We start from the raw sequence: 72,089 nt of genomic DNA, 5'->3' as shown, positions 1-72,089 counted from the left end.
TGTGCATCCAACTCGCTTGCTCACGAAGACCTAGGGCATTGTGAGGAAGCACATCATTGGAATATACAAGCCAAGTTCTATAATGAAAGATTCCCACTAGTATATGAAAGTGACAACAAAGGAGACTCTCTATCATGAAGATCATGCTGCTACTTTGAAGCACAAGTGTGGTAAAAGGATAGTAGCATTGCCCCTTCTCTCTTTTTCTCTCTTTTTTATTTATTTTTATTTTTTTATTTGGGCCTTTTCTCTCTTTTTTATGGCCTCTTTTTTTCTTTTTCTTTTTTTCGTCCGGAGTCTCCTCCCGACTTGTGGGGGAATCATAGTCTCCATCATCCTTTCCTCACTGGGACAATGCTCTAATAATGAAGATCATCACACTTTTATTTACTTACAACTCAAGAATTACAACTCGATACTAGAGCAAAATATTACTCTATATGAGTGCCTCTGGTGGTGTACCAGGATGTGCAATGAATCAAGAGTGACATGTATGAAAGAATTATGAAGGTGGCTTTGCCACAAATACGATGTCAACTACATGATCATGCAAAGCAATATGACAGTGATGGAGCGTGTCATAATAAACGAAACGGTGGAAAGTTGCATGGCAATATATCTCGGAGTGGCTATGGAAATGCCATAATAGGTAGGTATGGTGGCTGTTTTGAGGAAGGTATATGGTGGGTGTATGATACCGGTGAAAGGTGCGCGGTATTAGAGAGGCTAGCAATGGCGGAAGGATGAGAGTGCGTATAATCCATGGACTCAACATTAGTCATAAAGAACTCACATACTTATTGCAAAAATCTATTAGTTAGCGAAACGAAGTACTACGTGCATGCTCCTAGGGGGATAGATTGGTAGGAAAAGACCATCGCTCGTCCCCGACCGCCACACATAAGGAAGACAAGCAATAAATAAATCATGCTCCGACTTCATCACATAACGGTTCACCATACGTGCATGCTAAGGGAATCACAAACTTTAACACAAGTATCTCTCAAATTCACAACTACTCAACTAGCATGACTCTAGATTGGTTTTCGGTGGCTATAGAGGCTTGCGGCGGCGGGACTCCCGATCTAGGTTATGTTCTGGGGGTTTCTGTATATATAAGAGGTTTTGGCGTCGAGAACAAGTCAGGGGGGTCTCCGAGGCGGCCACGGGGCAGGGGGCGCGCCCAGGGGGTAGGGCATGCCCCCCACCCTCGTGGTGGCCTCGGGACTCTTATGGCCTACTTCTGGTACTCCGTGGGCTTCTTCTGGTGCAAAAATGGTCTCCGTCAAATTTCAGCTCAATTGGACTCCGTTTGGTTTTTCTTTTCTGCAAGACTCAAAAACAAGGAAAAAATCAAAACTGGCACTGGGCTCTAGGTTAATAGGTTAGTTCCAAAAATCATATAAAATAGCATATAAATGCATATAAAACATCCTAGATGGATAATATAATAGCATGGAACAATAAAAAATTATAGATACGTTGGAGACGTATCAACCGTCTGAGGTCGGATCGCTACAAGATGGTATCAGAGCACACGCTGACTGTAGGCCGCGGCCACTAAGATAAGCCATAGGTCACTCTTCCCTACTCATTTCTGACTCCTCTCCATTTTCCACTCTATAGATGGCGGACCCAAGGAACAAGTTTGCACAACCGGATGAAGACACTCCTTTTGGATGACACTTGAAGGAAGTCACTAGGTGCCTGAACATCGGAATACCAAGTTTCACCGGGACCTACACCGCCACTTTACCAGAAGAGGAGTGTTGGATGATTCGAGTTCAAGTTCCAGGAAGGACATTCACGCCAGTTACTGAGCCCATAGAGTTTTCGTTTGATGCACCAACCTGGAGTCTAGGAAAGAGCATGGCCGCTCACATCGCCATGGGACGCATCGGCGAAGTTTATCACAAGGATCTTAAGGACACCATCTACCAGATATGTGGACACTGAGATGAGCAATGGGAGATGATCAGCACCAGGAGGGACAAATCCATTGCAGCTTTCATCCAGGAGTTAAACCAGCACATTCGTCGCCAGGAGAACCAAATGTGCGCAAGCATGATAGATCTGAAGAAGGTGATGACTAGGAACATGGAGCTTGAAGAGGAACTCAAGTCTACACGCGACGGATACGAGGAGGAAATCGCAGTGCTAGTGGAAAAGAATGAAGACCTGACGAAGAAGCTAGGAGTATTCATGGGAGACCCCGCGCCAGGAGGAGATGGCGACCATCCCGAGGACTACATCATCATCGACGACACCGACTCTGACCCCGACAGTAGTGATGATGATTACGAGGACGAAGCTGGAGCGGATATCATGGAGTCTTCCACCGATCAAAATTTCTAGATGACCACCATATTATCAGTAGTATTCCCCCATATAGTAGTAATCCGAGTATTTTGTAGTGGTAGTTAGATCGTTTGTATGCCCTTATTTGAATTGAGTGATGTGATATGATTGTGTTTGTCTCATGTGCATATGGGTAGTGTTTTCTCTTTAGACCTCATTCTATTCTAATCTCTCCCCTCTAAACCCCTTAGATGCCTCCGAGACGTGACCCTGGATTTGTCTTCCCACCGGAGCTCACTCAGTTGATCCAACAACGGAATGCCTTGATGCAGTTGCTAGTTCAGAACCAAGGCAGCAACAACAACAACAACAACAACAACAACAACAACAACCCACCGCCACCACCTCCAGTTGCCAACCTTAGCCCTTAGGTCACCCATGTTAGTGAGCTCGCCAGGAGCAGAGTATATGGCCAGCCGATGGTGTGATCGGTTACCCTTAACCATTGGTAGCCATGTTTTCCCCTCCGACCTAGTAATTTTGGAGTCACAAGGATTGGATATAATACTAGGCATGGATTGGCTATCGAAGTATGGAGGAAACATTGATTGTGCTAGTAAGTCGATACTTCTCACCACCCCTGAGGGAAAAAGGATTAAGTATGTGTCACGGCATGCGCCGAGGAGAACCCAAGTGAATTCCCTCTTAGGAGTTGTTCAGGAGAAAGTGCATGTAGTGAAGGATTACCCGGATGTATTCCCAGAGGAACTACCAGGCATGCTGTCGGATCGAGATATAGAATTTCTGATAGAGCTGTTGCCAGGCACCGAACCAATATCAAAGAGACCATACCAGATGCCCGCAAATGATCTAGAGGAGGTTAAGAAGCAGATTAAGGAGTTGTTGGAGAAAGGTTACATTCGACCAAGTTCATCACCGTGGGGAGCCCCAGTGCTCTTAGTTGAGAAGAAGGATGGATCTTTGAGAATGGTTGTTGATTATCGTGCATTGAATGAAGTGACGATCAAGAACAAGTACCCACTACCGATGATCAACGATTTGTTTGATCAGCTGTCAGGATACCACCAGCTGAAGATCCGAGAACAGGATATACCTAAGACAGCTTTTACCACAAGGTACAGGCTATATGAGTACACGGTAATGTCATTTGGATTGACAAATGCCCCTGCCTATTTCATGAGTATGATGAATAAGGTGTTCATGGAGTTCTTGGATAAGTTTGTTGTAATGTTCATTGATGATATTTTGGTATACTCGAAGAATGAAGAGGAGCACAAGGAGCATTTGCGTTTAGTTCTCGAAAAGCTCAGGGAACATCAGTTGTATGCCAAATTCAGCAAATGTGAGTTTTGGTTGAAGGAAGTTGGATTCCTTGGACATGTTATATCAGGAGAGGGTATAGCAGTAGACCCTAGCAAGGTTCAGGCAGTCACTGATTGGTTGTCACCCACCTCAGTAGGAGAGATCCATAATTTTCTTGGACTTGCGGGAAATTATCGGAGATTCATTGAGAATTTTTCCAAGATTGCGAAGCCCATGACGGAGTTGTTGAAGAAGGACATCAAGTTCAAATGGGCGGATGAATGTGAGGCTAGTTTTTAGGAGTTGAAAAAACGTTTGGTTTCAGCCCCAGTGCTAATTCTTTCGGATATACGCAAGGATTTCCAAGTGTATTGCGACGCTTCTTGCTTAGGACTTGGAGGAGTACTTATGCAGGACAGAAGAGTTGTTTCATATGCCTCACGTCAGCTTCGACCGCATGAGTTGAATTATGCCACGCATGATTTGGAGTTAGCAGCCGTAGTGCATGCGCTTAAGACCTGGAGACATGTTCTTATTGGAAACCGTTGTGATGTGTACATGGATCACAAGAGTTTGAAGTACATTTTCACGCAGAAGGAGCTGAACAATGGTTGGAGCTTATAAAGGATTATGATATGAAGCTACACTATCATCCAGGAAAGGCCAATGTCGTAGCAGACGCTTTGAACCGGAAGAGTTATGTCAATACCCTCGTAAGCGGAGGATTACCGCAGGAGTTAGTTGACGATCTCAAGGAACTTTGTTTGGAGATAGTTCCTAGAGGTTTTGTTGCAGCAATGGAGGTTCAGTCAACATTATTGGGAAAGATTCGAGAAGCTTAGAAGGATGACAAAGAAATTGCTGAGATAAAGGAGAAGATGAGCAAAGGAAAAGCCAAAGGTTTTCGTGAGGATGAGCAATGGAAAAGCCAAAGGTTTTTGTGAGGCTGCCTTCCTGTCTGTTTCTTATTTTCCTAATTTTTAAAATATTCCAAAACTGACAGAAAAATATTTTTGCGGATTTTCGGAATCCGTTTACTTACTGTATCACGTACCTCCACTTTTTAGGGATTCTGGAGTGTTCCGAAAGGTTTCTTTTATGTGTTCCTCCGGTGTCATGGTTTGAATAATATTGCTTTCAACATTGATAGGCCTACCTGAGATATAGTGTTTAATTCTTTGCCCATTGACCACCTTCGCGTTAGTACCTTCGGCATTATTTATTTTGATAGCTCCAGAGTGATAAACCTCCTCGATGATATATGGTCCTTCCCATTTAGAGAGAAGTTTTCCTGCAAAGAATCTGAAACGAGAGTTGTACAAAAGAATATATTCTCCAACTTTAAATTCCCGCTCCTGGATTCCTTTGTCATGCCATCTTTTAACTTTTTCTTTAAATAACTTGGCATTTTCATAAGCTTGGGTTCTCCATTCATCTAGTGAGCTAATATCAAATAACCTATTTTCACCGACAAGTTTGAAATCATAGTTGAGTTCTTTAATTGCCCAATATGATTCTGTTCTAACTCAAGGAAAATGACAAGCTTTTCCATAAACCATTTTATAGGGAGACATACCCATAGGATTTTTATATGTTGTTCTGTAGGCCCAAAGTGTATCATCTAATTTCTTAGACCAATTCTTTCGGGGCCTATTAACAGTTTTTTGTAATATTAATTTTATTTCTCTATTGCTAAGTTCAACTTGACCACTATATTGAGGATGATAGGGTGATGCAATTCTAGGGTTAACATCATATTTAGCAAGCATTTTCCGAAAAGCACCATGAATAAAGTGTGAACCACCATCAGTCATTAAATATCTAGGGACTCCAAACCTCAGGAAAATAACTTCTTTAAGCATATTAATGGAAGTGTTATGATCAGCACTGCTGATTAGAATAGCTTCCACCCACTTAGTAACGTAATCAACAGCAACCAAAATATGTGTATACCCATTAGAGGAAGGAAAAGGTCCCATATAATCAAAACCCCAAACATCAAATGGTTCAACAGCAAGTGAATAAGTCATATGCATTTCTCAACGCTTACCGATATCACCAATTCGATGACATTCATCACAAGATAAAACAAACTTATGGGCATCCTTGAAGAGATTAGGCCAATAAAAACCAGATTCTAATACCTTGTGAGCAGTTCTATCTCCCGCATGATGTCCTTCGTAAGCTTCGAAATGACATTTCCATAGGGTTTGTTCCTGTTCATGCTCAGGTACACAATGTCTAATAATACCATCTAATCCTTCTTTATAAAGATGTGGGTCATCCCAAAAGTAATGTCTTAAATCATAGAAGAATTTTTTCTTTTGTTGGTATGTGGAACTAGGTGGTAAGTATTTGGCAACAATACAATTAGCATAGTCAGCATACCAAGGAGTGTTATGAGAAATATTTATTACAGCTAGTTGTTCATCAGGAAAGCAATCATCAATATGTAGTGGGTCATCAAGAATATTTTCTAACCTAGACAAGTTATCAGCTACGGGGTTCTCAGCTCCTTTTCTATCAGTTATATGTAAATCAAATTCTTGTAGCAAGAGAACCCACCTAATGAGTCTAGGTTTAGCATCTTTATTTTCCATAAGATATTTAATAGTAGCATGATCGGTATGAACAATAACTTTAGAATCAACAATGTAAGATCTGAATTTATCACAAGCAAACACAACTGCTAAAAATTCTTTTTCAGTAGTAGCATAATTTCTTTGGGCACTGTCTAGAGTTTTGCTAGCATAATGGATAACATTTAGTTTCTTATCAACTCTTTGTCCTAGAATAGCACCAACATCATAATCACTGGCATCACACATAATTTCAAAAGGCAAGTTCCAATTAGGTGGTTGAACAATAGGTGCAAAAGTTAAGGCTTTCTTAAGTGTTTCAAAGGCTTCTACACAATCATCATCAAAAACAAATGGAACATCCTTTTGTAAAAGATTTGTAAGAGGCCTAGAAATTTTAGAGAAGTCTTTAATAAACCTCCTATAGAAACCAGCATGACTGAGAAACTACGAATACCTTTAATATCTTTAGGACATGGCATTTTCTCAATTGCATCAACTTTAGCTTGGTCTACCTCAATACCTCGTTCCGAAATCTTATGCCCCAAAACAATACCTTCATTAACCATAAAGTGTCACTTCTCCCAATTCAAGACAAGATTAGTTTGCTCGCATCTCTGCAAAACTCGATCAAGGTTGCTAAAGCAATCATCAAAAGAAGTTCCATAAACAGAAAAATCATCCATGAAAACCTCAACAGTCTTTTCACAAAAATCAGAGAATATAGCAGTCATACATATTTGAAAGGTAGCAGGTGCATTGCATAAACCAAAGGGCATATGTCTATAAGCATAAGTTCCAAAAGGGCAAGTAAAGGTGATTTTCTCTTGATCAGGTTGTGAAACAGGTATTTGAGAAAAACCAGAATATCCATCAAGAAAACAATAGTGTGTGTGATTTGATAATCTTTCCGGCATTTGATCAATAAAAGGCAAAGGGTAATGATTTTTCTAATTGATTTATTTAATTTTCTAAAATCAATAACCATTCTATAGCCAGTAACAATACTTTGTGGAATGAGTTCATTTTTATCATTAGGAACAACAGTAATACCTCCTTTCTTAGGGACACAATGAACTGACTTACCCATCTACTATCAGCTATGGGATACATTATACCTGCTTCCAGAAGCTTTAATATTTCAGTTCTTACCACTTCTTTCATCTTAGGATTTAAACATCGTTGATGATCAACAACAGGTTTAGCATCAGGTTCCATATTAATCTTGTGCTGACAGAGAGTGGGACTAATGCCCTTAAGATCATCAACAGTATATCCAATAGCAGCTCGGTGCTTCTTCAGAATTTTCAATAATCTTTCTTCTTCATGTTCTGAAAGGTCAGCACTAATAATAACATGATATATCTTCTTCTCATCAAGGTAAGCATATTTCAAAGTGTTAGGCAATTGTTTTAATTCAAACAAAGGATCGCCTTTAGGTGGAGGAGGACCTCCTAGAGTTTCAATAGGCAAATTGTGTTTTAGCAGAGGTCTTTGTTCAAAGAAAATTGTATCTATTTCATTTCTTTCATGCATATGCATATCATTTTCATGGTCTAGCAAATATTGTTCTAGTGGATCAGTAGGAGGCACGGCAATAGAAGCAAGACCAACTATTTCATCCTTACTAGGTAATTCTTTCTTATGAGGTTGCCTATTAAACTTGGAAAAATTAAACTCATGAGACTCATCACCAAAGCTAACACTGACAGTTTGTTTATTACAATCTATAGTGGCATTGACAGTGTTCAAGAAAGGTCTACCAAAGATAATGGGACAGAAGTCATATTGTGGGGAACCAAGAACTAGAAAATCAGTGGGGTATTTTATTTTCCCACACAAGACTTTAACATCTCTAACAATCCCAAGTGGTGTGATGGTGTCTCTATTAGCAAGTTTAATAGTGACATCTATGTCTTCTACTTCAGTGGGTGTTATGTCATTAATAATTTCTTGGTATAAGCTAAAGGGAATAGCGCTCACGCTAGCACCTATGTCACATAAACCATGATAAGGATGATCTCCTATTTTAACTAATACAACAGGCATGCCAACAACAGGTCTATGTTTATCTTTGTCATCGGGTTTGGCAATTCTAGCAGCTTCATCACAGAAGTAAATAACATGTCCATCAATATTTCTACCAAGAGATCTTTAACCCATAGCAACACTAGGTTCTACTTTAATTTGTTCAACAGGTTTAGGTGCTCTAATATTACTTTTGCGAACCACAGTTGAAACCTTAGCATGTTCCTTTATCCTAACAGGAAAAGATGGTTTTTCAATATAAGTAGTAGGAACAACTGGATCAACATTGTAAATAATAGTTTCTTCTTTAGCTATAATCGGTTCTTTAATTTCTTGTTTAACAGGTGGGTGATATTTGAACCACTTCTCCTTAGGGAGATCAACATGAGTAGCAAATGATTCACAGAAAGAGGCTACTATCACAGAGTCAAGTGCATATTTAGTGCTAAACTTGTGAAAAGCATCGATATTCATAAAAGATTTAACACAATCGAATTCAAGCTTACTACCTGACTGTTTACCTTCGTCGAGTTCCCAATCTTCAGAGTTGTGTTTAATTCTTTCAAAAAGATCCCACCTGAATTCAATAGTCTTCTTCATAAAAGAACCAGTATAGGAAGTATCGAGCATGGATTGATCATCACAAGAAAGCCAAGCATAAAAATTCTGAATGATAATTTCTCTAGAGAGCTCATAATTGGGGCATGAATATAACATTGACTTAAGCCTCCCCCAAGCTAGAGCGATACTTTCTCCTTCACGAGGCCAAAAATTATATATATAATTCCGATCACGATGAACTAGATGCATAGGATAAATTTTTTGGTGAAATTCCAATTTCAATCGATTCCAGTTCCAATATCCAATATCATCGCATAGCCTGTACCATGCAAATGCTTTTCCCTTCAAATATAAAGGGAAAACCTTCTTCTTAGCTTCATCTCTAGGCAAACCTGCAAGCTTAAATAATCCACAAATTTCATCCACATATATCAAGTGCATATCAGGATGTTCAGTTCCATCTCCTGCATAAGGATTAGCTAGCAGTTGTTCTATCATACCGAAGGAATTTCATAACCAATATTTTCAGTAGGTGCAGTTTGTTGAGGGGAAACTAATTGTGCTTCTGGTCAAGGTGAAGATAACCCAAACAAACCCCTCAAAGGAAGGTTCACCATAGTAACAAGTGACAATAAATTTCAGCACATAGTAATAATTTTTCTTTACCAATTTCCACTTTACAAGAGCGCTTCACTCCACGGCAACAGCACTAGAAAAGAGCCTTGATGACCCATAAGTATAGGGGTTCAATCGTCGTCCTTTTGATAAGTCAGAGTGTCAAACCCAATGAGGACCAGAAGGAAATGACAAGTGGTTTTCAGCAAGGAGTTTTCTGCAAGCACTGAAATAGTAGGTAACAAATAGTTTGATTGCAAGATAATTTGTAGCGAGCAAGTAATGGTAACGGTAAATAATATGCATCAAGGTAGCCAAATCCTTTTGTGGCAAAGGACAGACCAAAACGGTCTCTTATGATAAGCAAAGCGTTCTTGAGGGTACACGGGAATTTCATCATGTTGGTTTGATTCGTGTTCGCTACGTTGATAATTTGATATGTGGGTGGACCGGTGCTTAGGTGCTGTTCTTACTTGAACAAACCTACTACTTATGATTAACCCCCTCGCAAGCATCTGCAACTACGAGAAAAGTATTAAGATAAAATCTAACCATAGCATTAAACTTTTTGGATCCAGATCAGTCCCTTACGAAATATAGAATAAACTAGGGTTTAAGTTTATGTCACTCTAGCAACCCATCATCTAATAACTACTCCACAATGCATTCCCTTAGGCCCAAGTATGGTGAATTTCCATGTAGTCGACGTTCACATGACGCCACTAAGGGAATCGAACACATATCAAGTTCACATGATTACTTGCAACATGACTTCTCCCGTGACCTCAAGAACAAAAGTAACTACTCACAAATAATAATCATGCTCAAGATCAGAGGGGTATTAATATAGCATAATGGATCTGAACATATAATCTTCCACCAAATAAACCATATAGTAATCAACTACAAGATGTAATCAACACTACTGGTCACCCACAAGTACCAATCTAAGGTTCCAGTACAAAGATTGAACACAAGAGATGAACTAGGGTTTGAGATGAGATGGTGTTGTTGAAGATGTTGATGGAGATGGCCCTCCCAAAGATGGGAGAGTTGTTGGTGACGACGATGGCGATGATTTCCCCCTCCGGGAGGGAAGTTCCCCTGGTGAATCGCTCCGCCGGAGGGCGTAAGTGCTCCCACCCAAGTTCCGCCTCGAGACCGCGGTGCTTCATCCCGAAAGTCCCCTTCTTATTTATTTTTCTAGGTCAAAATGACTTTATATACCAGAAGAGGGGCACCAGGGGTGGGCCGAGGAGGGCACAACCCACCAGGGCACGCTTGGGCTCCCTGGCGCGCCCAGGTGGGTTGTGCCCACCTGGTGGGCCCCCTATGGTAGTTATTTGCTCCAATATTCTTCATATATTGCAAAACAATTCTCCGTAATTTTTAGCTCATTGGGAGATGTGCAGAATAGGTAACTCTGACGTAGCTTTTTCAGGTCCAGAATTCCAGCTGCCGGTATTCTCCCTCTTTGTGTAAACCTTGCATATTATGAGAGAAAATTCATTAGAATTACTCCTAAAAGCATTATTATGCATAAAAACATTATAAATAACAGTAGGAAAACATGATGCAAAATGGACGTATCAATGACTGATGGTGGTTCACACTTTATTGATGGTGTTTTATGTAAATTGCTTGCTAAGTATGATGTTAACCATATAATTGCATCTCCCTATCATCCTCAGTCTAGTGGTAAAGTGGAATTAAGTAATAGAGAAATACAATTGATCTAGCAAAAGGCTGTTAATAGATCCAGTTAGAATTGGTCTAAGAAACTTGACGATGCATTATGGGATTATAGAACTGCTTATAAAAACCCTATGGATATGTCTCTGTATAAAATGGTATATGGAAAAGCATGTCACTTACCTCTTGAACTAGAACATAAAGCTTATTGGGCAGTTAAAGAACTTAACTATGATTTCAAACTTGCTGGTGAAAAAAGGTTATTTAACATTATCCCACTTGATGAATGTAGAAACCAGGCCTATGAAGATGCCAAGCTGTTTAAAGAAAAGGTTAAAAGGTGGCATGACAAAACCATACAAAAGTGGGAATTCAATGTAGGTGATCATGTCTTGCTATACAATTCTCGTTTAAGATTTTTTGCAGGAAAACTTCTCTCTAAATGGGAAGGGCCTTACATTGACGAGGAAGTTTATCGTTCCGGTGCCATCAAAATCAACAATGCCGAGGGCACTAACCCAAAGGTGGTAAACGGGCAAAGAATTAAACATTATATCTCGGGTACTCCCATAAATGTTGAAACCAATATTATTAATACCATACACTGGAGGAGTGCATAAAGGAAACCTACCAGAACACGCCAGAACCCTGAAAAGGAGTAGTGTTGTGATATGGTAAGTAAACTGACTCCAAAAGTCTTATAAAGGCAATTTTACTCTGTTTTGGAATATTTAAAATATTGGAAAAAATAAAAAGTAGTCTGAATAGTGCACGAGGAGGCGACAAGCCTTGGGGGCGCACCCTACCCCCCTGGGCATGCCTTCCAGGCTTGTGGCCACCTCGTGTGCCCTCCGGACTCCGTTTTCTTGCAGGATGCTTCTTTTGGTCAGTAAAAATTCATTATATAATCTCCCGAAGGTTTTGACCACCATACCACGGCAATATCTCTGTTCTTGTTTCATGTTGTTTTCTGTCAGATCTGAAAATATGTCGTCCCAAGATTCGGAAGGAGAGAGCTATGTTGTTGATTATATTACAAACCCAAAGGTCTATGGGGAGGTGGACCATTATGGTTGGACCACATAAGAGGAGCAAGACTTCGACATGATAACTAGGGATGACAGCTCTGATGAAGATGAAGATCTACTACCCCAACCTGGAGATATGCACGTGTAATTCAAAAAGTCAAGTCTCCTTAAGGTTCAAACTATCCCATCTCATTTTCTGTAGGATAGTAAGGCAGCTTTATGTGAAAAGATACTAAAGCTCGAGCTCGAGAATGATGATCTAAGGGAGGAAAATTTTAGCCTCGGACACAAGCTAGAGAAGAAGGAATCAACCTCTTCACCAACACCACCTCCGAAGAAGGAGACTTGAGTACACGGGTATGGGCACTCCCCTTGGCTTGTGCCAAGCTTGGGGGAGGATCCCCGGTATCGTATCACCATCATATCTTTACTTTTATCCTTTTTCTTAGTTCGATCCTTTTGGTTATATCTTGATCTAGTAGAATAAGAGTTTTAGTATGATCTAGTTTCTGAGTTTTGTTTTGAGTTCCCTCTATGTAATCGAGTGTGAGAGTTATATACTAAAGAGTAGTTTTCAGTAAGGGCTTTGCTTTCTTGCTTTGATCTTGGAAAAGAAGAAAAAGAGAATAAAAAGAGAATAAAATAGTATATAATAATCTTATAGAGAGTGATGACTTCACATATAAGAAGTATGAGGATTGAAACTTGTTGTGGGTTGACAAACATAGTGTTGGTCATTGTTGCAATTAAAAGGAAGTAATAAAGAAAGAGAGGTTCACATATAAATATATTATCTTGGACATCTCTTATGATTGTGAGCACTCATTAAAAATTATATGCTAAGAAGTTGATGTTGGACAAGGAAGACAACATAATGAGTTATGTTTACTTATTTTCGAATAGAAGTTATATTGTCATGGATCCTCTAACATGTGACACTTGCTTCCACCTCATACTAGCCAAAAACTTCCGCACCAAGTAGAGATACTACTTGTGCATCCAAACACCATTAACCCAGTTTGCCATGAGAGTCCACTATACCTACCTATGGATTGAGTAAGATCCTTCAAGTAAGTTGTCACGGGTGCAAGCAATAAAAATTGCTCTTTAAATATGTATGACCTATTAGTGTGAGGAAAATAAGCTTTATACGAACTTGTGATATGGAAGAAATAAAAGCGACAGACTGCATAATGAAGTTCTTTATCACAAGCGGCAATATAAAGTGACGTTCTGCTGCATTAAGATTTTGTGCATCCAACCAAAAAGCTCATGACAACCTCTGCTTCCCTCTGTGAAGGGCCTATCTTTTACTTTTTAATACTTACCTTTATGCAAGATTCATGGTGATCTTCACCACTTCCCATATTCGCCTTTTTCTTTTAGCAAACGTCATGTGTTGGGGAAAGATCTAGACACATATATTTACTCGGATGTAGGTGATCATGAGTTATTATTGTTGACATTACCCTTGAGGTAAATAGTTGGGAGGCGAAACTATAAGCCCCTATCTTTCTATGTGTGCGATTAAAGCTTTGGTTTCATAAGTATCGCGTGAGTGTTAGCAATTATGAAAGACTAAAAGATGATTGAGTATGTGGATTTGCTAGACAAGCTCTTATATTGACTCTTTCTGATGTTATGATAAATTGCAATTGCTTCAATGACTGAGATCATAGTTTGTTGGTTTTCAATAAAAATATTCTTATTCATACTTTACCTTGTGAACGAATTATCACTTTAGCATAAGAAGTTACATGACAATGTATTGATGTTCTAAAGATGATCATGATGCCCTCATGTCCGTACTTTATTTTATCGACACCTCTATCTCTAAACATGTGGACATGATTATCGATCTCGGCTTTCGCTTGAGGACAAGCGAGGTCTAAGCTTGGGGGAGTTGATACTTCCATTTGCATCATGTTTTTATATCAATATTTATTGCATTATGGACTTTTATTTCACATTATGGTACAATACTTATGCCTTTTCACTCTTATTTTATAGGATTTCAATGAAGAGGGAGAATGTCGGCAGCTGGAATTCTGGACCGGAAAGGAGCAAATCTGAGAGACCTATTCTGCACAACTCCAAAAGTCCTGAAAATTTATGGAGAATTATTTTGGAATATATAAGAATTATTGGGCGAAGAAAATACTAGAGGGGACCCACAGGTGGCCACAAGCCTAGGGGGCGCACCCTACCCCCTTGGGCGCGCCCCAAGGGGTTGTGGGCCCCCTGGCAGGTCTCCGGTGCCCATATTTTGCTGTATGGAGGGTTTTGACCTAGACAAAATCAGAAGATAGCTTTCGGGACGAAGCGCCGCCGTCTCGAGGCGGAACCTGGGCAGGAGCAATCTAGAGCTCCGGCAGAGCGATTCTACCGGGGAAACTTCCCTCCCGGAGGGGGAAATCGAAGCCATCGTCATCACCAATGATCCTCTCATCGAGGGGGGTCAATCTCCATCAACATCTTCGCCGGCACCATCTCCTCTCAAACCCTAGTTCATCTCTTGTCTTCAATCTTTGCCTCAAAACCTCAGATTGGTACCCATGGTTGCTAGTAGTGTTGATTACTCCTTGTAGTTGATGCTAGTTGGTTTACTTGGTGGAAGATCATATGTTCAGATCCTTAATGATATTCAACACCCCTCTGCTTTTGAACATGAACATGCTTTGTGAGTAGTTACTTTTGTTCCTGAGGACATGGGAGAAGTCTTGTTATAATTAATCATGTGAGTTTGTTATTCGTTTGATATATTGATGAGATGTATGTTGTCTTTCCTCTAGTGGTATTATGTGAACGTCGACTACATGACACTGTTGGGGGACGTTGCATGGAAAACAATTTTTTTCCTCTGCACACACAAGATCTATCCATGGAGATGCATAGCTACGAGAGGGGAGAGTGTGTCTACGTACCCTCGTAGACCATTAAGCGGAAGCGTTTATCATCGCGGTTGATGTAGTCGTACACCTCCACGATCCGCCCGATCAAGTACCAAACGTACGGCACCTCCGTGTTCAGCACACGTTCAGCTCGATGACGTCCTCGCCTTCTTGATCCAGCAAGACGGGCGAAGTAGTAGATGAGTTCCGGCAGCACGACGGCGTGGTGAAGGTGGAGATGCAACTATCTCCGCAGGGCTTCACCGAGCACTACGAAAATATGACCAAGGATGAACTAGAGGGAGAGGGGCGCCGCACACGGCTTGGGGATCATGGTGTGTCTTGCCCCTCTCCCTTCTCACATATATATAGGTAGAGGTAAGGGGAGGCAACCCTAGGGGCGCCCCAAGGTGGCTGGCGGCTGCCCTGGGCTCCTGCCCTAGGCGCCTCCTCCCTTTCCTTATTTAGGGGTGGAGGAGATGGCAAGGGAGGGGCCGACGGCTGCCCTGCCTTGGCGCCCCCCCCCCCTTCCTTCCTTGGCACGTGGACAGGGGAGGTGAGTGCACCCTAGCCCCTTAGTGGGCTGGAGCGCCTCCCTCCTTTGGCCCATGAGGCCCACCAAGTTCCAGTGGCCTCCCGAAACCCCTTTCGGTACTCCGATAAAACTCGGTACATTCTGAAACCTTTCCGGTGACCAAATAACATCGTCCTATATATCAATATTTACCTCCGAACCATTCCAGAGCTCCTCGTCATGTCCATGATCTCATCCGGGACTTCGAACAACATTCGGTCATCAACTCACATAACTCATATAATACTATATCATCAACAAACATTAAGCGTGCGGACCCTAAGGGTTTGAGAATGATGTAGACATGACCGAGACACCTCTCCGGTCAATAACCAACAAAGGGACCTGGATGCCCATATTGGTTCCTACATATTCTATGAAGATCTTTATCAGCCGAACCTTATGATAACATATGTAATCCCTTTGTTTGTCGGTATGTTACTTGCCGAGATTCGATCGTCGGTATCTCCATACCTAGTTCAATCTTGTTACCGATTAGTCTCTTTACTCGCTCCGTAATACATCATCTCGAAACTAACTCCTTAGTCACTTTTCTTGCAAGCTTCTTACGATGTGTATTACTGAGAGGGCCCAGAGATACCTCTCAGATACACAGAGTGACAAATCCCAATCTCGATTCACGCCAACTCAACAGACACCTTCGGAGATACCTATAGAGCATCTTTATGATCACCCAGTTACGTTGTGATGTTTGATAGCACACAAGGTATTCCTACGGCATCCGGGAGTTGCATGATCTCATAGTCGAAGGAATATGCATTTGACATTTAAGAAAGCAGTAGCAATAAACTGAACGATCATATGCTAAGCTAACGGATGGGTCTTGTCCATCACATCATTCTCCTAATGATGTGATCCTGTTATCAAATGACAACTCATGTCTTTGATTTGGAAACCTTAGTCATCTTTTGATCAATGAGCTAGTCTAGTAGAGGCTCACTACGGACACTGTATTTGTTTATGTATCCACACATGTATTTAAGTTTCCGGTCAACACAATTCTAGCATGAATAACAAACATTTACCATGATTAAGGAAATATAATAATAACCATTTTATTATTGCCTCTAGGGCATATTTCCATCAGTCTCCCACTTGCACTAGAGTCAATATTCTAGTTCACATCGCCATGTGATTAACACCCAAAGAGTTTACTAGAGTCAATAATCTAGTTCACATCGCCATGTGATTAACACCCAAAGAGTTCTAAACTATGGTCATGTTTTGCTTGTGAGAGAGATTTTTTAGTCAATGGGTCTGCAACATTCGGATCCATATGTATTTTGCAAATTTCTATGTCTACAATGCTCTACATGGACCTACTCTAGCTAATACGTATCCAGATTGAGACTCAGAGTCATCTGGATCGATGTCAAAGCTTGCATCGATGTAACCCTTTATGACGAACTCTTTATAACCTCCATAACCAATAAACATTTCCTTAGTCCTCTTTAAGGCACCTAAGGATAATTTTGACTGTTGTCCTGTGATCCACTCCAGGATCATTCTTGTACCCCATTTGCCAGACAAGTGGCAAGGCACACATTAGGTGTGGTACACATCATGTCATATCGTATAGAACCTATGGCTGAGGCATAGGGAATGACTTTCATTCTCTCTCTATCTTATGTCATGGTCAGGCTTTGGATCTTACTCAACTTCACAACTTGCAATACAGGCAAGAACCCTTTCTTTGCTGACCCATTTTTTAACTTCTTCAAAACTTTGTCAAGGTATGTGCTTTGTGAAAGTTCTATTAAGCGTCTCGATCTATCCCTATAGATCTTGATGCCCAATATATAAGCAGCTTCATCGAGGTCTTTCATTGAAAAACTCTTATTCAAGTATCCTTTTATGCTATCTAGAAATTATATATCATTTCCAATCAACGATATGTCATCCACATATAATATTAGAAATGCTACAGAGCTCCCACTCACTTTCTTGTAAATACAAGCTTCACCGTAAGTCTATATAAAACCATATGCTTTGATCACCTCATCAAAGCGTATATTCCAACTCTGAGATGCTTGCACCAGTCCATAGATGGATCTCTGGAGCTTGCACACTTTGTTAGCACCTTTAGGATCGACAAAACCTTCTGGTTGCATCATATACAACTCTTCTTTAAGAAATCCATGAAGGAAAGCAGTTTTGACGTCCATTTGCAAGATTTCATAATCATAAAATGTGGCAATTACTAACATGATTCAGACAGACTTAAGTATTGCTACGGGTGAGAAAGTCTTATCGTAGTCAACCCTCTGAACTTGTCGAAAACCTTTCGTGACAAGTCGAGCTTTGTAGACACTGATATTACCATCAGCGTCTGTCTTCCTCTTGAAGATCCATTTATTCCCAATGGCTTGCCAATCATTGGGCAAGTCCACACTTCGTTCTCATACATGGATCCTATCTCACATTTCATGGCCTCAAGCCATTGATCGGAATCTGGGCTCATCATACCTTCTTCATAGTTCGTAGGTTCGCCGTGGTCTAATAACATGACTTCCAGGACAGGATTACCGTACCACTCTGGTGCAGAACGTGTTCTGGTCGACCTACAAAGTTCAGTAGTAACTTGATCTGGAGTTTCATGATCATCATTATTAGCTTCCTCTCTAGTTGGTGTAGGCATCACGAAAACATTTTTCCCTGGTGTACTATTTCCAAATCCGAGAGAAGGTACAACTACCTCATCGAGTTCTATTTTCCTCCCACTCACTTCTTTAGAGAGAAACTCCTTCTCTAGAAAGGACCCATTCTTGGCAACAAAGATCTTACCTTCGGATCTGTGGTAGAAGGTATACCCAATGGTCTCTTTAGGGTATCCTATGAAGACGCTCATCTCCGCTTTGGGTTTGAGCTTATCAGGCTGAAGCTGTTTGACATAAGCATCGCATGCCTAAACTTTACGAAACGACAGCTTAGGTTTGTTGCCAAACCATAGTGTCGTGGATTTGTCACGGCAGATGTCCTAGTGTGAGGACTTAGTCGTGAGGCCAACGCATTTATGTGGTAACTTGAGAGGGGTTGATCAGAATCGAGAGACGCAACACAAAACAAGGGTTTAGACAGCTTCGGGCCCCAGGAAACATCATCCGGTAATAACCCTACATGCTGTTTGTGGCTAGGTCTCATTATCATCACCAGGGAGTCGCCGTAAACCGGCTCTCCTAGTTATGTCTAGCCTTAAGATTATTCCTCTCCTTCCTTGTCCCTCTTGGGGTGCCCCGCCCCTCCTTATATAAGTTGAAGGGGCGGGTTACATGTAGAGTCCATCTCGGACTAAGACTTAAACTATTCTGACTTCTCTTCATGGGCTTCTTAACATCTTGGGCTTCTTAACGTCTCGGGCTTATTAACCCTAGGCGACTCTGTCTGCTGGGTTATGACTGTCTGCCGGTTTACCATCTGGCTTAACATCTGCCGAGTTAAGATCTGACTTAACATCTGCCGGGTTATGATCTGACTTAACATCTGCCGGGTTATGATCTGACTTAACATCTGCCGGGTTATGATCTGACTTAACATCTGTCGGGTTATGATCTGACTTAACATCTGCCGGGTTACCAATGAAACACCAAGTCCCGGCCGGGTCATATCTCCGGCCGGGTCATACCGCGGGGTATATCCCCGACATTAGCCCCCAGTTTAATTTGGATTTATCCATGTTAAACTGATCCTGTAAACAAAACACAAGAACAAATTTAACAGGTTGTGCTCTGGGTTAAATATTCTTGTAAGCCGGCACCTGAACATCCTTAAGTCCCTGTCATTTCCTTCTTCTAGAAAATCCGGGTCAATAAGCCAACTTCATAATCAATTTGCTGACGTTGGTTTCTCATAGAGAAAAGTTGTGAAGAATAATTCATTTGACTCAGCTCCCAATGCTTAAAAATATTGGTCTTGAAATACTTATCTGATCTTCGGCCGGCTTGAAAATGTAGATCTTATCAATTTATGATTACCAAAATTGCCGGTTTATAAATATTGATGGCACCGGTTTAAAAATATACCTCTTATATGCATATCACTTGTAGCCCCCAAGTCTTAAGAAGGAAACGTAGTAACAGCTTAAGACTTGCTTCAATATGAATGTCACAAGCTTAAAGAAATCCAGGTTGTTCATCTCAATCACTAGTCATAAACTGAGTATTCCACATATGTAGCCCCCAAGTGGTGGGTTATCATGCTTGCAGCAACCTGGGACTTGTAATTGCCTTATGCTCATAAAAACTTCCACCAGTGTAGCCCCCAAGGGCCGGGTCATTATGCAATAATGAGCAGGGACTTTATAGATATGATCATGTAAACTTGAACAGCAACGTGTAGCCCCCAAGGACTGGCTCTGTAAGATAATATTGACCTGGGACTTTATATATACTTCATTGAAAATAACATCATATGATGTAACCCCCATCATGGGGCTTGAACCCACGTCCACAAGGTTAAGAGCTTTGTGCTTTACCAACTGAGCAATAAACATTTCAATATAATGGATTAAAGCTTGTGTACCTTAAATTGTTTGATAGAAGCAATTGGTAGCCCCCAAGGGCCGGCTCATTATGATATGATGAGTCGGGTCTTCAATAAGGCAAGTAAAAATGTCTTTGAATTAGCCCCCAAGTGCCATGGTGCATGCTGGCAGTGACATGGGACTTGCATATTTGATGTAATCTCAACTTGAATAATGTAGCCCCCAAGTGTCGGGTCGTAAGCCTGCAGCGACTCGGGACTATTCCTTTGTAGAATAAATCATATCCATTGATAAATAATAACCATTGCGCTGAAGCAACTTTGAAAACCTGAATCATAATACTGGTTATTGATAGCCATAATAAAAATCCAGCCATGTTGGCTATTTAAAGATTTGAATAATATAACCCGGTTTGAAAACCGGTTCCTGTGATATTTGATCACACTGTTGGTTTACCAAGCCAGTGTAGTAAGGGTGATAACCCAAAATTTGAGCACTGGTAATTATCATATATTGCTGGCTTGTTGATACGTCCATTTTGCATCATGCTTTTATATCAATATTTATTGCATTATGGGCTGTTATTACACGTTATTTCACAATACTTATGCCTATTCTCTCTTATTTTACAAGGTTTACATGAAGAGGGAGAATGCCGGCAGCTGGAATTCTGGGCTGGAAAAGGAGCAAATATTAGAGACCTATTCTGCATAGCTTCAAAAGTCCTGAAACTTCACGGAGGCACGTTTTGGAATTAATAAAAAATACTGGCGAAAGAATCCACCAGAGGGGGCCCACACTTGGCCACGAGGGTGGGGGCGCGCCCTACCCCCCTAGGCGCGCCCCTGCCTCGTGGGCCCCCTGGCAGGCCTCCGATGCCCATCTTCTGCTATATGAAGTCTTTTACCCTGGAAAAAATCATAAGCAAGCTTTCGGGAAGAAACTCCGCCGCCACGAGGCGAAACCATGGCGAAACCAATCTAGGGCTCTGGCAGAGCTGTTCTGCCTGGGAAACTTCCCTCCGGGAGGGGGAAATCATCGCCATCATCATCACCAACGATCCTCTCATCGGGAGGGGGTCAATCTCCATCAACATCTTCACCAGCACCATCTCCTCTAAAACCCTAGTTCATCTCTTATATCCAATCTTTGTCCCAAAGCCTCAGATTGGTACCTGTGGGTTGCTAGTAGTGTTGATTACTCCTTGTAGTTGATGCTAGTTGGTTTATTTGGTGGAAGATCATATGTTCATATCCTTTATGCATATTAATACTCCTCTGATTATGAACATGAATATGATTTGTGAGTAGTTACGTTTGTTCCTGAGGACATGGGAGAAGTCTTGCTATAAGTAGTCATGTGAATTTGGTATTCATTCGATATTTTGATGAGATGTATGTTGTCTCTCCTCTAGTGGTGTTATGTGAACGTCGACTACATGACACTTCACCATTGTTTGGGCCTAGAGGAAGGCACTGGGAAGTAATAATTATATGATGGGTTGCTAGAGTGACAGAAGCTTAAACCCTAGTTTATGCGTTGCTTCGTAAGGGGCTGATTTGGATCCACATGTTTCATGCTATGGTTAGGTTTACCTTAATACTTCTTTTGTAGTTGTGGATGCTTGCAATAGGGGTTAATCATAAGTGGGATGCTTGTCCAAGAAAGGGCAGCACCCAAGCACCGGTCCACCCACATACCAAATTATCAAAGTAACGAACGCGAATCATATGAGCGTGATGAAAACTAGCTTGACGATAATTCCCATGTGTCCTCGGGAGCGCTTTTCTCTATATAAGAGTTTGTCCAGGCTTGTCCTTTGCTACAAAAAGGATTGGGCCATCTTGCTGCACCTTATTTACTTTCATTACTTGTTACCCGTTACAAATTACCTTATCACAAAACAATCTGTTACCGATAATTTCAGTGCTTGCAGAGAATATCTTACTAAAAACCGCTTATCATTTCCTTCTGCTCCTCGTTGGGTTCGACACTCTTACTTATCGAAAGGACTATGATAGATCCCCTATACTTGTGGGTCATCAAGACTCTTTTCTGGCGCTGTTGCCGGGGAGTGAAGCGCCTTTGGTAGGTGGAATTTGGTAAGGAAAAATTTATATAGTGTGCTGAAATTTACTGTCACTTGTTACTATGGAAAGTAATCCTTTGAGGGGCTTGTTCGGGGTATCTTCACCCCGACCAGTAGAGCAAAGAGTTGCTCCTCAACCTACTGAACCTACTGAAAATGTTTACTTTGAAATTCCTTCGGGTATGATAGAGAAACTGCTAGCTAATCCTTTTAGAGGAGATGGAATATTACATCCCGATTTGCACCTAATCTATGTGGATGAAGTTTGTGGATTATTTGAGCTTGCAGGTATGCCCGAGGATGTTATCAATAGGAAGGTCTTCCCTTTATCTTTGAAGGGAGAGGCATTGACATGGTTTAGGCTATGTGATGATATGGGATCATGGAACTACAACCGATTGAAATTGGAATTTCATCAGAAGTTTTATCCTATGCATCTTGTTCATCGTGATCGTAATTATATATATAATTTTTGGCCTCGCGAAGGATAAAGCATCACTCAAGCTTGGAGGAGGCTTAATTCAATGTTATATTCATGCCCCAATCATGAGCTCTCAAGAGAAATGATTATTCAAAAAAATTATGCTCGGCTTTCTCTCAATAATCGCTCCATGCTCGATACTTCTTGTACTGGCTCTTTTATGATGAAGACTATTGAATGCAAATGGGATTTATTGGAAAGAATTAAACGCAACTCTGAAGATTGGGATCTCGACGAAGGTAAGGAGTCAGGTATAACACCTAAGTTTGATTGTGTTAAATCTTTTATGGATACCGATGTTTTCGTGAATTTAGCACTAAATATGGACTTGACTCTGAGATAGTAGCTTCTTTTTGTGAATCCTTTGCTACTCATGTTGATCTCCCTAAGGAGAAGTGGTTTAAATATAATCCTCACATTGAAGTAAAAGTAGTTGCACCTATTAAAGTTGAAGAAAAGACTATCACTTATAATGATCATGTCGTTCCTACTGCTTATATTGAGAAACCACCTTTCCCTGTTAGAATAAAGGATCATGCTAAAGCTTCAACTGTGGTCAACAAAAGTAACATTAAGACACCCAAACCCCCTGAGCAAATTAAAGTTGAACCTAGTGTTGCTATGGTTAAAGATCTCTTGGCTGATAATATTGATGGGCATGTTATTTACTTCTGCAATGAAGCTGCTAGAATTGCTAGACCTGATGCTAAAAATAAACATAGACCTGTTGTAGGCATGCCTGTTATTTCTGTTAAAATAGGAGATCATTGTTATCATGGCTTATGTGATATGGGTGCAAGTGCAAGTGCAATACTTCATTCCTTATACAAAGAAATTATGCATGATATTGCACCTGTTGAGTTAGAGGAAATTGATGTTACAATTAAGCTTGCCAATAGAGACACTATTTCACCAGTTGGGATTGTCAGAGATGTTGAAGTCTTGTGTGGGAAAGTTAAATATCCTGCTAATTTTCTTGTTCTTGGTTCCCCACAAGATAACTTTTGTCCCATTATATTTGGTAGACCCTTCTTGAATACTGTTAATGCTAGGATAGACTGCGAAAAGGATGTTGTTACTATTGGTTTGGGGGATATGTCTCATGAGTTTAACTTTGCTAAATTTCGTAGACAACCCCGTGACGAGGAATTGCCTAGTAAGATGAAATTATTGGTCTTGCTTCTATCGCCGTGCCTCCTAATGATCCTTTAGAACAATATTTGCTTGACCATGAATATGTTTATGAATGAAAGAAGGGAAATAGATGAAGTATTCTTTAAACAAGGACCTATCTTGAAACACAACTTGCCTGTTGAAATCCTAGGGGATCCTCCTCCACCCAAGGGTGATCCCGTGTTTGAGCTTAAACCATTACCTGATACTCTTAAATATGCTTATCTTGATGAGAAGAAGATATATCCTGTTATTATTAGTGCTAACCTTTCAGAGCATGAAGAAAAGAAATTATTGAAAACTCTGAAGAAGCACCGTGCTGCTATTGGATATACTCTTGATTATCTTAAGGGCATTAGTCCCACTCTATGCCAACACAAAATAAAATTGGAGAAAGACGCTAAACCAGTTGTTGATCACCAACGACGGTTAAATCCGAAGATGAAAGAAGTGGTAAGGAAAGAAATACTAAAGCTTCTAGAGGCAGGTATAATTTATCCCGTTGTTGATAGTCAGTGGGTAAGCCTGTCCATTGTGTCCCTAAGAAGGGAGGTATTACCGTTGTTCCTAATGATAAAGATGAATTGATCCCACAAAGAATTATTACAGGTTATAGAATGGTAATTGATTTTCGCAAATTAAATAAAGCTACTAAAAAGATCATTACCATTTACCTTTTATTGATCAAATGCTAGAAAGATTATCCAAACATACGCATTTTTGCTTTCTACACGGTTATTCTGGTTTCTCTCAAATACCTATGTCAAAAGAGGATCAAGAAAAGACCACTTTTACTTGCCCTTTCGGTACCTTTGCTTATAGACATATGCCTTTTGGTTTATGTAATGCACCTGCTACCTTTCAAAGATGCATGATGGCTATATTCTCTGATTTTTGTGAAAAGATTGTTGAGGTTTTCATGGATGATTTCTCCATATATGGAACTTCTTTTGATGATTGCTTGAGCAACCTTGATCGAGTTTTGCAGAGATGTGAAGAAACTAACCTTGTCTTGAATTGGGAGAAGTGCCACTTTATGGTTAATGAAGGTATTGTCTTGGGGCATAAAATTTCTGAAAGAGGTATTGAAGTTGACAGAGCTAAAGTTGATGTTATTGAAAAGATGTCGTGTCCCAAGGACATTAAAGGTATAAGAAGTTTCCTTGGTCATGCCGATTTTTATAGGAGGTTCATTAAGGACTTCTCTAAAATTTCCAGGCCTCTAACTAATCTCTTACAAAAAATATTCCTTTTGTCTTCAATGATAATTGTGTAGAAGCATTTGAAATACTTAAGAAAGCATTGATTTCTGCACCTATTGTTCAGCCACCTGACTGAAATTTACCCTTTGAAATTATGTGTGATGCTAGTGATTATGCTGTAGGTGCTGTCCTAGGACAAAGAGTTGATAAGAAATTAAATGTTATCCAATATGCTAGTAAAACTTGGCGAAAAGCGACTGAGGACCGAGGTGGCTCGGCAAAGGAATCCAGCAGAAGCGAGCACGACAGCGACTATGCGGCGATGATGACTTGAGGCTGGCGGCTCGAGGCCACGGTGACTTGCGGCAGAAGCAGAAGGCGGGTTGTGGAGATTCAAAGTGAAACCACGGCCCGCGGTCATAACTCGGATGGGCGCGAAGCGACCATTGACCCGGCGGAAACCAGAGGAGGCGATCCAACGGGAGTCTGAGTCCTTCTCCGGGTCGTGTTGTTGGTCTGACTCCTTTTTCTTTTGTGTTGATGGATCATCGCTTTAGTACTATCTCCTCGTGCTGATGGATCAATGGATGAATCACTTTTTGCCTTCACATCTATCAGTGAGGCTTTGGAAGCAGAAAACAGGGTCGTCTCAGAGAAGTGGTTTTGACGGCGAACGATTCATCTCGCGGCGGCAGGGGAAGAGCCAGGCGAGCTGCAGTAGAGGGCCGGTTCAAAGCGCGACAGGAGCGACTCAGAGATGGCGACTCGGAAGCCCTCCGGCGACTCGGAGCAAGGTCAAGGCAATCACGGAGTGCGAGGTCAGAAAGCGGCGGAGGTGGGCTGAGGTAGCCAGTGACCCGAGGCCGCACCCGCGGTCGCGAGCTGACGGCCGCGGCGGAGGCGAGCCACCGGCTCGACGTAATACACGATCGACAACAGGGTGGGTCAATGGAGGAGCCCGGGTCCAAGGACAATTCGCTCCCGGGTCATGGCCTCTTTTTTTTCTTTTTTTCTTGATCTTCACGTGGGTAGACGGGTCTCTGTACACAGGCCGGTATTTTTTTCTGTAAACCAGACAAATAGCAGTTGACCTACTCCAATTAGTCTCAGACTAGTACCAGCAGCAGCCATCGATCCATTGGATTGACTGATCGCCACATACGCGTGCAGCGGTGACAAAACCACAGCTTCTTCACCGGGTTATCCTTGAGACCTGGCAGTTTCAACTTGATAAACTCAGAGTTAATATGAATTCTTCCGTGTGAACTCTTCCTGATCCAGATACTCGCGAGCTTCTTGATCCTTTGAAGTGATCCCTCCAAGAACTCAACACCACCATGCGCCAGCCCCACGGTGGGCGCCAACTGTCGTGGATTTGTCATGGCAGATGTCCTAGTGTGAGGACTTAGTCGTGAGGCCAACGCATTTATGTGGTAGCTTGAGAGGGGTTGATCGGAATCGAGAGACGCAACACAAAACAAGGGTTTAGACAGCTTCGGGCCCCGGGAAACATCATCCGGTAATAACCCTACATGCTGTTTGTGGCTAGGTCTCATTATCATCACCACGGAGTCGCCGTAAACCGGCTCTCCTAGTTATGTCTAGCCTTAAGATTATTCCTCTCTTTCCTTGTCCATCTTGGGGTGCCCCGCCCCTCCTTATATAAGTTGAAGGGGCGGGTTACATGTAGAGTCCATCTCGGACTAAGACTTAAACTATTCTGACTTCTCTTCATGGGCTTCTTAACATCTTGGGATTCTTAACGTCTCGGGCTTATTAACCCCAGGCGACTCTGTCTGGTGGGTTATGACTGTCTGTCGGCTTACCATCTGACTTACCATCTGGCTTAACATCTACCGGGTTATGATTTGACTTAACATCTGCCGGGTTATGATCTGACTTAACATCTGCCGGGTTATGATCTGACTTAACATCTGCCGGGTTACCAATGAAACACCAAGTCCCGGCTGGGTCATAGCTCCGGCTGGGTCATACCGCGGGGTATATCCCCGACACATAGTTCATACGGTGTCGTCTCGAAGGATTTAGACAGTGCCCTATTTAACGTGAATGCGGCTGTCTCTAATGCATAACCCCAAAATGATAAAGGCAAATCGGTTAGAGACATCATAGAACGCACCATATCTAATAAAGTACGGTTATAACGTTTGGACACACCATTACGCTGTGGTGTTCTAGGTGGCGTGATTTGTGAAACAATTCCACATTGTTTTAAATGAAGGCCAAATTAACTCATAACTCAAATATTCACCTCCATGATCAGATCATAGAAACTTTTTTTTCTTGTTACGACGATTCTCTACTTCACTCTGAAATTCTTTGAACTTTTCAAATGTTTCAAACTTGTGTTTCATTAAGTAGATATACCCATACCTACTCAAATCATCTATAAAGGTTAGAAAATAATGATACCAACCGCGTGCCTCAACACTCATCGGATCGCATACATTGGTATGTATTATTTCCAATAAGTCATTAGCTCGCTGCATTGTTTCGGAGAACGGAGTTTTAGTCATCTTACCCATGAGGCATGGTTCGCAAGTATCAAATGATTCATAATCAAGTGATTCCAAAAGTCCATCTGCATGGAGTTTCTTCATGCTTTACACCAATATGACCTAAACGGCTGTGCCAGGATTATGTTGCACTATCATTATTAACTTTGCATCTTTTGGCATCAATATTATGAATATGTGTATCACTACGATCGAGATTCAATAAACCATTCACATTGGGTGTATGACCATAGAAGGTTTTATTCATGTAAACAGAACAACAATTATTCTCTAACTTAAATGAATAACTGTATTGCAATAAACATGATCTAATCATGTTCATGCTCAACGCAAACACCAAATAACATTTATTTAGGTTCAACACTAATCCCGAAGGTAGAGGGAGTGTGCGATGGTGATCGTATCAATCTTGGAAACACTTCCAACACACATCGTCACCTCGCCCTTTACTAGTCTCCATTGATTCTGCAACTCCTGTTTCGAGTTACTAATCTTAGCAATTGAACTGGTATCAAATACCCAGGGGCTACTATGAGCACCAGTAAGGTACACATCAATAACATGTATATCAAATATACCTTTGTTTACTTTGCCATCCTTCTTATCTGCCAAGTATTTGGGATAGTTCCGCTTTGAGTGACCATTTCCTTTGCAGTAGAAACACTCAGTTTCAAGTTTGGGTCCAACTTTGGGCTTCTTCACGGGAGCGGCAACTTGCTTGTTGTTCTTCTTGTAGTTCCCTTTCTTTACCTTGCCCTTTTTCTTAAAACTGGTGGTCTTGTTAACCATCAACGCTTGATGCTCTTTCTTGATTTCTACCTCCACCGATTTCAGCATCGCGAAGAGCTTGGGAATCATTTTTGTCATCCCTTGCATATTATAGTTCATCATGAAGCTCTAGTAGCTTGGTGATAGTGACTGGAGAACTCTGTCAATCACTATCTTATCTGGAAGATTAACTCCCACTTGTTTCAAGCGATTGTAGTACCCAGACATTCTAAGCACATGCTCATTGGCTGATCTATTCTCCTCCATCTTGTAGGCAAAGTACTTGTCAGAGGTCTCATACCTCTCACACGGGCATGAGCATGAAATACCAATTTCAGCTCTTGGAACATCTCATATGTTCCATGGCGTTCCAAACGTCTTTGGAGCCCCGATTCTAAGCCGTAAAGCATGGCACACTAAACTATCAAGTAGTCGTCAGATCGAGCTTGCCGAACGTTCATAACATCTGCATCAGCTCCTGCAGCAAGTTTGTCACCTAGTTGTGCATCAAGGACATAATTCTTCTGTGTAGAAATGAGGATAATCCTCAGATCACAGACCCAATCTGCATTATTGCTACCAACATCTTTCAACTCAGTTTTCTCTAGGAACGTATCAAAACTGGGGAGCTACATCATGAGCTATTGATCTACAACATAATTTGCAAGGACATTTTGACTATGTTCATAATAAATTTTAGTTCAAATAATTAAATTACTAATGAACTCCCACTTAAATCAACATCCCTCAAGTTGTCTAAGTGGTACATGATCCAAATCAACTAACCCATGCCCGATCATCGCGTGAGATGGAGTAGTCATCAATGGTGAACATCTTCATGTTGATCGTATCTACTATACAACTCATGTTCGACCTTTCGGTCTCCAGTGTTCCGAGACCATGTCTGTACATGCTAGGCTCGTCAAGTTTAACCCAAGTATTCCACGTGTGTAAATCTGGCTTGCACCCGTTGTATGTGAACGTAGAGTCTATCACACCCGATCATCATGAGGTGCTTCGAAACGACGAACTTTAGCAATGGTGCGTACTTGGGTAGAACACTTTTATCTTGAAATTAAGTGAAGGGATCATCTTATAATGCTACCGTCATTCTAAGCAAAATAAGATGTATAAAGGATAAACATCACATGCAATCAAAATATGTGACATGATATGGCCATCATCTTATGCTTTTGATCTCCATCTCCAAAGCATCGTCATGATCTCCATCATCACCGGCTCGATACCTTGATCTCCATCGTTGCGTCGAGGTCGTCTAGCCAACTATTGCTTCTACAACTATTGCTAACGCATGGCAATAAAGTAAAGCAATTAAATGGCGCTTGCATTTCATACAATAATTAAGAGACAACCCTAAGGCTCCTGCCGGTTACCGATATTACAAAACATGATCATCTCATACAACAACGTATATCACATCACGTCTTGACCATATCACATCACAAGATGCCCTACAAAAACAAGTTAGACGTCCTCTACTCTCTTGTTGCAAGTTTTACGTGCCTGCTACGGGCAACTAGCATGAACCGTTCTTACCTATGCAAAAATCACAACGGTGATTTATCAAGTTTGCTGTTTTAACCTTCTTCAAGGACCAGCTGTAGTCAAATTTGATTCAACTAAAGTAGGAGAAACAGACACCCACCAGCCACCTTTATGCAAAACAAGTTGCATGTCAGTCGGTGGAACCTGTCTCATGTGCGTGGACATCTAAGGTTGGTCTGTGCCGCTTCATCCCACAATACCGCCGAATCAAAATAAGACGTTGGTGGTAAGCAGTATGACCATCACCACCCACAACTTCTTTGTGTTCTACTTGTGCATATCATTTACGCATAGACCTGGCTTGGATGCCACTGTTGGGGAACGTTGCACGGAAAACAAAAAATTTCCTACGCACACGCATGATCTATCCATGGAGATGCATAGCTACGAGAGGGGAGATTGTGTCTACGTACCCACGCAGACCATTAAGCGGAAGCATTTATCAACGTGGTTGATGTAGTCATGCACCTTCACGATCTGCCTGATCAAGTATCGAACGTACGGCACCTCCGCGTTCAGCACATGTTTAGCTCGATGACATCCTCGCCTCCTTGATCCAGCAAGACGGGTGAAGTAGTAGATGAGTTCCGGCAGCACGACGACATGGTGACGGTGGTGATGCAACTATCTCCGCAGGGCTTCGCCGAGCACTAAGAAAATATGACCGAGGATGAACTAGAGGGAGAGGGGCGCCACACACGGCTTGGGAATCGTGGTGTGTCTTTCCCCTCTCCCTCCTCACATATATATAGGTGGAGGGGGAGGGGAGGCAGCCCTAGGGGCGCCCCAAGATGGCCGACGGCCGCCCTGGGCTCCTGCCCTAGGCGCCTCCCCCTTTCCTTATTTAGGGGTGGAGGAGATGGCACGGGAGGGGCCCGCGGCTGCCCTACCTTGGCGCCCCTTTCCTTCCTTGGCACGTGGCTAGGCAAGGTGGAGTGCGCCCAGCCCCTTAGTGGGCTAGTGCGCCTCCCTCCTTTAGCCCATGAGGCCCACCAAGTGTCGGTGGCCTCCCGAAACCCCTTTCGGTACTCCATAAAACCCGGTACATTCTGAAACCTTTCTAGTGACCAAATAGCGTCGTCCTATATATCAGTCTTTACCTCCGGACCATTTCGGAGCTCCTCGTCATGTTTGTGATCTCATACAGGACTCCGAACAACATTCGATCATCAACTCACATAACTCATATAATATTATATTGTCAACGAACGTTAAGCATGCGGACCCTACGGGTTCTAGAATGATGTAGACATGACTGAGACACCTCTCTGTTCAATAACCAATAGCGGGACCTGGATGCCCATATTGGTTCCTACATATTCTTCGAAGATCTTTATCGGTCGAACCTTATGCCAACATATGTAATTCCCTTTGTTTGTCGGTATGTTACTTGCCCGAGATTCGATCGTCGGTATCTCCATACCTAGTTCAATCTCGTTACCGGTAAGTCTCTCTACTTGTTCCATAATACATCATCTCGTAACTAACTCCTTGGTCACTTTGCTTGCAAGCTTCTTATGATGTGTATTACCGAGAGGGCCCAGAGATACCTCTCCGATACACGGAGTGAAAAATCCCAATCTCGATTCACGCCAATTCAACAGACACCTTCGGTATCCGGGAGTTGTATGATCTCATGGTCGAAGGAACATGTATTTGACATTTAAGAAAGTAGTAGCAATAAACTAAACTATCATATGCTATGCTAACGGATGGGTCTTGTCCATCACATCATTCTCCTAAGGATGTGATCCCGTTATCAAATGACAACTCATGTCTATGGTTAGGAAACCTTAACCATCTTTTGATCAACGAGCTAGTCTAGTAGAGGCTCACTAGGGACACGGTATTTGTTTATGTATCCACACATGTAATTAAGTTTCCTGTCAATACAATTCTAGCATGAATAATAAACCTTCATCATGATTAAGGAAATATAATAATAATCATTTTATTATTGCGTCTAGGGCATATTTCCATCAGACACTTCACCATGATTTGGGCCTAGGGGAAGGCATTGGGAAGTAATAAGTAGGTGATGGGTTGCTAGAGTGACAAAAACTTAAACCCTAGTTTATGTGTTGCTTGGTAAGGGGCTGATTTGGATCCACATGTTTCATGTTATGATTAGATTTATCATAATTCTTTTTTCATAGTTGCGGATGCTTGCGAGAGGGGTTAATCATAAGTGGGAGGCTTGTCCAAGTAAGTACAACACCCAAGAACCGGTCCACCCACATATCAAATTATCAAAGTAACGAACGTGAATCATATGAGCATGATGAAAACTAACTTGACAATAATTCCCATGTGTCCTCGGGAGCGTTTTGCCTTATATAAGAATTTGTCCAGGCTTGTCCTTTGCTATAAAAAGGATTGGGACACCTTGCTGCACCTTTGTTACACTTGTTACTTGTTACCCATTACGAATTATCTTATCACAAAACTATCTTTTACCGATAATTTCAGTGCCTGTAGAAAATACCTTGCTGAAAATCGCTTGTCATTTCCTTCTGCTCGTCGTTGGGTTCGACACTCTTACTTATCAAAAGGACTACGATAGATCCCCTATACTTGTGGGTCATCAGTCCCCTGCTGTCACTGGGATTGACCACCGCAAGATTGAACCCATTACAAAGTACCTCTCCCATTGCAAGAAAAAATCAATCCAGTTGGCCAAACTAAATAAATAGATCGGAGAGAAATACGGAGCTATAATAATCATGAATAAAAGAGTTCGGAGAAGACTCAAATAATATTCATGGATAATCTAATGATAAACTCACAATGCATCGAATCCCAACAAACACACCAGAAAAAGTGATTACATCGAATATAACTCCAAGAACATCGAGGAGAACATCGTCTTGAAGATCAAAGAGAGAGATGAAGTCATCTAGCTACTAACTATAGACTCGTAGGTCTGTGGTAAACTACTCATACATCATCGGAAGGGCAACAAGGTTGATGTAGAGCCCCTCCGTGATTGATTCCCCTCCGGCAGAGTGCCTGAAAAGGCCCCCAGATGGGATCTCTCGAGAACAGAAGCTTGTAGCTGCGGAAAAAGTTTTTTGTGGACTCCTTTGTTGGTTTCCTGATTTTAGAGAATTTATAGAGTCAGAGTTAGGTTAAACGGAGCTATGTGGGTCCCACGAGCCACCAGGGCGCGCCTTGGTGCCTCGTGGGCCACTGTTCCATCTTTCGCTCCTCTCCCGAAGCTTCCAGGGTCTCTTATGTCCAGAAAAAAATCTTCAAAAAGTTTCGTGGCATTTGGACTTCGTTTGGTACTGATATTTTGGAAAAGCAAAAAATAGCAACTAGCACTGGGCACTAAGTTAATAGGTTAGTCCCAAAAAATGATATATAATTGCTTGTTAATGTATATAAAACATCCAAGATTAATAATATAATAGCATGGAACAATAAAAATTATAGATATGTTGGAGACGTATCAGCTACTACAAGCACTAGTAAGGTACACATCAATAACATGTATATCAAATATATCTTTCTTGACATTGCCAGCCTTCTTGTCTGCTAAGTAATTGGGGCAGTTCCGCTTCCAGTGACCATTCCCCTTGTAATAGAAGCACTCAGTCTCAGGTTTGGGTCCAGCCTTGGGCTTCTTCACTGGAGCGTCAACTGCCTTGCCATTCTTTTTGAAGTCCCCTTTCTTTCCATTGCCTTTCTTCTTGAAATTGGTGGTCTTATTGACCATCAACACTTGATGCTCTTTCTTGATTTCTACCTCTGCGGCCTTAAGCATCGCGAATAGCTCAGGGATCGTCTTTTCCATCCCTTGCATATTATAGTTCATCACAAAGCCCTTATAGCTTGGTAGCAGTGACTAGAGAACTCTGTCAATCGCTACTTCATCCGGAACCAACTGATTCAAGCGGTTGTAGTACCCAGACATTTTGAGTACGTGCTCACTAACGGAGCTGTTCTCCTCCATCTTACAGCTAAAGAACTTCTCGGAGGTGTCATACCTCTCGAACCGGGCATGAGCTTGAAATACCAATTTCAACTCCTGGACCATCTCATATGCTCTATGGTGCTCAAAACGTCTTTGCAACCCTAGTTCTAAGCCGTAAAGCATGGCACACTGAACTATCGTGTAGTCATCATTCCTTGTCTGCCAGACATTCACAACGTCCAAGTTTGTGAGAGCGGGTGGTTCACCTAGCGGTGCATCAAGGACATAAGCCTTCTATGCAGTAGTGAGGATAATCCTCAAATTACGGACCCAGTCCGCATAGTTGCTTCCATCATCTTTCAACTTTTCTTTCTCTAGGAACACATTGAAATTCAGGGGAGCTACAATGCGAGCCATTGATCTACAACATATATTTGCAAATACAATTTAGACTATGTTCATGATAATGGATTCAGTTAATCAAATTACTAGTGAACTCCCACTTAAAACAACATCCCTCAAATTGTTTAAGTGTTTACATGATCCATATCAACCAACCCATGTCGGATCATCACGTGAGATGGGGTGGTCATCAATGGTGAACATCTCCATGTTGATCTTATCTACTATATGACTCATGTTCGACCTTTCGGTCCTCCATGTTCCCAGGCCATGTATGTACATGCTAGGCTCGTCAAGTTTAACCCAAGTATTCCGCATGTGTAAAACTGGCTTAATTACATCCATTGTATGCGAACATAGAATCTATCACACCCGATCACCACGAGGTGCTTTGAAATGACGAACTTTAGCAACGATGCATACTAGGGGAGAACACTTTTATCTTGAAATTTTAGTGAAGGGATCATCTTATAATGCTACCGTCGTCCTAAGAAAAATAAGATGCATAAAAAGATAAACATCACATGCAATCAATATATGTGACATGATATGGCCATTTTCATCTCGTGCTTTCGATCTCCATCTCCAAAGCACCGGCATGATCTCCATCGTCACTGGCAGGACACCATGATCTCCATCATCGCGTCGTCATCATGGTTGGCTTCACCAACTATTGCTTCTACAACTATTACTAACACATAGCGATAAAGTAAAGCAATTACATGGCGCACTACTGCAGGATGCTGCTAACGCGACACTACGATCAGAGACCCTTCGACGAAACTGTGTGCGATGCCATAATCGCAAACGGTGGTGTAAAAAACTGTCAAAAAGGTGCAAAACGTTTGCGATGGAGGATGCATCAAACACGGTTCAGATTTTACTTGCGTGTGTGATTCAGGGCATACGGTTCAGTTAAATTAACTGTTTTCGATGAGGAGGAACAAAAGAAACGGGCAGCCAGATGAAGGTGTGTGCGATGTACAACATACGGTTCACTCGGATGAATTGTTTGTGATTAGGCAACATAAAAGAAACAGTCAGCCAGATGAATGTGTGTGCGATATACGGCATGCGGTTCACTCGGGCGAACTGTTTGCGTTGACACAAGAGAACAGAAATGGTTCAACTTAACAAGACGTGTGTGTTGTGCGATGGGATTGCATACAGAACAACAACATATATATAGAATATATATATATATACACACCCACACACTTATAAGGACATGCTTGCATAACCAAATTAAACATCCACTTACATAGGTGGCTACTACAACCATGGCATTTGCACACACCAAAGTAAACTATTACATGCATAATTACATAGGTGGCTACTACACACATGACATTTCCACACACACCAATAAATTAAATTATATATTACATGCATGATTAACTAGCATAAACGATCATCTGATCATCATCTACTTCTTGTGACACTTGCTCTGCTTGTGGCTCGATCCGGGCTCGTCGATTTGGGTAACGAGGCACTTCCTCATGTCAACGATCCGCCTGTGCATCTCGTAGCATGTGTACACGCTCTTGGCCGCAAACCTAAGGTGAGGTTCATACAGTTGCCGCATCCAGGTCATCATGCTTCATCTTTTCGTAGTAGGGGTCGATGATGGCCGAGGCGAGTTCGACCAGGGAGTCCTTCTTCGTGCTGCCCCAGACCGTGTAGTGGTCACGGATTTCGACAAGGTTCTTGCAGGCCAAGCCCGTAACACTGAGCGCCTTTACATCGTTGGTGGTATCCACTGTGGCGAACTTGTAGTCAGTGTTGTTGACAAACCTGTTGAAACGGTCGCAAGGCTCTGTGGCCATGCAGTAGTGGTAGATGAGGACATGATGGCACACGCACAACTGGGCGACGGCAACCTTCTGATCTATGCCGGGACGACCGACGGTGTACTGGAGGTTGATGCAGACCACCTTGTACTTGTCTCCAGCAAGCAACTGCTCAACGTTGTTGATGTAGTCGTCCACCACGGCCGGGTCGATGGTGTACACCACCGAGAGATCCGTCTCCCTCGCGTGGGTCTCCACTCTATGCTCACCGAACTCCATTGGAGCACCGCTGGATATCCCCTCTCTATGTGTCGTCGTGGGTGTGCTTGTTGTGTTGTGGGGCGCGATCGAAAGGTTGAAGAGACTAAGGTTATAATGGCCGCGGGAATTAAAGGGGAAGCCGGATGGCCAGGAATATCGGCAGGCCCTGATGGCAGTTCTAATTTGCAGCGCGTAACTCCAGCGTGCCGCATGTAACTGCATCGCGTGGCAACGCCGCGGCGCAACCGCATGCATACGGCCCCCCGACATGATCGTGCGCACGCCCAACCGTTGGCAGAGCGCGCGTGGAGGGACGCGAGCAGAGCGCTCCGTGATCGCCTCAACAGCGAGCAACCATATATATATATATATATATCCCAGGATTAGAATAACTATTTGGATCACGTCACGCCCTATATAGGCCCAATGGGATGTTCCCGAACTACGAACTCCCGAACCGGGCAGTGACAGAAAAAGGAAAAAAAGCCCACCCCACCTATACTCCCCCCGATCCACCACCTTCCCCGATGCCCCACCTCCCGCAGCTCCTGCCCTCAACGGTGACGCGCCCGCCGCCCCATCCCCAACCGGCGGCGCCGCCGCCACCAACCCCCCAGCCACGACGCGCCGTGTATAGGAGCCGGCGGGATGCTCCCGAACTCCGGATCCCTTGGAGAAAGAAAAGAGAATCCCTCTGTCAGGACCTGAGTTGCAGCCAAGTTCAGTTACAGAATTCGTTTCAGATAACGCATCGTCACCAACGGCCAGGATTGCTCCTCTGCTCAGCATCGTCGCGTACCGTTAGATTCTTACTGTGCTGTTTCCAGTAGTTACTATTTCACTTCACAGTCTTGCCGGTAAAAGCTTCCCCTATATAACAGCCGGGGTGTGGCTGGGTGGAGCATTCTATTCTCTCTGAATTGCCTGATGGCTTCGCATATACGCTAGCTTGCTTACAGATATTCAATAAAGTAGATCTGGGACATAACTTTCCTCTCAGTTTATACAATTTCCTCTCGAATTCCTTCTAGATCATAGCTAGGTCCTGACAAAGTGGTAATCAGAGCCAACAATCCTCGGCGAAGGCGCTATTCCGAGGGGAATTTTCTCCGACGGGCGATTCCCACCCTTCTTCGTGATCGACGGCGGAGTTCTGTTGGTGGCGTTGGCGGCGGAGTGGTGGTGATCGGCGGCGGTGTGGAGGCGCTGGTGGCGGTGATATTCGGGCGCAGGTCTGTCGAGCGGAATCGGTTGCTCAAGCAAACTGCTTGATCGGTAAAATCCCGAGTTCCTGCACAGATCAGGGGAACGGGAAGGGTTGCTGGAGATCCAGTGGTAAAATTCCTCACCCAATCCTTTGATCGAAGAAGATGGGTCGTGCCAAAGAAATTGACGAGGCGGATCTGCAAGAGGTCATGGCACTGCGTGATGATTTTGGCGTTCTGCAGCAAGATAATGTTCAGATGCGGTCAGAGATGTCCAAATTGCAGGGGGAGGTGTTGTCCATGAGTGCTAAACAAGGAGAAATCTCCAAGCAAGTTGGTGGGGTTGAGCAAGTGGTTATGGATCTCAGCAAACAACTGTCCACCATCAGTTCAGTGCTGCAATCGCTAGTAAAAACCACAACAACACTTACTCAGAGTGAAATGCCATCCAGCTCACATCAAGTTCCCAAGTCCCCAACGCTGTAACAGGAAAACATTCAGGATCAGCTGACCAGAACAGAATAGCTGCGGAAGCAATTAGAACTTGAAAGAGAAAAATCAAAACAGATGGAGGATCAAATGCAAAATCTTCCCCCAATAAGAACCAGCAGGGCACAAGCACCTCCAGGGTTTGCAAACCCAATCAGAACAGATTTTAGCCAGAATGTCAGTACACCATTAACTACAAGAGATCATGTGCCCACTCCAGCTTTCAACAAATTCTATCAACAGAATAGAGAGAGGCAAATGTGGCAGGGTTATCACAAAACATATGAACAGGAGATGCAAGCTCAGTTCATGAGGTCATTAACAAAAGGACCAAAACTGGATTTTCCAAGGTTTTCGGGTGATGACCCAGTGGGGTGGATAAGGCAATGCAACAAGTACTTTCAGATGTCAGCAGCTCCCGGAGAATACAAGGTGTCCCTAGCACAAACGTATGTGGTGGATGAAGCTGATGTGTGGCTTAGACGCTCTGGGTTATTGAAGAAACAACTGTCTTGGAAGCAGTTTGGAGCTGAAGTGATCAAAAGGTTTTCTGACACAGGATCTTATGATCTAACTGAAAAATTCAACTCAGTTAAACAGCTAAACAGCATAGTGTTTGAATACACTAAGGTTTTTGAAGGACTGATGGCTGTTGTCCAAGAAGAAAACCCTGAGCTAGGGGAACAGTTTGTCAGGTGTTATGTTAATGGATTAAGAGATGGGATAAAATTTCAACTTAGACCTCTCAGGCCTCAAACACTTACAGATGCTTACTGCTTGGCTAGAGATATTGAACCTTGCCACCTACCCATAAGTGCAGCACCAAAGAAGCAAGGAATTCCATACAACAATGTTTACCAGAAGTCTAGCTGGAACTCCCAAGCAAAGCAAAGCACTCCTTTGCAACAGCAGCCAATCCCTATCAGACACGCAGAAGCCCCTGTTACAAACACTCAAAAAGTGAGGAAAGTGGGGGAATGCTGGAGATGTGGGGACAAGTGGATGCATGGACACAAGTGCGGATTAATACCAAATGTCCATTTGTTACAACAGGAAGTGGAGGAGCAACAACAAGAAGAAACAGAGGAAGGAGCACAGCATGAACAAGTTGAAACTAATGAACAAGAAGAGCAAGTCATGTTTCTCTCTGCTTATGCTATGGGCCAACAATTGGCAGTGCCCACACCCACCATTATCATACACATCAATGGCAAACGAGCAGTTGCTCTTCTGGATTCAGGCAGTACAACTTCCTTTATCAATCCACAATTTGCAGCTAAAGCTAATTGCAATATATTGCCAGTGAAACCAAGGGCCATTGCTGTAGCTGGTGGTGCAAAGTTAATATCTGCATCTGTAGTTCCAAATTGTGAGTTCATAGTTGCCAGAACAAAGATTTCACACAACTTCAGAACTCTGGACCTGCCCACCCATGATGTAATCTTGGGTTATGATTGGTTTACTGCGGTTAGTCCTGTAGCATTTGACATTCCCAAGCAACAGTTCAGTTTCACACAAAAGGGGCAACAGTCATTTTCTACAGCTATCTTCACAAACCCTCAAACCACTAAGGAAGTACAAGCAGAGGATGTGAATAAGTTAATGGATAAAGGAGCAGAGGTATTCTTATTGCAAGTGCATAATATACTTATGGAAGCTCCAGAAGGGACCAAAACTCCTCCACAAATACAACAGCTGCTCTTGAAATATGCTGATTTGTTTGAGGAACCCACTGAACTTCCACCTCATAGAGCATTGGATCACAAAATTCCTTTGGTACCAGGGGCAAATCCTCCACAACTGAGACCTTACAGAGTTCCACAACATCAGAAGAAAGAAATGGAAGAGCAAATCAAAAAGTTATTGGCTAAACACTTGATCAGACACAGCCAAAGTCCTTATGCTGCTCCAATCCTGCTGGTTAAGAAGAAGGACAACTCTATGAGGTTATGCACTGATTTCAGAAAGCTCAATTCCCTAACAGTCAAGAATAAATTCCCTATACCAGTAATAGAGGATTTATTGGATGAATTGCATGGAGCAAAGTATTTCTCTAAATTGGATCTGAGGTCTGGTTATGACCAAATACGAATACACCCAGATGATATACATAAAACTGCTTTCAGGACCTATTTGGGGCATTTTGAGTACTTAGTCATGCCTTTTGGGTTGTCTAATGCTCCAGGCACATTTCAGGAACTGATGAATACCATATTTGCTCCCTATTTGAGGAAGTTTGTGTTGGTGTTCTTTGATGATATCCTCATCTACAGCAGAAACCTCAAGGAACATCTGGAACATGTCCAGAATGTATTACAAGTGCTGAGAGACCATAAGTTGTTTGCAAACATGTTCAAGTGCAGCTTTGCAGTGCAAAAAGTGGAGTATCTGGGACATGTGATTTCTGAGAAGGGAGTAGCTACTGATCCACAAAAGATTGCAGCAATTGCTGATTGGCCAACTCCCAACACAGTCACAAAGCTGAGAAGTTTCTTGGGCCTGGCTGGGTATTATAGAAGGTTTATTAAAGATTATGGCCTTATTTATAGGCCACTACATGACCTTCTAAAGAAAGGACAGTTCCTATATGGACCCCAGTGCATGACAAGGCCTTCTGTACACTCAAACAAGCCTTAACTACACCACCAGTCGTGGCACTACCAAATTTCAGTCAACCATTTGTACTGGAAACTGATGCATCAGGAAAGGGCATTGGGGCAGTTCTCATGCAGGGAGGAAGACCCTTGTCCTACTACAGCTCTGCTCTTTGTCCAAGAAATGCAGCTCTCTCTACTTATGAAAAAGAAGCTCTAGCTATTTTGGAAGCATTAAAGAGGTGGAGACACTATTTACTGGGCAATGAGCTGGTGATCAAAACTGATCAACAATCCTTAAAGTTTATCATAGATCAGAAAATAACAGAGGGAGTACACCACAAGTTGATGATGAAACTCTTAGAATTCAATTTCACTATTCAGTACAAGAAAGGAGTGCAAAACAAAGTTGCTGATGCTTTATCTAGACTATTTCCCAGTTGTTTCACCCTATCTGCTGTGACTCCTACATGGGCAGAAGATCTAGTAGGGAGTTATCAGGAAGATCCACAATCTCAACAGTTGCTAGAGAAATTGTTAGTGCAAAAGCAGGATAACTCTTCAGATTACAGCCTACATTCTGGGATCATTAGATTCAAGGGTAAACTATGGGTGGGCAAGTCTGCAGAGCTGAGAAATAAACTACTGTCTCCACTACACAATTCCCCTATCGAAGGCCACTCAGGAGTGAGAGCTACATATAACAGAGTGAAGAACATTTTTTTCTGGCCAGGACTGAAACAGGATGTAGAGACTTTTATTGCAGCTTGTCCTATTTGCCAAAGAGCAAAACATGAGAACTGCTTGCAACCTGGCCTGCTGGACCCCCTCCCTGTTGCAGACATGGCTTGGCAACACATCTCACTGGACTTTGTGGAAGGCCTACCAAAATCCCAGGGCAAGGATGTTATTATGGTTGTGGTCGATAGATTCACGAAGTACAGTCATTTCATTCCCCTGTCCCACCCATATTCAGTTCTCTCGGTGGCTCAAAAGTTTGTCGACAACATCATAAGATTACATGGCCCTCCTAAACTTATTGTCTCTGATAGAGATAGAATTTTCACGAGTAAACTGTGGAAAGACATTTCTACTGCCCTCAAGGTGGAACTGAGATTTAGCACGGCCTACCATCCTCATACTGATGGCCAGACAGAGCGAGTGAACCAGTGTTTAGAAACTTATCTGCGATGTATGACAACTGATCAACCTACCAAGTGGATGTCATGGCTGTCTCTAGCAGAATATTGGTATAATTCCACTTATCACACTGCTCTGAAAATGTCTCCATTCCAAGCCCTTTATGGATTTCCACCTCCACTCATATCGGAATTAGCAATCCCTGGACCAGAAGATGAGGAAGCACAAGATTTCTTGACTGCTAAACAGCAAATGTTAGAGCATTTGAAAGAGAATCTGTGCACAGCCCAGAACAGAATGAAGCGTTATGCAGACCTCAAACGAGTGGAGAGAAGTTTCCAGGTGGGGGACATGGTTTACTTGAAGATGGCACCTTATCGATTGGCAGCATTCGGCTTTCGAGGAGCTCTAAAGTTGCAGAACAAGTATTATGGCCCTTTTCTCATAATCCAAAAGATAGGGAACTCTGCTTACAAATTGCAATTCCCTAGCAACGTTCAGATACACCCTGTCTTCCATGTCAGCCAGCTCAAGAAACACATTGGACCAAAAGCGATCCCGAGCCCCAACCTTCCAATGGTCAATGCGGATGGTACGATCAAAACGGGTCCAGCCGCAGTTCTACAAGTCAGGCAAATCCCACGCAACAATGCACCAGTGGTACAGTGGCAAATTCAATGGGAAAATCTGTCACCGGCGGACGCTACGTGGGAGGATGCTGACTTCATCAAGTACTCATTCCCAGAGTTTTTAGGCAAACTACACAAGCTTGGCGCGCAGCACAAGAATCGACGTGAGGACTCGTCGATGCTCAAGAGGGGGGCAATGTCAGGACCTGAGCTGCAGCCAAGTTCAGTTACAGAATTCGGTTCAGATAACGCATCGTCACCAACGGGCCAGGATCGCTCCTCTGCTCAGCATCGTCGCGGACCGTTAGATTCTTACTGTACCGTTTCCAGTAGTTACTATTTCACTTCACAGTCTTGCCGGTAAAAACTTCGCCTATATAACAGCCGGGGTGTGGCTGGGTGGAGCATGCTATTCTCTCTGAATTGCCTGATAGCTTCGCATATACGCTAGCTTGCTTACAGATATTCAATAAAATAGATCTGGGAGATAACTTTCCTCTCAGTTTATACAATTTCCTCTCGAATTCCTTCTAGATCATAGCTAGGTCCTGACACCCTCTCCAGGTCCTGACACCCTCTCCCAACCTTATCCGCACGCCGTTCTAACCTCGCACCCATGCCACCCCCTCCCCGGGCAGCAGGCGCCGCAGACGCCACCTCCCTCCCCCGGCAGTAGGTGTCGTCGCCCACACCTCCTTCCGCCGGCAGAAGCACTGCCGCCCCCATCTCCCTCCCCGCCAGACGCACCGCCGGCCCCAACTTCCTCCCCGGCAGACGCGCCATCGCGACTCCACCTCCAGGCCGGGTCGCCACGCGCCTCCACCTCCCGGCTTCACGGCGCTGCCCCGTCGGCCTCCTCCGGCGGCCCCGTCGCCGTCCTTCTCCTGGAGCCCCGGCGGCTTCCGTCGTGCGCGCCAATCAGGCCACACGGCCACCCCCGTCGCCCTAGCATGCTTGCTTGGTGGAGACTAGGAGCAGCGACAGAGATGCCGCTCCGCGGCCGAACCCCTGCCTCCACTTGGCTCCGTCCGCTGCAGCACACCGCCGCTCCCCGTCGCCCACCTGCCATGTTCATGTCCACAGGTGACCTTCTCTCCAAACGCATACTGATCTTCCTCCTCCTGTTGCTTCCAACTCCCCTCCTGGATGATTGAACTCTGTCACATGGAGTAGTAGAACTGCAGGCGTGTCTTCGCCCATTCCATACTTGTGCGCCTCGCTTCTGGCGGTGCCACGATGAGAAACCAACTCATCCAATTTTGCAGGGTACTGATGAACTTCAGAGTGAATGTGGCTTAAGGTTCAGAGATGTACAGTATTTTTTAGTACATTCAGACTGTTTTTTTCCCTGTTTTTCATTTCTTAGCTTCATAAATCTGAGACCAACATCCCATCAGCTGAAGCTTATAGTTTCATGTATGTACTAAAATAAACACATTTTGCCGGTATACTCTGCATTCGTGTGAAATTATTTGAAATGAAGGAGACGTTTGGCTGTATTGCCAGTTCAAGTTGAGTTCTCCCTGCAGATACTTCAATTTTTATTTCCATGTATTGAGTTCTCTTACATATTTCATATGATGATGCATCTCCCTGGATCATAGCTACACCTTACAAACAAGGAGGCTTTGAAAAAAACCCAGGATGTACAAACTTGAGTTAAGTTTCTTAGGCTGGCGTATCAATTTCTCTGTCAGTACACCACTTCCCGAACAGCCTCTGCTGCTACTTCTTCACCTCCGTTGTAGCTAGCTGATGGTGCTTCTTTTCAGCAGTTCAAGCTACAAATGGAGCGTTCCATGCAGCAACATCGACCCAACGGGCATACGATGGCCGACGACGGCTGGGTTTGGCGTGCGTCTCTCCGGCGTGCTGGGCGTGGTGCCGAGAGTGCTGCAATTCGAAGTGGCTGGGCATTAAATTTTAGAGATTGCTTTTTTAGTACATTCAGGGAAGTTGCTTTCTTCCTTTTTGCATTTTGTCTATGCACATACTTAGTTCAGACTTCAGAGTGGTTCTGACCTTGGCTCCTCTCACCTGAACACTTGCACCATTTGTAAAAGATACATAAAATGAGTGTCGTAACTAGCATTCAAAAATGAATCCAGAATAAGTAGGAAGACACCACAACCTCATCCACGGGTTCCAGTAGCTCAAGCTTTTAAGAAAATACATTTGACACGAAGCTTTATTCATACAGTTGTAATAGTTTTTGAAGTAATTTTATCACTTCTGTAGCTTTGCTATTTTTTTTGAAATGCTTTGTTTTGCATAACAATTGCTTTGGCAGTAGCAAAAAGAAGTTTTCTCTGGTGGCAAGGGGCCATGCAGGCTGTTTTGTTACTTGCAAGGGACCATGCAAGGACCTATCCAGCCGCTAAACCACAACCGCTTCTGGTCCGGCCGCCATCAACACACACCGCCACGGCCTACTGCTGACACGCCCGCGCCTCCCCGGTATCCTCTCTGTTAACCTTTTTTTTATCTCTAATCGCTACTATGATGCGTGGACTTTTACAATTTTGAGGAGCTTGCGACTAAACCTCCTGTATATTTTTCTGTTCTTCGAAAGTGCAGAAGTCCAGGTTGTTCCCCGAGCGAACGTGCACCCTCAACTCTCTAGTGCCTGAGAAGCCACATGGAAGCCCAATCGTGCGTGCGTTGGTGTCCCCAGAATTCGTCATGGAGGTTTTGATTAGTCTGGGTTGGTTTCTGGCATGCAAATTTCACTCACTACACGTTCACTCACAACAATAACTATCTTGTTTCAGATGCAGCGTCGGGCTGTTATAACAACTTGTGTAGTAAGTATATCAGAGTAGCTAGCTTTGTGGATCCTTCTCAGCATTGCCACTCGCCTGGTTATATTGTCACTAATTTACTAATAAATCAAGATCCTCCTCACTGACAGGTCACTCCCCACTGCTCTGCTCCGTGGCGGATCCTCCTCTGACCGGCTTCCCCCACCACTACTGCAATACCTCCTGACTACCCCCTGCGTCACCGGCAGCCGCGGTGGTCTGCTCCTCCCGGATTGCACTCATCAGCAGGTCAAACACAAAGCTCGTGGCAGGTCGACTAAAGAAGTTGGAGCAAAAAAGGAGGCACAAAAAAGTCATTACAGCATCATCCTTTGAAGAAAGAACAGAGAGCGTCCAGGTGGTTGGTTTCTGACCACCGAGAACAGTTTTGGGCTTTTGGCAATTGTTTTGCTTTCTTAAAACTGTTAGCAATTGAAACCAATGTCTTGGGTTTGAAAAAAGATATATGTTTGCCCATTACTGAAACCCTAGCTCTGAGCATGTTAAAACTTGCTTATGAGAATTGACCCCAATTTTCCTATTGTTTTTGCAGACCTTGGATTCAAGAGAAAAAATGTGTATAAAAAAAGGGGTGATTTCGAAAGTTCAGGTGTAACGAACATCAAAGTTCAAACCAAAAAAATGTAAACAAAAAAATCATGGAATTCAAAGAATAAAAACTATGGAGTTTCATATAAAAAAATTAATAGCACATGAAGTTCATGTTTAGGAAATTCTGAAGTTCACGCGTAGTACATACAGAAGAAATACTATCAAATGAAAAAAAGAGACCAAAGAGACCGTCGAGGCCATTTCACTAAAAAGCAAAAAATGCATAAAAATGTCACGACAAAATTCTATAAGAAGCTCAAATTTAAAAACCGAAGCAGGTCGACATTAAAAAATGAACTTTTTAATATCTAAAAGTCAAATTGGAAGGCCAAAAATTTGAGCAAGAAGTTCAAATAAAAAAAGTACTTCAAAAATCTTTATAACGATTTTTCCCCGTTTATAAAAAAAATTAGAGAAGTCCAATATTAAAAAAGAGGGGCATTTCAAAAAGATTTTATAAAAACAGATTCCCCCCATTCTATAAAAACTAGAAGTTCAAATTAAAATAATGGTGCGGTTTCATTGTTTATATATATAAAAGGATTTTCCCCGTTACTAACCAATAAAACTAAGAAGTTCAAAAATGGTGAACTTCGATGTCTATAAAAAATTCAGATTTTTCACATTATTAAAAATAAAACCAAGAAGTTCAAAATTTTAATACAAGGAAGATTAAAAAACTCGATTTTCCTCGTTACCAAAGAATAAAACTAAGAAGTTCAAATTAAAATAATAGAGAAGTTCAAAGTTTGTAAAAACCTCACATTCTCGTTACTAAAGAATAAAACTAATAAGTTTGAATTAAAATAAGGGAACAACTAAAAAAAAGTTTAAAAAGATTTTCCTTTTTTTTAGAAAACTAGGATTTTCCCCGGTACTAAACATTAAACCATGAAGTTTAAAAATAGAAAAAAGACAAATTCGATGTTTGTTTTAAAATCGAACACAATTCTTTACTCAAAAAATAAAATATGTGAACTTCAAATTAAAATAACAGAAGTTCAAAGTATATTAAACCCTAGGATTTATAAGCTCAAAAAGCAAAACAAAAAACAACGCCATTTTGGGCATTTTTCCCCAATACTAAAGATTAAAATCAAGAAGTTCAATTCCAAAAAAAGGGAGTAGTTCAATGTATGTAAAAAACTCAGGTTTTCTAGTTACTAGAGAATAAAACCAAGAAGTTCAATTGGAAAAAGCGGAAAAGTTTGATATTTATTTGAAAAATCAGATTTTTCTAGTTACTAAAGAATGAAACCAATAAGTTCAATTCCAAATAACGAAGAAGTTTGATGTTTCTAAAAAACCTCCAATTTTCACATTTCTAAAAATACACAATGAAGTTCAAATAAAAAAGGTAGGGCGGTTCGATGTATATAAAAAACTCAGATATTTTCATGTAATCGAGAGAAGTTTGGATTGATAACTGCGAGAAGTTCAAGTACTACACTATGTGCATTTTGTATGGAAAAAAAGAATGAAAAAACAAAGACTAAAAGCTTTGTTGCTAGAAGTTCATGTGCTCGCCTCGAGAAAGTTCAAAAATTCTTGTGAGAGAGGTTGAACAAAAATACGTGACAGAAGTTCAAGGGGAAAACAATGGGAAGTTCAACTACTACACGGAATGCGTTTCAGATGAGAATAAAAGAATGTAAAACTAAAAGCCTAAAACGTTTGTTGCAAGAAGTTCACGTGCTCCTCCCAGTGAAGTTCAAGAACTCTAGTGCGAGACGTCCGACCTTCAATTACATGTAAAAAACATGCAAAAACGATGTTATTTTTGCCATTTTAAAACTGCTCTCAAACGACAACGAATTTGTAACGTCTGTCTACATGAAAAACTTGCTGCTATTCATAAGCTTTCCAACCGTATATTATATGCTACATTCCGATGAGCGGTTTAAATTTTTAATGCATACCGTTTAAAACACGTTTTTATATATCAAAAAAATTCTTTTTGAACCGCCGCGAGTATGAAAAACTGATCAACACAGGAAGGTTGCAAGTTTTCAACAGCTTTCCATCGGTATATCATTTGCTCAATTCCGGGTAAGTGGTTTGGGAGTTATCGACAAAAAACAGCACGTCAAAAAATAGAGCGAAGTTCAAACAGGCATGACCGAAAAGTTCAACTACTTCACGCAGTGCATTTCCTTTCGCGATGAAGGCAGAAATCAAGATCTCATCATTTTCTAATTTACTTCAAAACGATAGGAATATCATTTGTGTAAGTTCAATTCCTCCGTCGGAGAAAGTTTAAAAAAATATTATGAGAGAGGTTTGTACAAAAGGAATATCATTTGTGTAACACTGACGAATGGATGAGAAAATTACAAACGAAAATACGTCACAGAAGTTCAACGTGAAAACAGCAGGAAGTTCAACTACTACGCTGAATAAATTTCAGATGAAAAACTTTTAAAATCCTCGCAAGTATAAAAAACGATCAACACGGGAAAGTTGCGTGCTTACAACAATTTTCCATCGATATATCAGTTACTCAATTTCGGTGAGTGTTCCGGTGAGTGGATGGAGAGCTACGAGCAAAAAAAGCACGTGAAAAACAGAGTGAAGTTCAAGTAAATATGCCGAGAAGTTCAAGTTCTTCACGCGGCGCATTTTTGAAGAATCTGTTTCGCGATAAAGGCAGAACGAATGATCCTGCTGTTTTCGAAATTACTTGAAAACGGCTAGGAATCAGAGAAAATCATCAACATGAAAAAGTTTCGCATTTTCCGTAGCTTTTCAACGGTATATTATTTGCCCCATTCCGATTAAAGTTGTAAAAATTACAGCGAAAATACGTTTTTAGTCATTTTCAAAATTGACATAGAACTTTATGAATTGCGAGAAATAATATATACCAAAAAGTTTCGCATTTTCCCAAGCTTTCCAATGCCATATCATTTGCTGCATTCAGACATAAGGTTAAAAATTAGCTTGAAAATACGAACTCGATGGAACTTGTACCGTTTTCTAAATTACTTTTAAACCGTTCAAAATTAGAAAAAACTTGCAACAAGAGAAAGTAGCGCATTTTCATAAGCTTTCCAACGCCATATCATTTGCCTCAATTGGATTAGTCGTTTAGAAATGACAACGAAAATACGAACTCGGCTGTTCGGTTTGCGAAATTTTACTATTTTCCAAATTACTCTTTAACCATAAGGAATTAGAGAAAACTTTCAACATGTGGAAGGAGCGGTTTTATAGTAGTTTTCCAATGCCATATTATTTTCCTCATTCCGATAAACGGATTAGAAATGCGATCGAAAATATGATTCACGTTTTTTGTATGAAGAAAAAACGGTTTTCAAAACTCCTCTTAAACCGCTTACATTTTGCCAAAAATTTAACTTGGGTCATGATACTGGTGTCCATAGCTTTCCAACGGTATATCGCAAGCCCCATTTGGGCAATGTTGGCGGAAGTTCAACCTAGCACTAGGAGAAGTTCATGTCGCACAACTCAGGCAGTAAAATTGCAAAAAACGCAATTTCGTCACAACCCGAGAGCAAAATCCGCCAACAAGCGAGATTCCTATTTAAAACGGGTATTTAGTTGCTAAAAACGTTTCTAGATTACACTAACATCATGTAGAACACAATTAACCAGAATAATTCGCGCGGGGAGACACGGTTGTGAAGATAGCCCGAAGGTTGGGTTCGTACAGAGGGAAGTTCAGGCGCGTTACTCAGGCAATTCAGGTTGTGATTAGAATATTATTCTGATCCCGGGATCAGAATAATATTCTGATCACAACCTGAACTGCCTAAGTAACGCGCCGAATATTATTCTGATCCCGGGATCAGAATAATATTCTGATCACAACCTGAACTGCCTAAGTAACGCGCCGAATATTATTCTGATCCCGGGATCAGAATAATATTCTGATCACAACCTGAACTGCCTGAGTAACGCGCCGAATATTATTCTGATCCCGGGATCAGAATAATACCTGAACTACCTGAGTAACGCGCGTGAACTTCCCTCTGTACGAACCCGACCTTCGGGCTATCTTCGCTATATATATACATAAACACTATTCTGATCACGGTATCAGAATAATATTCTGATCACAACCTGAACTGCCTGAGTAACGCGCCTGAACTTCCCGTTGTACGAACCCGACCTTCGGGCTATCTTCGCGACCGTGGCTTCCCCCGCGAATTATTCTGGTTAGTCATGTTCTATATGATGTTAGTGTAATATAGAAACGTTTTTTAGCAACTAAATACCGATTTTAAATAGGAATCTCGCTCGTTGGCGGATTTTGTTCTCGGATCGTGATGAAATTGCGTTTTTTGCAATATTACTGCCTGAGTTGTTCGACCTGAACTTCTCACAGTGCTAGGTTGAACTTCCGCCAACATTGCCCAAATGGGGCTTGCGATATACCGTTTGAAAGATATGGACACCAGTACCATGACCCAAGTTAAATTTTTGGCAAAATGTAAGAGGTTTAAGAGCAATTTTGAAAACCGTTTTTTCTTCATACAAAAAACATGAATCGTATTTTCAATTGCACTTCTAAATCGTTTATCGGAATGAGGCAAATAATATGGCGTTGGAAAGTTGCTGCAAAACCGCTTCTTCCACATGTTGGAAGTTTTCTCTAATTCCCTATGGTTAAAGAGTAATTTCGTAAATCATAAAATTTCGCAAACCGAACAGCTGAGTTCGTATTGTCAATGAAATTTCTAAACGGCTAATCCAATTGAGGCAAATGATATGGAGTTGGAAAGCTTATGAAAATGCGCTACTTTTTCATGTTGAAAGTTTTTTCTAATTTTTAACGGTTTAAAAGTAATTTAGAAAATAGTCCAAGTTGCACCGAGTTTGTATTTTCGAGCTAATTTTTTAATCGTAAGTCCAAATGCAGCAAATGATATGGCGTTGGAAAGCTTGAGAAAATGCGAAACTTTTTGCTATATATTGTTTCTCCCAATTCCTTACTATTTCAAGTCAATTTTGAAAATGGCTAAAAATGTATTTTCGTCGTACTTTCTACAAACTTGATCGGAATGGGGCAAATAATATAGCATTGAAAAGCTACAGAAAATGCGAAACTTATTTTTCATGTTGATGGTTTTCTCTGATTCCTAGCCGTTTTCAAGTAATTTCGAAAACGGCGAGATCATTCGTTCTGCCTTTATCGCGAAACAGATTATTCGAAAATGCACCGCGTGAAGAACTTGAACTTCTCGGCATGCCTACTTGAACTTCACTTTGTTTTTCACATGTTTTTTCGCTCGTAGATCTCCATCCACTCAATGGAATTGAGCAAGTGATATACTGATGGAAAGCTGCTGTAAACACGCAACTTTTCCGTGTTGATCATTTTTTCATACTCGCGACGGTTTTAAAAGTTTTTCATCCGAGTAGTAGTTGAACTTCTGTGGCAATTCTGTTTTGAACTTCACTCTGTTCTTGACGTGATGTTTTTTCCCGTAACTCCCAAACCACTTACCGGAATTGAGCAAATGATATACCGATGGAAAGCTATTGAAAACACGCAACTTTTTCGTGGTGATCAGTTTTTCATACTCGCGACGGTTCAAAATATTTTTTTGAATGCATAAAATGTGTTTTTAACGGTATACATAAAACTTTTAAACCATTCATCGGAATATAGCATATAATATACCGTTGGAAAGCTTATGAATAGGAGCATCTTTTTCATGTAGACAGACGTTACAAATTTTTGTCGTTTGAGAGCAGTTTTAAAAATGGCAAAAACAATGTCGTTTTTGCCTGTTTTTACATGTAATTGAAGGTCGGACGTCTCGCACTAGAGATCTTGAACTTCACCGAGAGGAGCACGTGAACTTCTTTGCAACAAACCTTTTAAGCTTTTTGTTTTGTATTCTTATATTCTTATCTGAAACGCATTCCGTGTAGTAGTTGAACTTCCCACTGTTTTCACCTTGAACTTCTGTCACGTATTTTTGTTCAACCTCTCTCACAATTTTTTTTGAACTTTTTCGGGCCAAGCACTTGAACTTGTAACAACAAAACTTTTTGCCTTTGCTTTTTCATTATTATTTTTCATACAAAACGCACACTGTGTAGTACGTGAACTTCTGTTTTTTTAGAATATGAAAATATTGAAGTTTTGTAATTAATATCGGACTGCTTCGTTATTTCAAATTGAACTTCTTGGATTATCGTTAGTAAGTGGGAAAATTCGAGTTTTTTAGTAAATATCGATCTGCTTCATTTTAAAAAATTGAACTTCTTGGTTTTATCATCTAGTAACGAGGAAAATATGAGTTTTTCAAATATAGATTTTTTTTTCATTTGTAATTTTCTCATCCATTCATCAGTGTTACACAAATGATATTCTTTTTGAACAAACCTCTCTCACAATATTTTTTTTTACTTTCTCCGACCAAGGACTTGAACTTACACAAATTATATTCCTGTCATTTTGAAGTAAATTAGAAAATGACGAGATCATGATTTTTGCCTTCATCGCGAATGGAAATGCACTGCGTGAAGTAGTTGAACTTCTCGGGCATGTCTGTTTGAACTTCACTCTGTTTTTGACGTGCTGTTTTTTGCACTACGTGAAGTAGTTGAACTTCTGGGGCATGTCTGTTTGAACTTCACTCTATTTCACTCTGAGTTTTCTATAATCATCGAACTTCTCCATCTTTTTAATTTGGACTTCATGGTTTTATTTCTTTATGTAACGGGAAAAATCCTGAACTTCCTGAGTTACACAACCTGAATTTCCCTCTGTAGGAACCCGACCTTCGGGCTATCTTCGCAACCGTGTCTCCCTGCGCGAATTTTTCTGGTCAGTCATGTTCTATGTGATGTAAGTGTAATCTGCAAACGGTTTTTATCAACTAAATGCCCATTTTAAATAGGAACCTTGCTCGTTGACGGATTTTGCTCTCGGGTCGTGATGAACATGTGTCTGTTGCAATTTTACTGCTTGAGTTGTTCGACCTAAACTTCACCCAGTGCTAGGTTGAACTTCCGCAAACATTGTCCAAATGGGGCTTACGATATATCGTTGGAAAGCTATGAACACGAGTATCATGAATAGTGTTAAATTTTTGGCAAAATGTAAGCCATTCAAGAGCAGTTTTGAAAACTGTTTTTTCTTTATACAAAAAACGTGAACTGTATTTTCGATCCAATTTCTAAATCGTTTATCGGAATGACGTAAATAATATGGCGTTGGAAACCTGCTGCAAATCCACTCCTTCCACATATTGAATGTTTTGTCTAATTCCATATGGTTAAAGAGCAATATGAAAAATCATAGAATTTCATAAACCGAACAGTCGAGTTCGTATTTTTGATGCCATTTCTAAACAGCTAATCCAATTGAGGCAAATGATATGGCGTTGGAAAGCTTATGAAAATGCGCTACTTTTTTATGTTGAAAGTGTTTTCTAATTTTAAACACTTTAAAAGTAATTTATAAAACGGTACAAGTTCCACCGAGTTTGTATTTTAAATGGCAAAAACAACGTCGTTTTTTGCCTATTTTTTTCATGTAATTGAAGGTCGGACGTCTCGCATTAGAGATCTTGAACTTCACCGGGAGGAGCACGTGTACTTCTTGCAACAAACATTTTAAGCTTTTTGTTTTCTATTCTTATATTCTTATCTGAAACGCATTCTTTGTAGTAGTTGAACTTCACGCTGTTTTCACCTTGAACTTCTGTCAGATATTTTGGTTCAACCTCTCTCACAAGTATTTTTGAACTTTCTCGGGCCGAGCACTTGAACTTCTGGCAATAAAACTTTTAGCCTTTGCCTTTTCATTATTTTTTCTCATATAAAACGCACACCATGCAGTACATGAACTTCTGCTTATTATGAATTTGAATTTCTCTTTATTTTGCTTTAGTAATGGAAAAAGTATGAGTTTTTTATATACATAGAACATTTCTAAATTTTTTATTTGAACTTCTTTGTGCATTTTTTAGAAATGTGAAAATTAAATTTTTGTTAGAAACATCAAACTTCTTCACTATTTTGAACTTATTGGTTTTATTCTCTAGTAATCGGAAAAATCTAAGATTTTAAATAAATATCAAACTGCTCTGCTTTTTTCCATTGAACTTCTTCGTTATTTTTAATTGAACTTATTGGTTTATTCTTTAGTAACCGAACAAATCTGACTTTTCAAATATAATATCAACCTGCTCCATTTTTTAAATATAAAATCAAATTGCTCCTTTATTAACGTAAAAAAATCTAGGTTTGTAATAAACATCGAACCGCTCATCTATTTTTAATTTGAACTTCATGAGGTTTAGTGAGAAGTTCATTTTTTATGCATTGTGAAATGTTGCACTTTTTGATGAACTTTACTGTTGTTTTATTTTCTATATTTTTAGTGCAAATTGAACTGCGCAAGTTTCACATGGTGTACTTCTGTCTTTTTAATAAAGACAACGAATTTCTACACACAACGTTTTCTATAATACCCAAAAATTGCCCAAAGTCATTTTTTATTGCTCAGACAGCAACTCACGCCCACAGTCTTTTTTTTTTACTTCTGTTATCAATAGAAAAAATATCATGGCACTATAAATAACGCCTCCACTGTCCTCCCCGCAACATCACCCACCAGCACCTCTACATAGTTTTTTTGGACAGTACCATCCCTTTGTTTAGGACAAAAAACAAGTAAATTAAACAAAAATCACATGTAGGAACCGAGGATGTTGTTGTCACTGTGTCAAGTGGAATGGTTACAACAAACCATAATAATTTAGAAAAAAGCACTTCATGGGGCATCAACAAAAAAAAGGAATATGAAAATGGTGCTTTTCCATCTTCACATATAGTTGCCAACAATGAATTCCGTAGCTTCTCCTTCTTGGACATTTACACAAGCACCTAGCAGGCAATGAACACCAAAACACACAAAAGTAGCCATGGCAAACGTCTCGGCGGAGCAGCGGATGCACTTGGTGCTATGCGGGGAGGAGAGAGGTGTGCATGAACTTTTTACTGCATCTGACCTTTTGAATATTGCATATATGAACTTCTCTGGCGAGACAAGATTGTTTTTTTACAACATGTCATGAATATGTCTCTATGTCGCACCTGCTCCTGCACTTGAAAACAAAACACAGCTTCTGTGCAATTGAAAGCAGAACAACAATCTGAGCAATGATGGATAATTAACAACAAACAACATCTGAGCAATTGAAAGCAGAACACAGCATCTGTGCGGCACCTGCTCCTGCACTTCTCTTTCCCTCCTCGGCTGCATCTAACTGGTTCGATTCGGTCGCAGGGATGTTTGTGATGGTAGAGCCAGTAGAGTGAGTAGAGGAGGTAGCAGAGGCGGGTGGGGAGTGAACCAGAGGAGCAGCGGAGGCGGTCGACTGCGAGATGGTGGGTTGGTGGCTGGAGGGGTGCCGATCGTCCGGCCACGAGGGCGTGCGGGATAGGACGGAGGCGAGGGCGCAGGGACGGACAGTGGCACGATGCCAGGGGACCTGAGCACCGGCAGTAGAGAGGACAAGGCCCAGCGGCAGAGATCGAACGACGGACGGTGAAGCCACCGGTACGATGCAGAGGAGGGGGTGGGAAGAGGCGAGGAGGACGGACGGGGCCGGCGGCGGCAGGGAATCAGTGGAATCGGGGAAGAGGAGAGGGAGAAGCGGCGGCAAGAGGGAAGGATCCATGCCGGTTGTCACCGTGGCGGGGTGGGAGAACGATGGCGGTGGGTAGGAAGGAGGATTTCGGGGAAGGCGCGCGGCAGCTGCAGGTCGTGGCCTCCTGCAGCTGAAGGTCGATGCCTCCTCCAGCTGCAGGATAGCACCCAACCCGCACGTGGGCTAGTGGTCGCCGGCGAGTGGAGGGTAGTGAAGAATCCTCACTAGATCTGGCGCCTCGAGGTGCTCCGGGAGAGGGAGAATCCCCGCGGTGGAAGAAGGCAGCTTAGCACGGGGGCTGAAGCGGTGGTGGGATCTTGGGGCGGCGGTTTCTCCGATTGGGGCGTGGCGGGGTAGCGGCGGCGCCGCCGGTTGGGGACGGGGCGGCGGGCGCGGCGCCGTTGGGGGCAGGAGGTGGGGGATCGGAGAAGGTGGTGGGTCGGGGGATTGCGAGGTGGGGTGGGCTTTCTTCCTTTTTTGCTGTCACTGCCCGGTTCGGGAGTTCGGGAATTCCATCGGGCCCTGTATAGGGCCTCACGTGATCCAAATAGTTATTTTGATCCTAGGATTAGAATAGTGTTGTCCTATATATAGCAGTTGAACACGTAAGGAAAAGCTGTCCACAAGCCGAGCGCGCCGCAGCGCCTAACGGCGAGCACAGCGCGCTGCGGCGCCAAACGGCGGGATAGACCTTCATTCAAGCCAATCAAAATAAGACTGGAACGGACATGTCTGTATTGAGCAAAGGGATCGCACATGTCTGTATTGACTGAAACGAAAATGCAATAGCAAAATAAGAATTAAGGCCACGATGATGCGATCGCAGTGGTGGTCACAGGAGGCAAGCAGAAAGATGCATCCATCAACGTACGACCTCCTCCTCCTCAACTCAGTGCGCCGGCCGGGCCACCGACCGGCGGCTTGTGTGGCGAGGTCAAGGTGCTTCTCAACTAAGGCGTCCAAGGCTTCCAGCCGGCTGAAGAAGGCCAACATCGTAGCGTCCTCACTGGCCTTGTAGATACCTATGTACACGATTCGTTCGTACACATAGACGTGTAGGTCGACGGTTTCTTGCAGGGCGAGGCGCCTCGCCGCGAGCGCGACATCTAGGTGGACATTCTTCGTGGCATCGGCGGGCAGTCGCAGGGCCACCAGTGCTTCAAAGAGATTCCGACCATGGTGTCCGATTAGCGTGGCAGGCAATGAGGAGCCTGGGCACGCGGACTGGAGGAGTATGCCGATGTCGTCCGCGAGCTTCTTGACGACGGTGAACCTGTTGGTGCTCCGAACTATCATCTGGTCCAACTGAGAGTCATAGCTGGCGTCGACGACGGCCATCCACCAGCCGGTCGCCAACACCGTATGGAGACGATCCATTGTGCCATGCCGCAGGCCGGCGTCGTGGACCATCTGGCACAGCCACTGGCTGCTCGCGCGCATCGCCGCCATGGGTTTGGAGTGGGCACTTTTGCGCTTATTAGTGTAGGTGCTTAGGCAAATGCGTAGGTGTGTAAGATGTGCTAGATGCATTGGAATGGAGGGGCGCCTTTATATGAGTGCAAACTGCTTTGCATATACATCGTGTTGCCTCTTTTCCCGGTCCTCCCATTACTTCCCTCATGAATTTACACGATGCTAATTGAAGGAGGCTGCATCATTGGCCCTTCAACATTTCGGGAACCGCTATCCTCTCCCTCGTCTGCATTAAAGCCGTACCGGGAACTGCGCCGCCTGCTGTCAAATCGAATAGTACTGCGCCGCCCCGCTAGTGATTCACACGGGTCATCCAAAAGGACCGTTTGTGTTCAAGAGATGCACAAATCCTGCTCTCACTTTTGGGACCTAAGCATGCACCCAAGGACCAGAGATTTGATTTTTCAACCAATTTATATGCACCGGAGCATGTGCATGTAGTTCAAATGTGAATTATGCACATAAATGCATTGAAAACTCACTTAATGCATAAAAATGTCCAAACGAAGCCCCAAAAATCACAAAAAATAACACAACACTCCTGTTGTTCTATGTTGACACGAGAAAAAAAATTGAAAGCAATAAGAGGCAATGGATATCGTTTCGCCCCCAAAGTTGGGGCGTTCCCTACCGAAACCATCATACTTGTTGTGAGAAGCTCTGGTTTGTGAGAAGCATATACCCAAACCTGCCCCAAATGGGACAAAAACTTTACCACGGCATGTTGATGCCGCTCCATGATAGCATGCCAAGTTTCATGAATTTCAAACGAGTTTTGGATTTACTAGAATTTCAAAACCAGGTATCTCAATGTCCGCGGCCGAGTGATGGTGGCACGGTGCTTGACATTCATTCCCATTTCTTGCATGGGACCTAAGCATGCACCCAAGGACCAAGATTTGATCTTCAACCATTTATATGCACCGGAGCATGTGCATGTAGTTCAAATTTGAATTATGCACATAAATGCATTGAAAACTCACTTAATGCATAAAAATGTCCAAACGAACCCCGGAAAATCACAAAAAATAACACAACACTCCTGTTGTTCTATGTTGACACGAGAAAAAAATTGAAAGCAATTAGAGGCAATGGATATCTTTTCGTCCCCAAAGTTGGGGCGTTCCCTACCGAAACCATCATGCTTGTTGTGAGAAGCATATACCCAAACCTACCCCAAATAGGACAAAAACTTTACCACGCCATGTTGATGCCGCTCCATGATAGCATGCCAAGTTTCATGAATTTCAGACGAGTTTTTGATTTACTAGAATTTAAAAACCAGGTATCTCAATGTTTGCGGCCGAGTGACGGTGGCACGGTGCTTGACATTCATTCCCATTTCTTGCATGGGACCTAAGCATGCACCCAAGGACAAAGATTTGAATTTTCAACCAATCTATATGCACCGGAGCATGTGCATGTAGTTCAAATTTGAATTATGCACATAAATGCATTGAAAACTCAAATACATAAAAATGTCCAAACGAACCCCGAAAAATCACAAAAAATAACACAACACTCCTGTTGTTCTATGTTGACACGAGAAATTTTTTTAAAGCAATTAGAGGCAATGGATATCGTTTCGTCCACAAAGTTGGGGCGTTCCCTACCGAAACCATCATGCTTGTTGTGAGAAGCTCTAGTTTGTGAGAAGCATATACCCAAACCTGCCCCAAATGGGACAAAAACTTTACCACGCCATGTTGATGCCGCTCCATGATAGCATGCCAAGTTTCATGAATTTCAGACGAGTTTTGGATTTACTACAGTTTAAAAACCAGGTATCTCAATGTTTGCGGCCGAGTGACGGTGGCAGAGTGTTTGACATTCATTCCCATTTGTTGCATGGGACCTAAGCATGCACCCAAGGACAAAGATTTGATTTTTCAACCAATTTATATGCACAGGAGCATGTGCATGTAGTTCAAATTTGAATTATGCACATAAATGCATTGAATACTCACTTAATGCATAAAAATGTCCAAACGAACCCCGAAAAATCACAAAAAATAACACAACACTCCTGTTGTTCTATGTTGACACGAGAAAAAATTTGAAAGCAATTAGAGGCAATGGATATTGTTTGGTCCCCAAAGTTGGGGCGTTCCCTACCGAAACCATCATGCTTGTTGTGAGAAGCTCTGGTTTGTGAGAAGCATATACCCAAACCTGCCTCAAATGGGACAAAAACTTTACGACGCCATGTTGATGCCGCTCCATGATAGCATGCCAAGTTTCATGAATTTCAGACGAGTTTTTGATTTACTAGAATTTAAAAACCAGGTATCTCAATGTTTGCGGCCGAGTGACGGTGGCAGGGTGTTTGACATTCATTCCCATTTCTTGCATGGGACCTAAGCATGCACCCAAGGACAAAGATTTGATTTTTCAACCAATTTATATGCACCGGAGCATGTGCATGTAGTTCAAATTTGAATTATGCACATAAATGCATTGAAAACTCACTTAATGCATAAAAATGTCCAAACGAACCCCGAAAAATCACAAAAAATAACACAACACTCCTTTTGTTCTATGTTGACACGAGAAAAAATTTGAAAGCAATTAGAGGCAATGGATATCGTTTCGTCCCCAAAGTTGGGGCGTTCCCTACCGAAACCATCATGCTTGTTGTGAGAAGCTCTGATTTGTGAGAAGCATATACCCAAACCTACCCCAAATGGGACAAAAACTTTACCACGCCATCTTGATGCCACTCCATGATAGCATGCCAAGTTTCATGAATTTCAGACGAGTTTTGGATTTACTAGAATTTAAAAACCAGGTATCTCAATGTTTGCGGCCGAGTGACGGTGGCAGGGTGTTTGATATTCATTCCCATTTGTTGCATGGGACCTAAGCATGCACCCAAGGACAAAGATTTGATTTTTCAACCAATTTATATGCACTGGAGCATGTGCATGTAGTTCAAAGTTGAATTATGCACATAAATGCATTGAAAACTCACTTAATGCATAAAAATGTCCAAACGAACCCTGAATAATTCCAATTCTTTTATGATCACTGCAGATAAAAGGTCTAGCAATTCAAACACCGTCCATGGCCGCTGTGACCCCATTATGTAATTCAAATCAAGACGAAAAATCAAGTAGATCCCATAGAGTTTATTATAACCAACTGATAACCCACAAGTATAGGGGATCGCAACAGTTTTCGAGGGTAGAGTATTCAACCCAAATTTATTGATTCGACACAAGGGGAGCCAAAGAATATTCTCAAGTATTAGCAGTTGAGTTGTCAATTCAACCACACCTGGATAACTTAGTATCTGCAACAAAGTATTTAGTAGCAAGGTAATATGGAAGTAACGGTAACAGTAGCAAAAGTAATATTTTTGGGTTTTGTAGTGATTGTAACAGTAGCAACGGAAAAGTAAATAAGCGAAGAACAATATTTGAAAAGCTCGTAGGCATTGGATCGGTGATGGAGAATTATGCCGGATGTGGTTCATCATGTAACAGTCATAACATAGGGTGACACAGAACTAGCTCCAATTCATCAATGTAATGTAGGCATGTATTCCGAATATAGCCATACGTGCTTATGGAAAAGAACTTGCATGACATCTTTTGTCCTACCCTCCCGTGGCAGCGGGGTCCTAGCGGAAACTAAGGGATATTATGGCCTCCTTTTAATAGAGTACCGGACCAAAGCATTAACACATAGTGAATACATGAACTCGTCAAACTATGGTCATCACCGGGAGTGGTCCCGATTATTGTCACTTCAGGGTTGCCGGATCATAACACATAGTAGGTGACTATAGACTTGCAAGATAGGATCAAGAACTCACATATATTCATGAAAGCATAATAGGTTCAGATCTGAAATCATGGCACTCGGGCCCTAGTGACAAGCATTAAGCATAGCAAAGTCATAGCAACATCAATCTTAGAACATAGTGGATACTAGGGATCAAACCCTAACAAAACTAACTCTATTACATGATAAATCTCATCCAACCCATCACCGTCCAGCAAGCCTATGATGGAATTACTCACGCACGGGGGTGAGCATCATGAAATTGGTGATGGAGGATGGTTGATGATGACGACGGCGACGGATTCCCCTCTCCGGAGCCCCGAACGAACTCAAGATCAACCCTTCCGAGAGGTTTTAGGGCTTGGCGGCGGCTCCATATCGTAAAACGCGATGAATCCTTCTCTCTAATTTTTTTCTCCTCGAAAGTGAATATATGGAGTTGGAGTTGAGGTCGGTGGAGCGTCAGGGGGCGCGCCCCCCACCCTCGTGGACAGGGTGTGGGCCCCCTGACGTGGATTCTTCTTCCAGTATTTTTAATATTTTCCAAAAATATGTTTCGTGGAGTTTCAGATCATTCCGAGAACTTTTGTTTCTGCACATAAATAACACCATGGAAAGTCTGCTGAAAACAGCGTCAGTCCGGGTTAGTTCCATTCAAATCATGCAAGTTAGAGTCCAAAACAAGGGCAAAAGTGTTTGGAAAAGTAGATACGACGGAGACGTATCAACTCCTCCAAGCTTAAACCTTTGCTTGTCCTCAAGCAATTCAGTTGATAAACTGAAAGTGATAAAGAAAAACTTTTACAAACTCTGTTTGCTCTTGTTGTTGTAAATATGTAAAGCCAGCATTCAAGTTTTTAGCAAAGATTATGATTAACCACATTCACAATAACTCTTAGGTCTCATGTTTACTCATGTCAATGGCATAATCAACTAGCGAGCGGTAATAATAAATCTCGGATGACAACACTTTCTCAAAACAATCATAATATGATATAACAGGATGGTATCTCGCTAGCCCTTTCTGAGACCGCAAAACATAAATGCAGAGCACCTTTAAAGATCAAGGACTGACTAAACATTGTAATTCATGGTAAAAGAGATCCAGTCATAGTCATACCCAATATAAATTAATAGTAATCGATGCAAATGACAGCAGCGCTCTCCAACTAGTGCTTTTTAATAAGAGGGTGATGACTCAACATGAAAGTAAATAGATAGGCCCTTCGCAGAGGGAAGCAGGGATTTGTAGAGGTGCCAGAGCTCGATTTTGAAATAGAGATAAATAATATTTTGAGCGGCATACTTTCATTGTCAACATAACAACCAAGAGATGGCGATATCTTCCATGCTACACACATTATAGGCGGTTCCCAAACAGAATGGTAAAGTTTATACTCCCCCTCCACCAACAAGCATCAATCCATGGCTTGCTCGAAACAACGAGTGCCTCCAACTAACAACAGTCCCAGGGGGAGTTTTGTTTGCAATTATTTTGATTTAGTTTGCATAAAGCATGGGACTGGGCATCCCGGTGACCAGCCATTTTCTCGTGAGTGAGGAGCGGAGTCCACTCCTCTTGAGAATAACCCGCCTAGCATGGAAGATACGGACAACCCTAGTTGATACATGAGCTATTCGAGCATACAAAACAGAATTTCATTTGAAGGTTTAGAGTTTGGCACATACAAATTTACTTGGAATGGCAGGTAGATACCCCATATAGGAAGGTATGGTGGACTCATATGGAATAACTTTAGGGTTTAAGGGATTGGATGCACAAGCAGTATTCCCGCTTAGTACAAGTGAAGGCTAGCAAAAGACTGGGAAGCGACCAACTAGAGAGCGACAACAGTCATGAACATGCATTAAAATTAATAGACATTGAGTACGAGCATGAGTAGGATATAATCCACCATGAACATAAATATCGTGAAGGCTATGTTGATTTGTTTCAACTACATGTGTGAACATGTGCCAAGTCAAGTCACTTAAATCATTCAAAGGAGGATACCACCCCACTATACCACATCACAACCATTTTAATAGCATGTTGGCACGCAAGGTAAACCATTATAACTCATAGCTAATCAAGCATGGCATAAGCAACTATAATCTCTAATTATCATTGCAAACATGTTTATTCATAACAAGCTGAATCTAGAATGATGAACTAATCATATTTACAAAAACAAGAGAGGTCGAGTTCATACCAGCTTCTCTCATCTTAGTCAGTCCATCATATATCGTCATAATTGCCTTTCACTTGCACGACCGAACGATGTGAAAAATAATGAGACTGCACGTCCTTTGGACTAAGCTGGAATCTGCGAGCATTCAATAAACAGGGGAAGACAAGGCAATATGGGCTCTTGGTTAAATCAACAATAATGCATATAAGAGCCACTTCAACAATTTAATCATGGTCTTCTCCTATCGACCCCCAAAGAAAAGAAAAGAAATAAAACTATTTACACGGGAAAGCTCCCAACAAGCAAAAGAAGAACGGGAAGTCTTTTTGGGTTTTCTTTTAATTATTACTACTACAGCAAGAAAGTAAACTAGCTAAAAGCTACAACTATTTTTTTTGGTTTTCTTAAGGTTTATCAAACACACAAGAAGAAAGCAAGAAAAAAGGAAAACAAACTAGCATGGATATTACAGTGAAAGAGTATGAGCACCGACATCTAGCAATGAGTGTGTGTGAACATAAATGTAATGTCGATGAGAAATACGTACTCCCCCAAGCTTAGGCTTTTGGCCTAAGTTGGTTTATTGCCACGGATGGCCTGGCGGATATCCAAAGTTGTAGTGGGGTTCGTACTGCGATGCGGCAGTTATTGCCTCCTGGGCTGCAGCGTGACGGCGAGCTGCCTCCGCCCTCCTCTCGTACTCATCTGCCTCCTCTCTGGTAATAAAATGTCTTCCTTTTGCCTGATAATCAAAGAAGGCAGGAGCAGGGAGAGTAATACGGACAACACGACGTCTGTCAAAGATTAAGCGATACCAGAGAGGTGATTCATTCCTCTCGACAAACTGGTGGTGAACCATAGCATTAAAGTCTAAATAAGTAGGAGGCAATTCAATATCATCATTACGTATGGTTACACCAAGAAAATCAGCTAAGCGGGTTGCATAAATTCCTCCAAAGAAATCTCCATTAAATCTATTATGATGCAACCTACATGCAACAATGGCTCCCAAATTATAAGATTTGTCTCCTAACACAGCACTCCTAAGAATACTGAGGTCAGGGACACACATATGACATGCTTCATCTTTACCATTTATGCACCTACCTATGAAGAGAGCAAAATAATGTATAGCAGGAAATGAATGCTCCCTATGGTAGCTTGTGCTATATCTCTAGATTCCCCCATAGTTATACTAGCAAGAAAATTTCTAAATTCAGATTTGCGAGGTTCACTAGCACTACCTCATTGTGGAAGTTTGCAAGCAGTGGTAAAATCCTCTAAGTCCATCGTACAAGATTTTTCATAAAGATCAAACAGGACAGTTGGAGAATTGCGTGAAGATGAAAATTCAAATCTCCTCACAAAGGAACTAGTGAGATAGTGGTACTGGCGGCACTTCTCTCCCTCGAAGTTCACAAGATCAGCGTTACGCAAATACGCGTTAAATTCTTCCTTGATTCCCGCTTGATCCATAAAGTTTTCTGAAGGCCATTCACAAGGCCGCACTAGAGCGTCCTTTGGTGGCTCATCGTCAGCATCACGCATTGCAAGCCTGGGTCCTTGCTTCCTTGAAGAACCACCTTGGTACATTTTCCTAAGCATATTTCTTCCTCTGAAAAATTTCTGAAATTTTTAGTAACTTCAAATAAAAGTGAACCAAGCTCAACAAAATTGATAGCAACTACTCCTACAAGTGCCTAGAGACTATATCATGCATTAGAACTACTTGGAACCATATAAATTTGACATGCAAGCTCAAGAACATGGTCACCTAGGCAGCACAAATTTGCAATGAATAAAGCACTAGAACAAAAACTAATTGGACCAATGGAGGAGTCACATACCAAGGAACAATCTCCCCAAGCAGTTTTGTGAGAGGTGCTTTGAGCAAGGAGATCAAAAATCGCAGCAAAATGAGCTAGAACTCGTGCTTGAGCTGGATGGTGATTTTTTTGGGAGGAAGAAGAAGTGTGTGGGTGCAGGAATAAGTGGAGGGGGGCCACCGTGGGCCCACGAGGCAGGGGGCGCGCCCAGGGTGGTGGGCGCGCCCTGGACCCTCTTGGCCAGGTGCTTGCTCCCCCTGTTGTGTTCTCAGTGCCAGATATTCTCAAATATTCCAAAAAAATCATATTCCATTTTCAGGGCATTTGGAGAACTTTTATTTTCGGGGTATTTTTATATTGCACGGATAATTCAGAAAACAGACAGAAAAAATACTATTTTTACTTTATTTCAACTAAATAACAGAAAGTAAAAGGAGGGTACAGAAGGTTGTGCCTTCTAGTTTCATCCATCTCATGCTCATCAAAAGGAATCCATTAACAAGGTTGATCAAGTCTTGTTAACAAACTCATTCCGAATAACATGGAACCGGAGAAATTTCCAATAACACTATGTTACCTCAACGGGGATATGCACATCCCCAATAATAAGAATATCATATTTCTTCTTAACAGTAGGAAGAGGAAATTCAAAACCTCCTAAAATAATCGATGGAATTTTTCCAATAGAGTTGATACTGTGGACTTGAGGTTGTTTCCTCGGAAAGTGTACCATATGATCATTACCATTAACATGAAAAGTGACATTGCCTTTGTTGCAGTCAATAACAGCCCCTGCAGTATTCAAAAAGGGTCTTCCAAGAATAATAGACATACTATCGTCCTCGGGAATATCAAGAATAACAAAGTCCGTTAAAATAGTAACGTTTGCAACCACAACAGGCACATCCTCACAAATACCGACAGGTATAGCAGTTGATTTATCAGTCATTTGCAAAGATATTTCAGTAGGTGTCAACTTATTCAAATCAAGTCTACGATATAAAGAGAGAGGCATAACACTAACACCGGCTCCAAGATCACATAAAGCAGTTTTAACATAGTTTCTTTTAATAGAGCATGGTATAGTTGGTACTCCTGGATCTCCAAGTTTCTTAGGTATTCAAGCATGGTGGAAATTTCAGCTTCCGGTATCTTTCTCTTATTAGTAACAATTTCTTTCATATACTTAGCATAAGGATTCATTTTGAGCATATCAGTTAATCGCATACGCAAAAAGATAGGTCTAATCATTTCAGCAAAGCGCTCAAAATCCTCATCATCCTTTTTCTTGGATGGTTTGGGAGGAAAAGGCATGGGTTTCTGAACCCATGGTTCTCTTTCTTTACCGTGCTTCCTCGCAACAAAGTCTCTCTTATCATAACGTTGATTCTTTGATTGTGGGTTATCAAGATCAACAGCAGGTTCAATTTCTACATCATTATCATTGCTAGGTTGAGCATCATCATGAACATTATCATTAAGATTATCACTAGGTTCATGTTCATTACCAGATTGTGTTTCAGCATCAGAAATAGAAATATCATTTGGATTCTCAGGTGTTTCAGCAATAGGTTCACTAGAAGCATGCAAAGTCCTATCATTTTTATTTTTCTTCTTTTTAGAAGAACTAGGTGCATCTAAATTAGTTCTTTGAGAATCTTGCTCAATTCTCTTAGGATGGCCTTTAGGATACAAAGGTTCCTGAGTCATTCTACCAGTTCTAGTAGCCACTCTAACAGCATAATCATTATTCTTACTATTCAATTCATTGAGAAAATCATTCTGAGCTTTAAGTACTTGTTCCACTTGAGTGGTAACCATAGAAGCATGTTTACTAATGGGTTTAAGTTCACCTTTAACTCTAGACATATAATCACCCAAGTGTTCAATCATATAAGCATGTTGTTTTAATTGTCTACCAAAATAAGCATTGAAGTTTTCTTGTTTGACAATAAAATTATCAAACTCTTCTAAGCATTGTCTAGCAGACTTATAGTGAGGAATATCACCTTCATCAAATCTATAGAGAGAATTTACCTTTACTACCTGTGTCGGGTTATCAAGACCATATGTTTCTTCAATAGGTGAAGGATTAAGATCATATGTTTCTTCAACAGGCGATAAATTAAGACCATGTATTTCTTCAATAGGAGGTAAATTCTTAACATCTTCAGCTTTAATACCTTTTTCTTTCATAGATTTCTTTATCTCTTGCATATCTTCAGGACTGAGAAATAGAACACCCCTCTTCTTCGAAGTTGGTTTAGGAATAGGCTCAGGAGTTGGCTCAGGAAGTGTCCAATTATTTTCATTTGTCAACATATTATTCAATAAAATTTCTGCTTCATCCGGTGTTTTTTCCCTGAAAACAGAACCAACACAACTATCCAGGTAATCTCTGGAAGCATTGGTTAGTCCATTATAAAAGATATCAAGTATTTCATTTTTCTTGAGAGGATGATCAGGCAAAGCATTAAGTAATTGGAGAAGCCTCCCCCAAGCTTGTGGGAGACTCTCTTCTTCAATTTGCACAAAATTATATATGTCCCTTAAAGTAGCTTGTTTCATATGAGCAGGGAAATATTTAGCAGAGAAGTAATAAATCATATCCTGGGGACTACGCACACAACCAGGATCAAGAGAATTAAACCATATCTTAGCATCACCCTTTAATGAGAACAGAAATATTTTAAGGATATAAAGATAGCGAGATTTCTCATCATTAGTGAACAGGGTGGCTATATCATTTAATTTAGTAAGGTGTGCCACAACAGTTTCAGATTCATAGCCATAAAAAGGATCAGATTCAACCAAAGTAATTATATCAGGATCAACAGAGAATTCATAATCCTTATCAGTCACACAGATAGGTGAAGTAGCAAAAGCAGGGTCAGGTTTCATTCTAGCATTAAGAGATCGCTGCTTCCATTTAGCTAATAATTTCTTAAGATCACTTCTATCATTACAAGCAAGAATGGCTCTAGCAGATTCTTCATCCAAAACATAACCCTCAGGCACAACAGGCAATTCATATTTATTAGGGGGAGAGTCTTCATCATCACTATCTTCAATATTATCAGTTTCAATAATTTCATTCTCTCTAGCCCTAGCAAGTTGTTCATCAAGAAATTCACCAAGTGGCACAGTAGTATCAAGCATAGAAGTAGTTTCATCATAAGTATCATGCATAGCAGAAGTGGCATCATCAATAACATGCGACATATCAGAATTAATAGCAGAAGCATGTTTAGGTGTCGCAAGCTTACTCAAAACAGAAGGTGAATCAAGTGCAGAGCTAGATGGCAGTTCCTTACCTCCCCTCGTAGTCGAGGGATAAATTTTGTCTTAGCGTCTTTCAAGTTCTTCATAGTGACCAGCAGATATAAATCCCAAGTGACTCAAAGAATAGAGCTATGCTCCCCGGCAACGGCGCCAGAAAATAGTCTTGATAACCCACAAGTATAGGGGATCGCAACAGTTTTCGAGGGTAGAGTATTCAACCCAAATTTATTGATTCGACACAAGGGGAGCCAAAGAATATTCTCAGGTATTAGCAGTTGAGTTGTCAATTCAACCACACCTGGATAACTTAGTATCTGCAGCAAAATATTTAGTAGCAAGGTAATATGGAAGTAACGGTAACAGTAGCAAAAGTAATGTTTTTGGGTTTTGTAGTGATTGTAACAGTAACAACGGAAAAGTAAATAAGCGAAGAACAATATGTGAAAAGCTCATAGGCATTGGATCGGTGATGGAGAATTATGCCGGATGTGGTTCATCATGTAACAGTCATAACATAGGGTGACACAGAACTAGCTCCAATTCATCAAAGTAATGTAGGCATGTATTCCGAATATAGTCATACGTGCTTATGGAAAAGAACTTGCATGACATCTTTTGTCCTACCCTCCCGTGGCAGCGGGGTCCTAGCGGAAACTAAGGGATATTAAGGCCTCCTTTTAATAGAGTACCGGACCAAAGCATTAACACATAGTGAATACATGAACTCCTCAAACTATGGTCATCACCGGGAGTGGTCCCGATTATTGTCACTTCGGGGTTGCCGGATCATAACACATAGTAGGTGACTATAGACTTGCAAGATAGGATCAAGAACTCACATGTATTCATGAAAACATAATAGGTTCAGATCAGAAATCATGGCACGCGGGCCCTAGTGACAAGCATTAAGCATAGCAAAGTCATAGCAACATCATTCTCAGAACATAGTGGATACTAGGGATCAAACCCTAACAAAACTAACTCGATTACATGATAAATCTCATCCAACCCATCACCGTCCAGCAAGCCTACGATGGAATTACTCATGCACGGCGGTGAGCATCATGAAATTGGTGATGGAGGATGGTTGATGATGACGACGGCGACGGATTCCCCTCTCCGGAGCCCCGAACGGACTCCAGATCAGCCCTCCCGAGAGGTTTTAGGGCTTGGCGGCGGCTCCGTATCGTAAAACGCGATGAATCCTTCTCTCTGATTTTTTCTCCCCGAAAGTGAATATATGGAGTTGGAGTTGAGGTCGGTGGAGCGTCAGGGGGCCCACGAGGCAGGGGGCGCGCCCAGGGGGGCAGGCGCGCCCCCCTCCCTCGTGGATAGGGTGTGGGCCCCCTGACGTGGATTCTTCTTCCAGTATTTTTAATATTTTCCAAAAATATGTTCCGTGGAGTTTCAGGCCATTCCGAGAACTTTTGTTTCTGCACATAAATAACACCATGGAAAGTCTGCTGAAAACAGCGTCAGTCCGGGTTAGTTCCATTCAAATCATGCAAGTTAGAGTCCAAAACAAGGGCAAAAGTGTTTGGAAAAGTAGATACGACGGAGACGTATCACCAACCATGTGAGATGCAACACAAAATATCTTTGGACCGTGTCTGAATAAGGGACCGTGTCTGATGAGACTTTGCATGCCAGTTTTTTGGCTGAAGCGATTCCAAATTTTCGGCTATCGCAAAAATATCTACCTCCCCGCCCCTCTCCCTTACCAAAAGCCACATTTCCCCCCTTTCCGCCTTCCTTTCCAAGTTGAAACCTTGACTCCTTGCTTGCAGTGCCGCCGCCTCCTCGCCTGCGACCCTCCTTCACGCTGCTCGGCCTCGCCTATCTAGGCAGGTAATCCACACCCGACCCCCATCCTCCTCCTCCTTCCACATCCCACATGCCCCGGCCGCCGGCGCGAGCGCGACACCTTCCACCCAAATCACCGACCCCTCCACCAAATAAGCGCCGACCTAAGCCATGGTGCACGCAGTATAGCCATGGCCTCAAGGAGCATTTGGCAGCGGAGAAGCAAATCGCGGCCGCATACGCGGATGAGGGCGCGATGGCTAGCATTCGTGCTGACCCCCAGATCTTGGAGGAGCACCTCGCCGTCGAGGCCACCGTTGACGCCTTGCGCGCCGATGCCGCGACGCGGTTGGCTGCTTTAAACGACAGTTCGTGGCGTTTTCTCGAGGCCACCGTCGGTGCCTTCGACGAAGACTACGAGGTGTTTTCTCAGCGTGCACGTGCTTACCTCATCTCGAGAGCCAGCAGGTTGATGCCCGGAGCGACTTAGGCAACTCACCACTACAACGAGGGCACCCACGATGCGGAGGCCTCGCCCTCTTCCATGTGCAAGGAGCCAATCGTCATCGATATCTCCGACAATGAGGAGTAGCTTGTCTTATTAGCTCACTATAATTAAGGACCGATGTTCAGTTTGCTAGCTACTGCATTTCCTTAACAAATTCTAGTGAATTGTGCTATCTACTTTCACCATGCAATCTTCTGCTATAGTGTATATGTTCTATATGTCTTGCAATTTGGTGTTCAATTAACTGCTTGGTTCAATTCTGCAAATGAGATGTTCAATTCTTCAGGGTGCAATATTTCCAAGTTGTTAAGCATGCTTGGTTTGGTTAACTGTCTGATCTTCTATTAGGAGTATGTTATATTGTTCAATTAGTGTTTAGTTAACTGCTTGGTTCATTTGTTGTGGCTTGGTTCACTTGTTGTGGTGTTTAGTTAACTGCTTGGTTCAATTCTGCAATGCGATGTTCAATTGTTGTGGCTGCATTCTCTTATTGTATACCATGTGAGGAATAAATCGAATTTGGCTGTACTAAATACATGAGAAACAAATACAATTGCTATATTTCCAAGTTGTTAAGCATGCTTGCTTTGGTTAACTGTCTGATCTTCTATTAGGAGTATGTTATATTATGCAATGTGGTGCTCAGTTAACGTTTGGTTCATTTGTTGTGGTGTTTAGTTAACTGCTTGGTTCAATTCTGCAATGCGATGTTCAATTGTTGTGGCTGCATTCTCTTATTATATACTATGTGAGGAATAAATCAAATTTGGCTGCACTTAATACATGAGAAACATATACAAGTGCTATATTTCCTAGTTCTTAATCATGCTTGGTTTGGATAAATGGGTTTTCCATGTGGCTTGAATTAATCTGATGAATCTGCAATGTGCTTATTTTTCATCAACATATTTTACTGATAGCATGCGAACCCTTACTTAACCTGATGACTAACTACCTTATATGTGTTGCAAGGAAACAATGGGAAGCGCTGAGGTTTACAAGATGGTACTAACTATTATACCTTGCCTTTTTTTATTCCTTTGCCTCGTTTCCAAAATAGAGAAGATATTTATGCACGTCCTTGTTTTCAGGGTTCACTGATGATTACCTCTCAAACCACCTCTGTGGTCAGGAGGCGAGGAAAGTTTTCATACAACACCCACGGTTCAATAATGAAGTGTTCCTGAAGAGGTCGAAGGATGGACGGTCAATCATCCACAGGCACTGGCCTAAAGTTGCAAAGACCTTCAACATGAATGAAGGCTCAATATTCGCCTTTCGCTTCAGCAGTTTTCCAGATGAGATGCATCTCTCTATGTACCATCTATGATGCTAATTTCAAAAGGTTCTAGATGTTGCATGTGAAACTTGCTGCTGGTGCAGTTGTGTAATGGGGTAGCTGAGTGCTGAAGCTATATCATGTTGTACTCCGATGTATTTCAATTATGAAATCCTGCTTCCTTAATATGGAAATAGAATATATTATGTGCTTAATATGAATGTCAATTAGATTAGTAAATGGATTATTAATAATAGGCCAATTAGCCCGCTAATTGGCCAATTAGCTTGCTAATTGGGTTTTCTTATTGCAAACGGTTAATGAGAAAACACCGTGGGTGATGACCTAAGGCAACGCGCAGAGTTTCTAGGAATAAACCGTGTTGGATCAATGAACAATCACACACGACATTCTCTTCAAAACTGTTTGCGTTACGCCACCTTGCGCAAACGTTTTCCTTGTAGTGACTGTGTGGGATGTATATACGAACGGAAATGTTTAGTGGCGACTGACTGTGTGGGATGTACTTACGACCAGAAATGAGTTTGCCTGTATAATTG

At 41.9% G+C, this 72,089-nt stretch overlaps 1 long non-coding RNA gene across 7 annotated transcripts; it reads left to right on the top strand.

Annotated features, from left to right (window-relative positions):
• Positions 1–42,865: 42,865 nt before the first annotated feature.
• Positions 42,866–45,737, top strand: LOC109777089 (uncharacterized). Of its 7 annotated transcripts, none has more exons than XR_012204389.1 (6): positions 42,915–43,415; positions 43,937–43,990; positions 44,108–44,789; positions 44,910–45,020; positions 45,104–45,136; positions 45,244–45,737. It is a non-coding gene; the product is annotated as an uncharacterized lncRNA (long non-coding RNA). The 7 variants fall into 7 exon arrangements; XR_012204386.1 differs by having other exon boundaries at positions 42,921–43,415; positions 44,105–44,789; XR_012204383.1 differs by lacking the exon at positions 43,937–43,990 and having other exon boundaries at positions 42,866–43,415.
• The last annotated feature ends 26,352 nt before the right edge of the window (positions 45,738–72,089 follow it).

This window comes from Aegilops tauschii, chromosome 3 (assembly GCF_002575655.3).
Source record: "Aegilops tauschii subsp. strangulata cultivar AL8/78 chromosome 3, Aet v6.0, whole genome shotgun sequence".
Taxonomy (NCBI): Eukaryota; Viridiplantae; Streptophyta; class Magnoliopsida; order Poales; family Poaceae; genus Aegilops; species Aegilops tauschii.
This window is presented reverse-complemented; position numbering and strand designations above follow the sequence as displayed.